We start from the raw sequence: 60,948 nt of genomic DNA, 5'->3' as shown, positions 1-60,948 counted from the left end.
ATTCCAGAAAGTGTTGAAAGGCCAATGTCATCCTGACTGCTTTACCTGCAAATTTTGCCTCAGCATGGAAAAAAGAAAGTCTCAAATGAAACTTCGGAATGACCTTCAGTCAATGACCTCTAGAACACTGTGAAAGGAAAAACGCAGCTGTTACACATCTACTTGCCAAAGCTGCCCTGGGTCTTAGAAGAAAGAAAACCCACTTTCCAAAGCTCCAGGATCTGAAATCCCTGGTAGCAAAAATTTATTTTCATGACTGAAGACAAGGAGAAATTTATAAATGTATTCTAGCAACCTACCAATAAAATAGTAAATACTTCATCCCTGTGATTTGTATGATCACCTGGGAGCAAACATCCAAAAAGGCTCTGCCACATGCCACTGACAACCAGGAGCATGAGACCACGTGCACATCACCTGTCCTTACTTCTTCCCAACCCCACAAATGCCAAGAGTCTCTTTTGAAGGTCCGCAGTGTATCCAGACCATCTGTGTGATAGTGTCCAACGTTAAAAGGAGAAACAATAAAGATTGCGGTGGTAAGCAGCACACTCATTTCAAAGCCCACAAATACATCCACATGGTTAGATTCTCCTAAAAAGAAAAAAAAAAAAAAAAAAAAAAAAAAAGTAGTTCCAATCCACTTCTTCTCCTGCCAAAGACCATGTGCATTGGCCAACGTTCAGCGCATAAGCAGGCTGTGCTTTGGTCCATCCACTCTCTCCAGCTTCTCAAAGTGTTTTCTGGCATTGCGGATGTTGATCAGCGTAGCTGCAGAAGCTAGGATGGAGAAGGGACAGGGAGGGGACAAAAACAGAAAGGATGTAAGAAAATAAACCCCCAGAAGCACCGCCTGAAAGCTGCCTAAAGACAGCAGGTATTTGAGTTCCTATCAGCAAAACTGGACCCACATCCCTGGGTAGCCTTGGTTCACACTTCTGAATCTTATGACCGCAGGGCGTTCAGCAGGGGGCCAGGTGTTCTACAGCTTCTACCTGCAGTGGCCAGTACTAGATTTCACTTTAATCTGGAGAAGTGATACAGCGTGAAACCGGATCTTCCCTAAGGGGAGCAATGCTCAAAGAGTACCAACAACCCAACCAACAAGCTCAGGGATCAACCCTCCTGCTCCCCAGCAGTACAAACACAATGCTGGAAGGTGTGGGTGCCTGCTGATCGCAGAGCAAACTACACCTATTTAATCTGCTCCCAAGGCATTCTAGAAGTCACTCAGCTTCTCATTTGCTGCTAAGGCACAGCAACATCAGAGCTCAATAGTTCACCCAGGGTTGCAGAGTTCACATGGGTTTTCCCTAATCCAGTAAAACAATCTTCCTGTCCTCTTGCAGAATAACAGCTGTAAGTCACACAGCTGTCCAGGAAAGTGGGCTGGTCTTAAGCACCTTTCATTCTTAACAGCTTCAACTACAGTAGTGAAAACAACTAGGTATTCAAACGTGCCTCAGGCACCGCTGCCTCCAAGTTCTTCAGATAAACAGATGCTACTATAATTAGAGCCCTTGCCCTCCAGGACAATTCAGGCAGCAAGAACAAAAAAACACTCACGATCCACTTCTGCTTCCTTTTCAAAAAATCGCTGTGGCTGCCAAATCAAAGCAGCCCAAAATAGGTTATTAGATATGACCTATCAAGTCAGGTCACATCTGTTATAGTGGTTCCCCACTGTTGCTACAATTCTCTGCTGGACAGCAACAAATAGCCCAGCCCTCAAAGGCACACATCTCTTGTGCAGAGTCACCTTCTAACCGCCTTCCCCTCCTGCTGCTCAGACAGGGCAAGGCAGTGGGACAGATCCCCCCGTACCTCTGAATTAAATCATTTCCACTGCTTTGTCTGGCGTTTGCTGTATTCTGATAAATGCATTCTGAGCCAGACTTGTCCAGCTTTTTGTCCCTGTGAATAAAAACAGGCCAGAAGCTCATCTTTGCTTCAACTTACGTATTGAAGGGTCTGACATCACCACCATCACATATGTATTTGATGTGAAGATGTCAATGAAAGCAGCAAAGTTAGAGTTCCTGACCTCCATGCTCTGGAAAGAAGCCGCCAGCTTACTAAAATAAGGAAAAAAGAAAGAGTAAATGCACTGTTACTGTAGGAGTGCTCAGACAGATTTTCCCCTTATGTCCCATGTTTATCTGCATTTACTGGCAAGTGTTGCTTGCCAGGATGACCACCAGATAAGACTGCAATTCATTTAAAGGAAAAGCTCTAGCTTTAGGCTTAATTGAACCAACAAGAACAACAAAAACCACCTGAGTGTTGATCAATGAAGGTCTGTAACTCAAGATACAACCCCACACTGTGCCCAAGCAGTCAGCACCATCAACCCTTCTGAAGTAATGGCTCAACCATTCCAAAGGAGGTTGACACTGTGGGGGTAAGCATAAAGCTGAAATATCTGGGACAGCTCTGTATAGCATGCTGCCACTTCTCTTCCCTGTTCAGGCTCTACGCTTTTGGATGCTGCTGACCGACTATGGAACCACCTGAAGGTGGTTCAAAAGACCAGCTACTCTGAAGTAAGCTTTCTATCTTTCAATTCAAAACGCTGACAACTAGAGTTTGTAAGCTCTCTTTCTTCCCAAGCCAGCATGAGTTTACCAGATCAGTCCCGGAATGTTCCTACTCTGCACAGGAGAAAAAGGCCCAGAAGAAGACAGCTGTTTCAAAACAAACCTCTTTCAACAATCACCAAAGGAGGAGGTTAGGAAAGATAACAAGCTCTGACATTTTTAAACATGGTGCTTTCCAGCAACTAACACAAATCCTCACACTGCTGAGGAAGCACAAACTAATATTTATTTGGAAAGTTTCCTTGCTTCAGCATGAAACTGAAATATCTGCCCAGGTATCTTTCCCATCCACTGAGTAAGCCAGCTCACCTGCAACTTAGTTTGAATTGTTTAATAATGTTGCTGATTTTCTCAAATCTGTGGATATCCCGCTGTTCTTTGCACTGATAGTGAGAAATGACCTGAAAGGCAGAAAGAGTGCAGTTAGTTACTGATTTCAGTACAGCTTTCTCACGTGCAACAGCAGTTACAAGAAACCGATGGTGCCCAGCTCAGGGATTCCCTTTGCCTTCAGAAACCATTAGCAGCAACACTAGCTGTGCTAGTATAAAGAAGGATACAGTCACACAATCCCCAGGAAGCCTTTAATAAGTGCAGATGAAAATAGCATAAGATACATAAGAGGCATTCATGTCCATGTGGGGTCTGAATACTCCAACGTAGCAGCCATTTAAATCTTGTTTCAAAGAACAAGAAGGTGCTAGGTGGGGGAAATGCAAAACTATCACCTCCTGAAAGGCAAACAGACCTTTGACAAATGCTGGACCAGTTTACCTACATCTGTCATGCTGCAGACTTTCACACACCAAACCTGAAAAGTGTGCTGCTCTGCAACACGCTGGATGCCCAGCACTGCTCTCAAACCAAAGTGAGCTGCTCTTCTCCAGCTCAGACAAGTGGAACAAAGGCAGCTGTTTCCTAGGGAGCTCTCTCTGCATCACCTGACTCAGAGTAAGGTTGTGCTAAGTTGCCCGTGTTCAGGTGCACTTCCTTCCTTCTCCTCCCACACAGAAATCCTGCAGCAAGGTGCAGACCTTGGTGCTAGGCTGCAGAGTTGGAAAGGATCAAGTTTTCAGGAGTCCTTGCAAGACGATCCAGGACTGCCTCACTCCTGCTGCTTCCACATGGCTGGCAGCCTACAGACCTCTCCTCTCCAGCCAAGCCAGCCAACTGGCCAAGGAGGGAATCTGCAGCATTAAGTGGGATTGCAGTTGTTGCATCTTCATTCCCACAGAAGCCTCCAGAGGAGCATAATTTTGAGAATACTACACTGTGTGCTTTATACTTACAAGAATGATGAAACCAACTGCTACCGAACGCATCGCACAGCCCTGCACAAAGGTGTTAAACTCAATTTTCCACCCATGGAACCATATTTAACAGGCTTTCAGAAATTAAGATGGGATTGTTTTTATTTGTTTTGTGGTTGTTGTTCTTTTCTTTTCTTTCTCTTTTTTTCCCCTCCTCAAGGAGCTTAGAAAACTATTGTCTATTTTCTACATACACATCTGCCCAACTATTCCTACAGGTACAAGTTCAGCCACATTCAAAAATCACATGCATGTCATGAAGGCTTTGGTATCAATCTCTTTCCTCAACTCTCCACGTTTTTCTGTTACTACGCTTTGAATACAATTTTAGAATAAGATTTCACTGCAGGAGAAAGCAGTCCCTGCAGAAGCTTAAATAGAGAACAATGAGAAGGGAAAAGTCTTTAAAAGCCACCATTACACTGAGAAACCAGTACTGAATTCTTTGCTACAAAAATTGTTTTTCAGTAAATAAAATGCATTTTTTGAGTGCAAATAAATACCACTACATATCAACAAGGTGGAACTATTTATCATCTACATAAGGTCAAAAAGCAGAACTTGTCAGCAGAACTCTACTTCTGACAGTAGAAGTGAAAAAAAAACAGCATGGTAACTTCAAAATCAAGTCTTTGTTTGGCAAGGAAAGCACTGAGACTCGAAAAGCAATTTCTTCAGATCAGCAACAGCACTGTTATAAAGTCCAAGAGACCAAACTAGAAACTAAGACTATGGAAAGACAAGCAGCAATGGTGGTTTTAACCAACATGTTTTACCTTTTGAACACAACAGGTTAGAAGCACAGTTACCACACAGATGGTAACTTCAGAACCCACAGCAACCCAATTGCTTGAGATCCTCTATCCATACTGCAGGTTTGTAAAGCACCAGGCACTTGATAAAAAAAGAGGAGTTAAAAAGCCAGTCTAGGAGGAACTGAAAAGACTCGTTCAAGCTTAAGAAGCCCTGTGCAGAAAGGAATTCTCAAAAGAACTCCCATGACCGACAAGAGAATGGGGATATGAAACCCTTTCACAGCCTGGAAGAGGGAAATACCAACCAAGCCCTCATCTCAACAACGAGACGTGGAAATTTTGGGAAGGTCATATGAGCCACCAAGTCACGTCTGTTACTTTCAATATCACAAGGCCTGGATCAAAGCATTCTGGTGCCGGCACCTCTCTTTGGGCAACTGCCACAACTGCACTTTCCTTCCAGGGAACTCCGTCCTAGGCTGGGCAGGGAAACACAAAGGGCCGAACAGCTGTATTCACCAGGAAAGTGGCTCTCTCAAACAGAAGCACTTCATCTGCCTCAATGATCTGAGCAAAATTCCTCAGGTTCATCTCCAGCTGCTGGACATTTGGGATCAGCTGATAGACTATACTGGACCAAGCCTGTCAACAAAGAAAGACAAGGACTGCGTTATCATTTCTGCCTCAGGCCCACAGGATACACAGCATGCTCAAAAACCATTTGCAGTTGTGAGCACTTACAGCCTAGACAAGACAGAAGGACTTTTCCCACCCCACTGTGCATCTGTCTGCTATGCTGAGGGCTATGGTGGTATCTGCTTTCCCGAGTGAGCTCTTCAATAGTCACAAAGTGGCTAGCCAAAGCATTTAAGCAGTGTTAAAAGAATGCTGTGAGCACAGCACATGGAGGGCTTTTATTTATTTGTTTTAAATTAAACCCAAAATGTTCTGATGCCATTTACAACAGCTAACCTGCAGAAGCAGGAGTCACTGTAGACCTAACAAGGGCCAGTCAGCAACCAACCACTCAGCCTCCTCATGCTCTTGTTTTCAAGTGAGAGGAGGGAAAGGCCAGATACAGCGAGGACAGCATCCAAACCTTGTAAAGCGTTTCATCCCAGATGGAAGTTCTAAAACAAGCACATTCCAAAGGACGGGAAAGGCGCCTCAAGTCCTCCTCACGCTCTTTAAAAATCTGCAAAGTAAAACGATTAGCAGTTGAGTGTAAATATTTTGGCCTTTGGTGTGGTTACTGTATTGCATTTCTAGCACACATGTCAAACAATACTCAAGCACACACAGCACTAGAGAAAAGAGAGCAGCACAGCTTGCTGGCTAGGACAGGCTGTCAGAAACCCCTCCCACTAGGATAGCAGGGACAAGCAGACCTTGGCTGTCACACAGCAGGAGACTCAAACTTGGAATAACTAGCGTTATGGAGTGAAAATGGAAGTGTATGTGCATGAGCTTGACAGGGGACCCAAAATCTGACAAGTCCCTGGTCAGATGTAAAAAGCTGCATCTTTGTGAACAGAACAGAAGGGAAGCTCTAGGGAGTTTCACCGCTATGAACAGCATTAACAAAGCAACTCCGAGACAAGAATACAGCCTTCTCCCATCAAGTTCTGCCCTTGAAAGTTATGATTACAAAAAAAAAAAAAAAGAGAGGTAAAACAAAGAGGACAGCCTTGCACCAACATCCACCAAAGAGGCAAAAAATAAATAAATAAAAAATCCAGCAAGAGAGCTGGCACTGTAACCCCGCAAGGGAAGGCATGATGACTACCTTCACCTCACCTTACTGTTTTTAGGAACATGACAGAGCAAGCTGATCTCCAGGACATGCTGCGTAGGCCAACACTGACCATCTTGGGGCCCGAGATACCAAAGGTTTAACAACGATTTACAGGGCAGTCATTTGGCCCAGTTCAAGAGTTTTTCGCATGTTCTTCTGAATAGCAGATACTTTAAAACAGCTTTGATGGGTGTGCAATGATATGCACTAAAAATAGACTCAAAGTAAGGCCCCTCTTCTGCCTGTCTACCCCATGCTTCAAGGCCTCACTTGAATTTGCACAACTATTAAGTCCAGACGGACAAAAGAGTTTCACAAAGACCATAAGAGTTTCCATTCAGTTTGTAGGGAAGAGATGGAAATGAGGTAAAAGTCCCTGAATCAACCCTATGAACAAGCTCACTGAGCTATTTTTACACTGAGCTGAACTAGGAAAGAAGAACCATCACCGACAGAGAAGAAGCGACCTGGAGCCAAAATGCTGCGAGGAAGAAGTCTGCCTCTGCAGGAAGGTCAGGGAGTGGATGCAGCCATGGGGCCTTGCGAAGCCGCCTTCGCTGCCGCCCAGGCACACGGTCACCAGGAACCTGAGCATTTAATGCGACTTCTTACTACGCCCTAAAGGGGCCTCCAAGTTTTCTCCAGGTCAGGGAGTGGAAAGCAGCCGGGGATGTACTTGCCAGGCCAAGACATCTAACACACAAGGTATTTCTTCCCTTGGGATCAGGAGCTGGTTGCTTTTAGCCATAGCTGAAAAAGCAATGTTGGTAGAAACCTACCATCTTCCAGCCCCCCTGCAACCTTCCAAAAGCCCCAAAGGGAGCAGCAAACAAAACCTCCCTGGGAGGCTGATCCTTGCCTCTGCAGGGTGCCTCCGGGAATGCCTAAGTGTTAAATCAAGAAGTGACCTCTGGGCAAATGGGCCCCAGTGAACACTTTGTGACAGAAAGCAGAAGCATCAACTGGTAAAAGTTTCTAGTTAACCAGGAAAAGTTTCAACCCTTGTTTCTGTTACACTTTAGAACAGTGCTTATGTGAGACTGAAAAAGAAACCATCACTTGTCACCACCGCAATCCTCAAAGTCATCCAAACGGTCACGGGAAAGTTCAAATTCACCAGATTTCTTTCAGTTTTACCTTCCTTCCCTACTCTCTGGAGCCAAGGTCTGCTAAAAGCATTACAACTGATGCTTTAAAAGAAAAGCCTTTCTTCTCTGCTGGACAACATGCAAGAGACAGCACTGACATACAGTTTGGAAGGCAAAAAGGGCTCGGACAGCTCTCAACACCCGAGAATCCCTTCCAGGAACAGTGCTGATGGGACTGTGCCTGAGGTACGAACTAGCAATGCTTTAGCAGAGTCAAAAGATTTGACAGCATTTCTATGGCAACTCTCAGCTTCTTCTCACCAAGTCCCGCTGATCCTCCTGCACCAAGTCCATCTTGTGCACTAGACAAAAGATCTTTGCATCAGGAGAGTTCTGAAGAATTGCCTCCAAGCATGACTGGTAGTAGTGCATGTCCTTCTCCAGCTCACGGCTTTCTACATCGAAGACATAGATGAGGACTTCTACGTTGCGGAAGATGTTGTCCCGTTGACTGGTGAAGTAGTTCTCCATAAAGGTGTCCTGTCTGAGGAGCAGCAGAGCAACAGAACAAGGAGACTCCCATTAGAGCAACCAGGCTTCAGGAAAAGACCTACAAAAGCCCTACAATTCTGTGATTCTGTGATACAATTCTGTGAAAAGTGCTGTAAAATATCTCCTGCTAGAGATGTTTCCGTGCTGAGCTGCAAATCCCACCACAGCAGTCCAGAAAAAGAGCCCCACAGACAGCTAACTTCCCCAGGATATAAGGCTCCATTTCCAACTATTTCTAATTTCTAACCATTTCTAAGCATTTCCAACTGAGCACAGTAGGACGCTCCTGAAGAGCATCTGCTTCCCAGTCTCTCATGAGAAGCAGAAGCTTCCTACAGGATGTAGCTGCTGCTCGGGGCTAGCACAAACAAAGCTACACTGCTTTTAAAGAGCTGCACACAAAAAAAGCCACAACAGCAGTAAAACCATCAGTACAGCCCGTTTTACAGGATCTACATGCATTTTGACTAACTCGTGCTGAATACAGCTCAGGCAAAACGTAAGGACATTAGATTTGGTGAAGCTTAGCAAAGTTTGACAGCTCTACTGAGGCTCTGTCGGTTACTTTTACTTAAAAAGCTGCTTCCAGGAACCACCGAATCACCATCAATCTTTCACATCCCTTCTCAGCATGCACCTCATTTGGATCAAACTCGTGAGATGCAGTTCAAAACCAGCATCACCTCCACCATCACCACTTTCAAGAGAAAGTTCAGGTGAAGGTCTCAGGCTTTTCAGCAGACAAAAAATGCAGCCAGCAATGAAAGGGCGGGCCTATGCACTGCACCTTTCATGTGAAGATAACTCAGACTGCAAGACTGCAATAATCAGGCCAGCCTCTTCCACCCACTTTCATGCACAAGTCTAAGATGTGGCATCCACTCTTCCCAGAGCAGCCTCACCAGTTTCACCATGGCATGCACAAAGCTTGTTCTACACTCTCCACACACAGAAAGCATGCTATTGCCTTGGGGTGCCTGCACTCGTTACACCCCCAATCTTATTCAACAGAATTAACCCACAACAATTTCCCAAAAAAAAAACAAAAAACAAAAAATGAAAAACAACAATAACAACAAGAAGTACCTACCCTCCACAGTCCCAGAGGTTTAATACCAGGTTTCCTAGAAATCTAACATGGGAGTGCTCCACATCAACTGAAAAGAGACAACAGGGAGATTACTAGCTGTGCCACACACCCAGCTCAGAGCCTGCTCAGGCAGCCATGCCATTCTCTGCAATGCAGCCCACAGTTTATAGCACTCCATCTAAACAGCGTTGCTGTGCATAAACCTGTAGCTGTAGACACTACAGATAAGTGCAGCTCCCCAGTAACCCAAGCCTTCCTGCTGCTAACCAGGAGACTGCTCTCCTGAGAAGCACAGCAGGCAGTTTCCTTTCAGAAACACGTTCCCTGATTTTCATGGTATTTTAAGAACACCACTTCCAGCACATTCTGCAAGGCTTTAAATTAGCCTTAAAAGAAACAAAGAAAAAAAAAAAAAAAAAAAAAAAAAGCAAAACTGTAGCACAAAGAATGAAAAGCACACCTCATGGAAAGTGTACAGCAATGTGTACAGCAAGGACACACACAACAATCCTCATGGGTGCCTCACAGTACAGCGTTAGATGCCAGTGATCCAAGCCAGTGTTTCACTGAGTGCTTTCTCAGATCAGTGGCTTTGGAGAAAAAGAGGCAAAAGAAGCCAATTAACATTGGTGCATCATCCTGCCAAAACCCCCAGGCACGTGGTAAGATCACTGTGCCTCCAGCTGGGCTAGCCATCAGCAGGCTCACAGCAGAGAGGCGTCAGCACCAAAAAGGGACCACAAGGAGGCTCTGAGCACTCCTGCAATAACACATGTAGCAGCAGAGGCTGCCAACTGATCAAAAAAAAGGATGAAAGTCCAACCATAAACAGAAGATTGGATACAGCATTCCTTTCTCTTTCACTTCAGCCTCCACCTGACCTCAGCTGAACTGCTGAGCAAAGTTTGACTTGATGATCAGCAGGCACCCCCTGCTCCTGCCAGGGGAAAGGCAAGGTATGGCCAGCTGGAGGAACAGCCTCACCCCTCCAAGCGTACAGTGCTGGAGCCCTGAGAATGCCCAGCTCACACAAAAGAAGCCTTACTTGTGGCACCCAGGCGTCGTGTGTCTCTGGCAATGTAGTTTGCAAAGATAATGGACCTCATGCTGGTCTTCCCAGACCCGCTTTTACCCATCAGCAGCACCTGCAGAGATGGAAAAAAAAGAATTAGCTTCCGCAGAGCACTGCCTCCTCCACGGCTCCCATCTTGCAGCTGTAGCAACCAATTGACAGGACTCTGGTACTACAGATTGAAACCCTAAGGGAACCGTACCTGGGAAATCAGGAGGCAGCTGGCATTACCTCCTTGCTTCACATCCTAAAATCCTTTCCATCCTGTTTGCGTTCCCAACACCGTGTCCACCACCCTTCTATTTTGCTCTCTCAGGAATTGCTGCCCTTCAAGGCACTGCACTCCTTCCAGCATGGCGTGTAACACTCAAAGTTCAGCCAGCCTGCAGACGCTGCTGCCCATAACCCTTTTTCCTACACACCATGGCAGAGAACCCATCGCCAATCTCCTCTTTCCCCAGCCCTTCGCAGGCTGCAATGTTTTTCAAGCACTGTTACCAGTGGTAAAAACTTGATGTTTTCAGTGAGAGCAAAGGACCGGTTTTATCTCAAGCCATTAAAGCCATGCTGAAAGCTATCACTTGCCTACTCAGCACTGGCATTCTCCATTCATTACTTCTCTCCTAATCTTGCTCTTTCCTTTTTCATAACACAGTCTGGTTTCTCTCCCCTGATAGAGGTGAAATACAAGTTCCATGTTGAGTTTCAGGTGTCAGAACCCTAGCAGAAAGCTAAAAGCATTTGGAACAGCCCAACTCAGGTACACCAAGCTGCCATGTGGGGAAAACAGTCTCCATCCCAGAATCCAGTCCACAGATCCTCAGGCCAAAAGAGAGGCAGCACCTCTGGCAGCAGAAAACTGCGGGATGGCTGAGTGGAGAAGAGGGGGAACTGATCACACAAGGCAAGACTCTGCATCGTGATCTAAAAATAAATACAAAACCAGTGGCAGCCAACGTGGACTTGCTCACAAAAACAGCTGTGAAACAAGTTCCAGTTACAAAGTCAAATCCAACCTTTGGCAACAGCTCTGAAAATCTATCGTCAAGGATCAGTTTAAAGAGAGTACAACCAGCACTGGTGTGTTACCCCAGTGCCAGGGGCTGGCTGGGAAGCAGCTTGCTCAGTCCTCACCTTGCTGCAAGTGCCTCAGAGCAACACACGCAGCAGCATCCTGTGGCCCCAGGTGCTCTTCTGGGAGCAACTGCAGCGTCATAGAAGAAGCAAAAGCCCCTTTCATAAGGAACTGACCATGCAGTGAGGACATTTACTCAGAGTCCCCCATTTTGCTCAGAAGAGCCCTAATGGTTTTGTGACAAAGGCTTTTCTGAAAGCAGTTGGCTGTTCAGGTCACGCCCACCAGCCCAGCTGAAGCCAGAATCAAAAAGCTCCATGCAGAACAGGAAAAGAACAGCAGCATCTCCTACTTCACATCACCTTAAGACATTCAGTGTGGCTCCAAGACGCAGCACAAGCCAACCTACAAGGGAACCTAACTCCCAAGCATCAGGCTACAGTGGCCTTTTGGGGAGGTCAGACACCAGTTTACAGGGCCAGAGAGGAAACTCAATCCTCATGCAACACAGAATGAGAGCTGAGCGCTCCTCACATCACTGCCTGAGCTAATCTGAATTTGCTCACTGCTGGGACACACAAGGCATAGCTCTGATGCCTCACCCTGCGTTTGGCCTCGCCCTGCCAGGAGCCCTCAGAGCAGTGACAAGCTGCTCACACCAGTTCCTGCGAGCTGCCCACACCAGTTCCTGCAACACCCAGAGGGTCTCCCCAGGCCAGCAGAGCAAGTTGGGGCACATCCTCTTCCCTGACACCACAAAGCCCGCAGTCAGCAGAGAGCTTTTGCAACTCCTACCAGAAATACTCACACAGCCGTTACTGGGGATGTGCAGTTCTGCTGCCAGCCTGCCCTCACGCCAGCAAACAAACCCAAATTTGATGCCGGTTTCCAGCATGATAAGCAAACACTGTGACAGCCTCAAGAGGCAGCTGAAAGCCACAGAATACCCCAAGATACAGATGGGAACACGTAGCCACATTAGCAAGTGCAGACAGGGAAGAGAAATCAAACGGCTTACCTTTTTCTTCATGGCTGTGCTCGGCATCACCTCCCTGCAGAGACAACAGCACTGTTACACCGCTCCGGGCCCCGCTCGCAGGCTGCACGTCAGCCTCAAGCTCCTATCGGCCCTCAGTTCCGCGCAAACGGGAATCTCCCGCCCCGCCGCAGCCCAGCCGGGTGCTGACAGCCGCTGCTCCGCGCTGCGGGGCCGGAGGAGAAGCAGCCCCTCTGCAGGCGGCCCCATCACACGCCCGCGACGAGCAGCATCCCCGTGACCGCGGGCCCAAGCAGGGGAACCGCAAGCGCCCGCCTCACCGCCCCGCTCCCGCGCAGCCCGGCCGCGGTCACCAGGAGCACCGGGCCTCGCCCTCTCCCGGTCCCGCGGGCTCCGCGCGGCTCCGCGCAGCCCGGGTCCCGCAGCGCCCCGCTACCTCTATCCGCGCCGGGCACCTCCCAGGCCGGTTTGGCGATGCCCGCGGGCGGCGGGAGCCGCGGGGGCGCGTCACCGGGCCGCCCGCAGCGCTGAGCGGGTCCGAGCGCCCCGCGCTCCGGAGCAGGCCTCAAAGCCACGGCCTCGCGTGAGCCCGCTGCGCCGCTGGGGTCCCGCCCGCTTCGGCAGCGGCCGCCCCGCGGCGCTCACGAGACTCGGCGCTCAGCGGCCTCCGCCGGTCACGTGAGCGCGCTCCCACCACGCCTTCAAAATCACGTGACGGGCCCCCGCCACCGGCGGCAGGGGCGGGGCGAAGGGAAGGAAGGGGTGGAACTGTTACGCTGTGGTCGCCATGTTGGGTGAGGGCAGCTATCCTGGTGCCGCGGGCTGCGTGGAGGAAGGGCGGCGGAGCGGCCGGCCACAGTCTGCAGGCGGCCGACTCGATAGCGACCGCGCAGTGTTTACAGAGCGGCCCGACGGCATTTCTGCACATCCAACACAACTCTCTGTAGAAGACCCAAAGAATGGCGGACAACGAACGTTTTCAGGCTGGCTGAGAAGCGTCTCATCAGCGCCTCCCATATGGTCTAGCGGTTAGGATTCCTGGTTTTCACCCAGGCGGCCCGGGTTCGACTCCCGGTATGGGAAGGAATGTTTTTGCTCCCATCCTTTTGGAAGTGTTCACACAGCAACGAACCTGGCGACCGGAGCCGCCCAGAACTGCCAGAGGTCCACAGCCATGGCGAGCCGCGGCCCCTGCCAGCTTAGAGCGCCAAGGTGTGACCACAGAACTCCCGGAGGGGCAGCGCGCGCCAGCTCACGTTAAGCAGCACGGCGCGGCCGCCGTTTGCGCCCCACAGCGAGATTCCACCGCGCGGACTGTGCGCAAAGAAAGGCGGCGGTGCGCTGCGCCCTCACGGCGGAGAAGCCAGAGATAAAGCTATTGAGTATTGATAAAGCGAAACGAGTCTGTAGGACGAGTGTAAGCAGCATCCCCTCGTACGTTAACAGCCCTTCGGAAAGCGAAGGGAAATTCCGCAGGGAAGCCCAGCCTGCCTGGTTGTGTCTGCCAACGATGCTCACCATCGGACAGCACCCTCAACCCCACGCCCAGCAACTGCCGCCCGGCACGCGGCAGCACGCACGTGCACAGCCGGGCGCGGGCCACATAGCGCATGCGCACTCTTAGCGACAGGAGACGGCGAGAGGCTTCGCGCACGCGCGTCCGCCCGTGCGAGGTACCGCGCGTGTGCCACCTGACCACCGGGAAACAGCGCAGATGCACTCAGCAGATCCTCGCGCGAGGCAGGCGCACCGATTACCGGACGGCACGAAATAACGCCTGCGCTTTCCTCTCGGGTCGCGCGTCATCGCGCACGCCCACAAGCGCCAACTGCTTCGGGGGCCGTGTGCGCGCGCAGCGCCGCGGCGAGAGACGGTACGGCTGCACACTGCCCTCTGCCGCCGGTACGAGACTGCGCGCATGCACACGCTATGTGCAATGCAGCGCGCATGCCCGCCGCTCTTTTCTGCCACGGGGAAGAGCGCACGCTTCCTGTTCCCACGCGGGGCAGCACGCACCGCCCAGCGGCCGGAGACTTGGCGCATGCGCGCGGACTCCCCCAACGCGATTCAGTGCGCGTGCACTTCGTGCGCAGCGCGAGAGTGTGCGCCTGCGCACACCGTTCTCTCCCGGCCAGCAGCCCCGCGCCTGCGCACTCCTCCCATTTTCCACCGCCAGGCTGTGCGCGTGCGCAGCGCTGACTCCTCCCGTTCGCTCCGCTCTCCGGCACTTCGTTTCACCAGGGAAAAAAGAAAAGAAACAAACAAACAGGGAAAAACCAAAGCTGAGCAGCACTCCGGCACCATCCCATCTAACAGCAGAGGAAAACGAATGAAGGGAAGGCAGTTCCATCCTCATCTCAGGAGAGGATCGAGCAGCCTGCATGTTCGAGTACAGAAAAGCGGCAGTGATGGGCTCGTTATTCAGTGGTGCATTTCGGAGGCTTAATTAATGGATTCACTCAGACGTTTCGCGGTGTTTCTGAAAGGATCCTCAAAAAGCTGAGTGCAGGGCTGGCTCATTTTTCATATTCCATTCTGCATTCCTCAGAACAGATGTAAATGAACTGCCATGTAACCTCTGTACTGTGAGAACTGCAAACCTGAAGGAGTGCACAAACCATTTCCACATCACACGAGTTGAGCAACACTAAAAAAATCCCCGGTGACAAAACACATGAGCAGCCCGCTCCTTTTGATTGTTTTTAAGAACAATTCACGTGTTTTGACTGCTTTCTCCCCCCACTTTAGCACAGCAGTGGCATGGCGATGAAATCAGCAGAAGCACTGCAATAGCATCGTTTCTGTGTTATTTGCAAACTGATGGCTGGAGGCTGTGCAAATAATGGTTATGTCGGGAGTCTGGCTCCCAAGCAGACAAAAACAATGTCTTACAAAGAGTGAGCAGCTCGTACCTGCGAGTGATGCATTAAGCTCCTTATTTATTGCTCTCAAAGGAACTTTGTTCATTGCATTACAGTTCGTACTCCTTTGGTCAATGAAAACTGCCACGCACCTCCCGGGTTTGTTTTTCTGTCCATTATTCAACCAAGCAATTTCCTTCTTTCTCAGTCAATAAATTGCTACAGTATTAAATTGGTATTGCTGTGGAAATTAGTCATAGAGCACAGGCGATACTATATGGAGCCTGGTTAAAATATTCTCCTGAACAGAGCACAACAGCTGTATTCAATGAAATACGTGACACCTCGGTTCTTTTCAGTCTCTTTGGGCCAAATTCTATCACGAGTGTAAATCTAGACAGAGCTTGCTGATCTCACTGCAGTCCCGATGTATTTTTCTCTAACGAAGCAGAGAGCAGAACTTGCCTGGTAGCCTCTGACAGGGAATTAGCATTTCCATCACCTCCTAACAGTTAGCTCTGAGATGATGGGACACATCCAACCCTTGCTTGTTGGCTAGCAAAATGCATCAAGAAAATAGCAAACTGTTCATGTCATTTCTAGAAACTGCACTTCTTACAAGCTGGACAGCACTGACCTGACGGCCATAATTCAGTTCTTGTAAGACCCCAGAGCTGAAAGCTGACTGATAACGAAAGGTGTGCAGTGAGACACCCAGTGGCACCAAATGAACACCTCTGTCTCCTTCCAGCACCTGTCAAGAAGATGCTGGGGCTATTCCAAGGCACTGCAACGGAGGAACATAGAGTTAAGGTTTAACCCAGTGAGAAGAGAGACTTCTGTGTCTCACTGCTTTATGTATCAGTGACCATGCTGTAGCTCACTCCCCCCACCTTGCACGAGGATCTCTAATCTGGAAGTTCTTGTGCAGTCCTAAAGTGAAAATTCATTTAATGTGAACAGTGATCTATTCATAGAGTCTGTTGGCTTCATTCCCCAGGAAAGCAAAAGTTCAAATTGCTTCATGGGGGGATTAAAATTATCACTGAGTGAGACACAAATGAGGAACTGAGGAATGTAATACAACTCTAAATTAAATCATCCAGAGAAATGCTTAAAGCCAGGCAGGATGCAAGTTCCCAGGTCTGTACTCTGAGCATACCGAAATACATGCTTGTTCCTGCTGAACTGTGGTGTCCTGTATATCTGATGTCTTACTCTCACACTGCTGTTATCTCATAGGGCCATATTAAGTAACTTAGTTAGAAAGACCTGGGTTTGCAGCACGTTTATTTTGTCCCTCTTTGCATGTTTTCACTCTGTTTGTCCACAATGACCAGCTATTAGTGTTAAAATTGTGCATGACTATGTCAGAGAGGAAAGAAAAAGAAGAGTCTGGGATGCATCCCCGCATTTTTCCCAAAAGGATATGTCCCTGTCTGTTCTAACCTTTCAAGCAGCCCTAAAATACATTTAGACAAAAGCAAGTGAAAGGGAAGGCTGTAAATAGCTTCACACATACAAAATGATAAACTAGAGAAGTAATGATGATTTGACAAAAGACAATGAGGATGTATCACCCTCTGTCAGAATAAAAAATAATAAAAAGAGGAGTAGGATGCAGTACAAATATCACGGTTCCATCACAGTGTTCTTTCTGTTCCCTCCTCCTAATGTGGGGACAGAGACTCCTTGAGGGAATCAGCTGGGCTCTCACGGCCAGCCCAAGGTCTCCAGAAGAGCCACCAGCCTTTGGGGATACCTGACAGGACAGGGCGATGCTTCAATAACGGGGCGCACCTGCACTGTGCTCAGGGCTGTTCCTGCATCTTCACTGCCTTTGCTGCTAAACACAAATGTGAGTCCGTTCCAGCTGAGCCTGATCCACATAAAACCTACAGGAAAAAAAAACCAACAGCAGCATCCTGGCTCCTCTTCCTCGTTAACAGTGGTTAATTTACATTTTGTAGTCACTCATCATCTCAAAGCACAGGCACACAGTTGAAAGTGAATATATTACTGCAAATTGCCACCTGCCTGCTACCTTGTGTAACTAAGTGCGTATTCACTCTCAGCAAATTTCAGTGTAAAACGGATTTTATCTCACTGCTGGGGTGCAAGCAGTGTTACTGCAGCTCAGCTATCAGACAATGATTTGATAAACCACTTTGTTTTGACCACATACAAACATACTGGCTTAGTTTGCCTTTGTATTTATAGCCTGCCTCGCTTCTCAGATATGGTCTGAGACAGCCTGGTGTGGTTCACCTGCCAATCCATTTCAACCCACGCTGTAAACAAAAACAGGCTCAAGCCTGGCCTGCTTCCAGCTCAGTCTTTCAGCAGTGAGTTGAGCCCTGTCCCGCAGGAGGCAGTTGCCCATGATGAGCATGGTAAGCACAGCCTTCAGACAAAACGCCTGAGCTGAGGTTGTTTCATGGCACGCTGTCTTGGCTCCAGGACAGAAGAGCTAGATTGATCTGCATGATTTTAACCTTCCTCTTAAGTGAAGATGTTCCTCTGATGTGAGTCATTGGGCCGTTGTTCAGTCAGCCGTGCTGTATGATCCAGGATTTACCCAGAGCAAAGTAGCTTCAGGACAGGAAACCACGACAGACCAAGGCTGATCCTGACAACAGGATGCTCATTGGTAAGCAGACCCCTGCATCCACTATTGGAGCAATTTGTCTGCAGTTCTGCTGAGCAGGGCACTGGGTGAGCTGCAGATGGCTGACATTACCAAAGGACTTAATGCCCATGGAAACAATCCTTGCAGCCCCTCTGGCACCCAGCCTTTGGTCATTCATGCATTCAGACAGACCAGCTTTAACAATGCACTTTAATTCTTGCAGTCAGCAATATGTGTGATGACATACAGCTTAAAGCAGTGATACTGAATTATTTAGGTCTTTGGAAATAAGCTTAATGCAAAAGGAGCTTTTCAGAATATGACAATAGACAGTGGCTTCTGAAAGCTTTGCAAGACGTGGGCACTGCCCAGAATGAAGGAGAACCCCCAGGGCTGAATCAGCACAACTGCCCCTGGAAACTGAAGTGACTGGAAGAAGCAGGGAACACAGACACCGCGTCCCACCTTGCAATCCAAGAGGCAGATATCACAAATAGGGTATGCAGGATCTGACCTTCAAAATGTTACACAGTCACTTCTGTCCAGCTACAGCAGCAATGCCCAAGTGGGGAACTTGCACAAAAGCAAACATTTTGGCCATCGGTACTTCTAGGCTAAGGGTGCTTTATTGATGCCAGTCACTCCTGATCCCAGCTGTGATCAACAAAGGCTGAAACAGACTGAAATCCTCTGTTGGCATAAGCTGGCAATCATGCACTCTGTTGAACATATTTCTGAGAAATGGTAATTCTACTGTCTCCTAATTTCTGAATTCCTGACCAGGAAGTATTAGCATTTCTTTTAAATTCCTCACACAGATCTCACCACTGACCTAGAAGCAATTTTCATCTGATAGGTATTTTGTTGGATGGCAATTAACTGAATTCACTCCGAAGTTTATTTACTTTAGGAAATAAAATCTGCTCTGTATCTGGTTTTGTTTCCAGAAACAGAAGAAAACCAGTGCTTTGGGAATTTGTCTCCCTTCCAACACTCTCCCTATTCATTTAATGGCAATCAAAATAATGCTAATCCTGGCAACATTTGCTGCAGTGATAAAAATGTTGTTCAGGCAAATCCAAACCCTTGTTCATCAGCTCCATACAATCCTACCAACACTGCTAATGAAGATTAAACTCTTTCACTGCAGAACCTTTAGAGAGACGTAGCACCTTGTGTAACACAACTGCTTTCTCCATGTTGATTTCCTTCCCAGTAACACTGCTTCAGATGTCACCGCTAATTGCTGATAGTTTTTATTCCCTTAAGGAATGTTGCTTCAGATCCATACCATTTGATCTGTTCTTGATGCTAACTATTAGAGCTCATGAATAATTTTACCAATGTTTAGCTTCAATTTTTGCTGCCTCAGCTTCAGGTCATCACTCTCTGTCCTATCCCATATGCAGTGGATTTATGCTGTCCCCCAGGAAAGGAATTAACAAAGTAAGGAAAATGCAGTAGGTGACCTTGCAGACAAAGCCCCAGTTATGTCTCCTCAGAGAAATTTCTCTCCTAAATTATAAAAATGTAGTTGTCTCCCTCTTTCTGTTGCCAAAGTCTTCATTACAGTGCCCTCAGAGTCAGACCCTGCCCAACAAGTAGCACCATTTACTACTGATCATCAGTGATTAAGTCGCTTTTAACAGTACAAGACTGCTCATTTTCTCCTGAGCTTCACATTCTTTAACCTAAGCAGTCACATCCTTGGGCTTCAAAAGAAAGTTTGGGCTGCTTATACTGTGAAGAGGACTGAAGTTAAGACTCAAGCCCATTCCTCCGTATACCAGCTTGCCAGCAGTGTGCTCAGAGCAGCAGGAAAGAAAAGATGATGTCTTTTACAAGAGAGATGTCCCAGTCAAGAAAAACCCACCTGGGCCTAATGCTGCAGTTCTCTGTATGAAGTGTTCAGAGCTCAAGGAGTGATCCACTCCACAGATAACCAAAAACACATAGAGCAACTAAGCAAAATAGAAACACTGCACATGGATTTACTGCTCTTACAGTTTGTATTGCGGAGATGAGTACTTCAGAGCTGTTGTCTTCCAGGAAACAAGAGAAGCATGAAAGATTGAGCTAATCAAATTAGCAATGACAATAACTGCAAACAATCTCACTGAATATATAAGGCTTCTGAAAAGAGTTATAATTTAAGTGGCCTCTTTGCTGTTCCCCAGAAAATCAGCTGATTTTAGAGGAAAGACAGCATGAATAAGAGGGCCTTAAAGAAGCCCTAATCCTGAGAAAATAAATTCAGTTGCGACTCAAGCAGATAAACTGGCTGAAAATAAATGAGAAAGAAGTTACAGACCCTTTGCTTCTACCAGGTGATATGGGAACTTCATATATATTTTTCCTCTAGGAAAAAATAAGCCACCTCTGAAAGCATTTGAACCTATCAATCAGCAAAACATTATTTGAAATGTCAACATGTTGAGTTCTGCCTTATCAGGGTACCAAGAAGCTTAAAAACTCCTGATTATTTTAGGATGAGATGCCATCTAAATAATTACCCAGGTTTGTATTTGATGCAGTAGTGGCAGCCAAGTCCCACTGAAGATTCAGAATACTGATGCTCCACTCACGCTTAGTTTTGGGAGTACTTCACAACCCGTCACCTCTGGCTCTTGTGCTGATGAAGACTTGTGGTGTGTGGCCCTGTATCAAGCACAGAATGGGATTGCTACACTGCCCACCTCGTGTTGGCTAACAAGACTACAAGAACACAAAAAGCGCCTTCTGACACCTATTTAGGTCTCTTTGTGGTTCAGTGCTCTGAATCTCTAATTGGTGGAACGTAATTCCGCCCAGACTTGGAGAGGAAATTCCTATTTAAGATAGCTGTGTTGAAGTTGTTTGAATCCTGGTGATTTAGGAGATGAGAGCCCTGTGCCTCCATGGACTGAAAGCTGAACAAGAGCTGGAAAGCTGAATGGGTTTCAGAGGCAGACTTGCAGAGAGCAGGACGGCTCTCAGACAGATTTGCTGTCAGCTCCCCTGAAGCCACTGAAGCAATGACAGCTGACACTGACAGTTCACCTCAGGAGGAACACCTACAGTTATATGAACAGGAAAGAAGACATGCAAGAACGTGATCTGTGTCAAGACACCCACCGCTGGGAGCTTTCCCTTCAGACAAGAAGCTCCATAACTTCTTTACAAAGGTCTTTACAGAGCTGCTGGCTGCTCGCAGAGATGGGAGAAAAGGATGAAATGAGGCTCTTGCTACAGGTGCCCTTGCTACTGTCTTCCTGCAGCCAGGGCTATCAGATGGAAACCTTCTGTTCGTAGTCCCACTGTTGGTACATATGTGCAAAACTGTCCAGCAAATTTATCTTTTTGCCAACCAAAAGGCCACGTTTGCCAGAACTCCCTCTCTTTAAATTCTGTGAATGGAACAGGGAAATATGAAATTAATTTTAAAATTGCTAAGTCAAAAGAAAAAAATAAATTCCAGTAAAACCAAGATTTACCCCTTTGAATACTGTAAATGCATGCAAGCTCTCTGTTCTTACACTAGATTTGATTTTCAATTACCTAATATAAGGTCTCTTCTCAGGTAAGTAGAACATCCTTTAGTAGCATATTTCTGGAGCATTTGGTTAATGATACAAAATTAAGAGAAATATCTGTCACGGTTCATGCGACAACCACAACTGACAGGGATTGCTATGAGAGTCAGTGTCGTTATTAAGACGAATAAACAGATACTGGTAAGTATCAAAAGGAACTGATGGATTTTCGTAAGATACTCTTGTAGGGAGCACGAGCCATTTCTGTATATGCCTTCAACACACGTACCATTCTGTCTGTAGGTACTCTTGTCCAATATACCTGAGGATTGATAACATTTTTATTATTATTACATGCCCATAACTATATTGACTAAAACACAGATCCATTTTTCTTACACTGATTTGAGCTTACACGCTCCTCCTTCCTAGCTTAAATAAAACATAACCACCTGATCTTCTTTGATGCGATTTCCCAAACATAACTGACACAGAGACAGGCTTTCATGTTAAAAGGAAACAAAAACCACAGTACAGTTAGGAACATATTTGGTCACGACGACTCCCAAACTACTGATGCTTGTAACTGCAGCGCAGCTGATCCAGAAGCTTTTTCAGCCCAAAGTTGTCTACAAAGTAGAATCTGTTTTATTCAAAGGACCGTGCCAAGATACATGCTACTTACAGAAATGCCCTTCTTCTGCAAAACCACTGTTCTATTTAGTCCAGTGACAAATTGCCAAATGTATGTAGTTTAAGTAGGTAATAAGAGCAGTCAGGTCTAAGGTCAGCCCAGGAGATACCAGCAGTGACTCAGTGCTGTGTGCCCTGGGCTGAGCTGGCAGGGCCCTTGGCTTATGGGCTGCGGGTCCTCTGTGAAGGTTTGTGAGCACCCACCGTGGTGCAGGTTACTGTGAACTCACCTGAGGGATCACTTATAAACTCAGCAGCCTCATCTAATCTTTTGCCTTTGGTCACATGTAATGACTGTTCCCGTTTCCTGTAGTGCCCTCCTTGCCTCGATGCTGAACCTAACAAAAGGCTCCATGCAGTGCTGCTCAGCGTCACTCCCTGCCCTTCCACGGCAGCTCTGGAACCACTGTCAGCCAGCTGCTATTTCGCAGTTCCTAGGGAAAACACAAATAAGCGCTGAGACACAATCATAGAAATAGGTCTGCAAAAAACAATAGGCATAGGGAACAAACTGAAATTTGGCTCTAGACAGACATGTACTAAAACAAGGCCTGGTGAGATGAAAGCAGGAAACAGTGAGTGAAAAGGAGTCCCCAGGGCCTTGTCCTCTTTATTTACGCCATACCAACACGCACCAGACAACAAAGACACACGTACAAAAAAGCCAAGTCTCTGTTTTCATGTGATTGTATGCGTCAAGCAAAGGGATGAGTTATATACAAGAAGTTCTGTCTGAGATACCTTGCAATACCTATGCTGCAAGGTATTAATTTAAGGGAAAAAATTGTGTCATTCAAAGTACCAACAATTTCTATTTATTAAAACAAAAATTGCTTAGCACTGCAGTGAGAATGAGGGGTTTGTTCCAAGTCTATTTTCTACTCAACAGTCTAACTAGTTTCCTGCTGTGCTGTGTCCCTAATAGGTCCATGGACTAAAAACGAAGTTTCTTCTGCTAAATGAGGCTTCAGACTTATGCAGGGAGAGACTACATATTGCAACGAAGGGAAAGTTGAAAAATAAAAGAAAGGGAAAAGAAATAAAGAAGTTTCTTAAGCTCTTTGCTGCCCTCTGGTCTCCCTGGAGGATTCAGAGCCAGAAGAGAAAACAGAGAAACAGACTGACTTGTCGGAGGCAGAACTGGAATTTTCTGTGTATTTTAATGACTGACATGGACACAGCAGAGGCATTGCTATGAGGGGCCTGTAAGGGGCCAATGGCATTGCAAGTGTTGCACCAAGTGCTACTAACTCTTTCCTCCTGTTACCAGTGTCATCAGATCGGCAAATGGCTTGGGTTGGAAGGGACCTCAAACACCACCAGCCCCAACCCATGGGCTGGCTGCCTCCACCAGCTCAGGCTGCCAGGGCTCCATCCCACCTGGCCTTGAGCAGCTCCAGGGATGGGGCAGCCACAGCTCTCTGGCAGCAGGGCCTCACCGCTGAGTAAAGAATGTTTTCCTAACATCTAACCTGAATTCCCCCTCTTTTAGTTTAAAACCATTTCCCCTTCTCCTATCACTGTCTTCTCCTGCCTGTAGGCTGAAGCTCATAATCTTTGTGAAGAAATGCTGGATGTTAAATTCGGCTGTCCTCACACAAAGATTGCTGTAGGAAAGGTAAAGGGGGAAAATGCCTTTTTTTTTTTTTTTTTTTGCCCTGACCACAGTTTGGTGCTTAGGTAGCGTCAGCTGAGGGCTTCAAAACACAGCTGCAGCAAATTATCTGGCTCAGAAATATTGTAGAAATAGTTGAATAGCTTTGTGGCATCAACTTTTTTTTATTGATAGGTATTACGTGATTAGCAGTGCCTGCTTATGGGTCTGGGGTTTGGCACTGCCAACAGGGCAACTCAAGTACATTTCAAGATCAAAGTACAATACAGAAATACAGTGTACTGGAGCATTACAAATTTCTTATGTTATTATTTCAGATATATTTGGGGAAGATATTTGCTCCATCTGAAGTTCCTGAAAGGCTTTGCGTTGCTTTCAGTGATCCCAAATTGCAGCCCAAAAAGAGCTGACCTAAATCTAAAATAAGGTATGGAGAAGGAAACAGATTTAGATTTGAATCTCAACTCCATCACTGAATTTCTTCATTAGTTCTGGTAAATCATTTTGACTTTTATTACTTCTATGTCTGATTCTCAATTTCCAAGATAAGAATCAGTTCTTTTTCACACAGCACTGCAAGGATCCTTTAAAAAAAAATAATCATGTAAACTACAATGACATCCCTCCATCTGAGGGAAGATGGACAGATAATTGAATATATTTTCTTAGAAGAAAACAGCCTTAAAAAGCCAGAAAAATCTCTTTATGTCCATAAGGAAAACAGAATTTCTTTCAGCTGAAAACCTGACCAGACATTAGAACAGGCCACAAAGCGTGCTTAAAGCTGCCAAGAAAGCCCTGGGCAGAAAAGAGTTTCAGATTCCAGTATTAATTTTCAAGGATTTTGCTTTTAAAAGCGGCGTCCATAGGAATGTTTAGTTTGCAGCTTTTATCCGGTCCTGAAAGACAGTCGGGGCATCAGATGTCCTGCAAACTAACTGGCCCTTATTTCACTTGCATGATGGATGGCACAAAGGCTGGAAGACTAATTTCAAGATTATCTGCAGCATTGTTTTCGGTGTGAACCCGGTGGCGAGGAATGCAAGAGGTTCTGTGGAGCTGGTATTTCGCCCGGGCAGCAGAACAGGCTTCACATTCACAGCATGGGGAGGAACCACAGCTCCCTTCTGCCCACTAAAGAATTTGATGCGAGATTAAACAGTGATGTCCAAGAAATATTTAACTTGGCTTTTGACAGAAGATGAGGTGACTTAGAAGAGCTGGATTTATCTTGGGAAATGTCTCAAGAAGCTCGATTTCAGGATGGCTGTCAGAATTCTGAGCAGAAGCCATTAAACATTAGGCTCCTAATCTTTATCTGGATTTTAATATACCAAGACTTGGACTACAGGCTACGCTGGTGCTGCAGAAGAACAGCACTAAAGCAGCAGGTTATCTTGTCACATCCTGTATGTCCCCAAGGAGAGCACAGTGAAGTCACCTGTGGCACGTTCCCATGTACAGCAGCCAGCAGGGGCTCCTGTGCAGCCCCACCTCCAATCTTTCTATCTCCAGCTGCATGCAGGCAGAACTCTTTAGCAAAGGCAATGAAAGGATTTCTTCAGCTCTGCTTCCCCTGCACATCCTACCAGTCTCTGAGAGCACTGTCACCCCAGACACATAAAGCAGCATTTCCTCTCAAAACTGAGCATGTTTTAGCATTGCAGATGCAGACACCACACCTGACAGTGTTACCAGTGTTTTGCTCAGAACCAAACTGCATTCAGGCCACATATGCAAATTCTTCTCCATTTTGGAAGAGAGTTGGGCAGAGAGGGAAGAGTAAATAAATAAATATTTTCTTTTCCTTCGTTTTCTTAAGTCCAGAGAGAGAAATGAACTAATTAGGGCTGAGTTTTCCACCAAAGTAGACTTGTTAAAAATTTGCTAGCAAACTTATCATTCAAATGAATAAACCTCATGTATATGAACACGCTGACAGATATTTCTCCTTGCACAGGCCTGTCACAGTCACTTACAGGCAGAAGCATTTCTTTCCAAAACTCTTTTATTGTTGACCACAGAGGGCTCCTGTCAGACACAGCTCTGCTAACACACCCCACCCAAATTAACAACAGCACCTATTCTGTAATCTCTGTCCACATACTCAGTGGGCTGTGTGCTTCCATCCACACCCTCTCCTGTGTTTGAACGTTCACCTTGAGCCATCCAAGAGCTCAAAAGGTTCATTTTAGCCCCTTTTTACACTATGCAATTTATTCTAGGACCAAAAGTCTTGCACAGAGAAAAGCAAACCATTGAGCAGCGTTCAGGAACTGAAGCTAGAATGGCATTTCCCAGATGAGACAGATCTCCAACTCGTAGTGAAAACCTAGGGCTCCAGCACACTCCTGAGCTGCTCTGTGCCCGTTCACAGGATCAGGCTCAGTAGAGGTACAGAGTGCCAATCCCTGCTCATGAGAACGTGCTCTCCCGGATTTAGCCTCCCAAGCGGTCCCAGTTCAGAAGGAGGCCGCTGCTTCCATTCTGCAGTGGAATCAGTTCTCCCTGCACACGCCTTTGCAGCTGAAGCTCCTTGGCATGCCGATGGGGAGGCTGGTGCCTGGCACAGCTGGCCCTGCAGTATTACATCTAACCTGTCAGAGCTCATTTTCAGTCTCGTTACTCAGGGGCTGGCGCACCGCCAAATCATCTCCAATGGTTCAGCAGCACAGGATCCCCTGGGGTGTATTTTGTTTTCAGATATCTCTCTCCAGCCTCACACAACAAAGCTCTGTCATAAAACCTGTGCAGAGAGCATATTTCTGTGCTTACTAACACAAACTAGTGGCATGTGTGCCTGGCTCTGAAAGTCCACATTGGCATTGGTCTGCCTGTCATAAGCATCTCTGCTTAGGCTGACAGTCTTGTGTTAGTGATGCTGAGCAGACTGAAAAACAGCCTTCCTATATAGGAAAAGTCCTTTCTGTAAATACAGGCTTCTATTTTCACTCTTCCTATGTTCAGCAGTAAGTAAATACACAGTAGGTCACACCAGCTTGAGTTGTTTTGAAATGCGTTTTCCCTCTCCTTTTCACCCCCTAGACCTGAATCTTTCTTTTTGCAGCATTTTCTCTTGCAGCCCATATGAATCAGAGAAGTATGTAAAGAAGATTCTACATCTGCTACCTGTTCTTCCTGCCTCACTCTGCTCATCTGCTCTGCAGGAACAGTCGGACTTGCCAAGTTGCATGCATCAGCATCACAAAGCAAAAATGTTGCCAGCTCGAGGTGCCTTAAAAAGGAAAAAGACTGATTCAGGGAAGTCAAGACTGGAGGCACACTGCATCCCCATAAAACAGTGCAGAGAAGATAAGGCAAGTGCGTACATGGAATATCACTTGAAGTTGGAAGGTAGAGTTACAAGAAATAATACACCTAACATCTTCCAATCTTCCAAAAAGAACTAAGGAACATAAAATCACAAAAACATTTAAGATCCATACAGTATTTTCTTGCCTTACAAGAAGCTTATGGAAGATTCCTATGAATGACATGTTGGCTTTCTACCCTTGAAAAGTAACACCCTCTTTTTTTGCAATGCAGTAGGAAGAACTATTCTCCATGAATATCTAAGAAGTAACAAGCCTGACAACGCTAAACCAAAGCAGCAGTTACATACCTCGTGATGTAACAGGTTTCAATCTGTACTGAACAGAAATGTAAAATATTCAGTGAAGAACTTAGAAAGATATTTATTAAGATGAGAGGACTATCAGAACCTTCATCATGTCTCAGTTCTTAATGGTCATAGTGTGGTGCCAGTTTGAGAAGAGATGAATTTGCACACTGACTCTGGGACTAGATATACTAACACTCCTAAATTCCTAAGAGTTGAAAAATTTGACCTGAATTTTCTGAAGAGTGCCTCAGGTGGGCTCTTAGTTAGGAAAAAAAAAGCAAGACAAGAGAGACCAAAAGAATGACCAGCAGGCTAATGCTCCTAATTACAACCCTGTAACAGATTATATCTGTAGCCTTAGGCAAGCTGCTTCAGCGCTCTGCAGGGCCTGACAGCTAAGGACAAAACAGAAACGAGCAGCAGTACAGACAGGCTCTTTGATGTGCATTCTAGCTTGCTATTTCATGTGGATCAAACAGTTACCAAGCTGATGGATTGGTTGAGTTCAAGGTACTACAGAAAATCTCAATACCCTCTCTTAAATCCCTGACAGTCAGCTGTCCTCTTGCTCCATATCCTCAAGCACTGTGCTCAAGAGGAGAATTTCTTCTGCAGTTGCTATTTTTCTACTCATACACTAAACACGAAAAAGCATGCTAAACAAACAGAGGTAAAACAAACCAACACAACTAACCGATCTCACACAAGACTGAACGAACAGCATCACCGAGCCCAGCAAAACTGCTCAAACTTTCTCAGACAGGATCAAACCCAAGGCTTTTGGAATCAAACTGTTCATTTAACCAGTTATTGATCCAGTTTCTTTAAACTAATTACTTGAACTATTCATCTGGGCAAAAAGAAACAAAAATCAAGTCTTTTTCTGGCCTCTGCACATGGCTGATTTTCTGACAGTGCCAATCAGTCCCTCTGCAGCACTATAAATTGGTTACACAATTTGTGTCTTAAATATCTTTAAAAGCAGACAATTGGCAATGAGATGTGTACACAGATTAACCCGGTCATATTTCGTAGCATGTGGGATTTGACACTGAGAGGTATCTAAATAATTTTGACACGTTTTCTTAAACTACAGGTTGTTTTGTTTTGCTGGCAAAGAGGCACTGAGGCATTAGTGTGGCAGACAGATACTCTTGAGAAGACATCTATTCCCAAAAAAGTAGCACCACCAGTCATTTGATCATATCTGCTCAAGTACTCCACGCCACGATGCTGAAGGTCTCTGGGTTCAGTCCTGAGGATGATGCAGCAGAGACCACAGAGTAAGTTTCAGAGATGGGAAAGGTTCCTGAGCTCTTCAGAAGGTACAGATCCCTCTGAAGGCTCTCAGTACTTGATTTACTGTTTGTGCAGACAGTGCTGACACATATGGAGTATACAGAATGGTCATCCAACAGTAAGAAATGCACTGCATGTACTCACCTGCTTCAATGATATGCATTTGTCCTGAAAGCAGTAACTTTCCTCTCCCAGAAAACAGTTTGTACTGAGATTGCTGTGAATAGGATTAATGTGGTGATTTGAAGGACTGGGAGCAAGGAAAACCTTGCAGCTAAAAGATATTCTCAGGTGTTCAGACGGACAGCCTCACCTACACGGCTGTTATTTATACAGGGAGATGCACACATCTATGCACACATCTGCCAGCCTGCTGGGGAGTACGTCATTGCTGGAGCTGGTGAGGCTTGCCAGTGCTGGTTTTTCAGTGAGAGCCTCAGCTGAACACACTGTTCAGATATGTATCCAGCTGTTCATATAGATCAGTAATCACAACAGCAACAACTTTCAGAGCAGAGACTTCAGGCAACACTTGAGACTGCAAACCATCTCAGTGATTATCAGCTTGAAAGATTCAGGCTGGTATGTCCTGATTCCTTCATCTCTTCCCCTTATACTTAAGCTTAACTTCATCCTCCTGCTACGAGACTCAGGTAACAAATGACTACCATAGATGTGCCCCTAGGTGTCCAACACAGCAGTTCACATGTACAAAACATACCGATGCATCACACATCAGAACTCAGCTGGCTCTGCAGTGATGGCGTTTCATTTACAGCACAACAGTATTCTGGATTTTATGTATTTATTTTTTGTCATCCACAGCTCTGAGCTCTATCTGAATATAACATCTTTAGATATTTAATATTTTGATATAACCATGTCTACCTGTGACTGCTCTGTCTGTCTACAGTGACAGGAAAGGTCTTGAATCTGCCTGCTGCCAAAAATATCAGCTATTGCAGCTTGGCACAGTGCAGACCCTCCCCTAGGACCTTGCTTTAAGGTGTCTTAAGCAATGGGTTAGTCCCAGAGAGACCTGCTGTGAACAGCTACCTTCACCAGTTCTGCACCATTTCAGCTACCTCAGATAATTCAGCTTCAAGACAGGACAAATTCAGCTTCAAGACAGGACAGTGCTTATCTGAGAGTCACAGACACTGAATGCAGACCTGTCGATTTCAGTCCAAAAATTATTATTTTCTGGAAAGCGTGTAGTGACACCTTCAAGCAGTCAATTAACCTTAGCAGTGCTCTGGGATATTCTTGAGGCTTTTTCTGAATGCTCAATGATAACCGTAATGGATTATGCTATGCACATACTTCTATATTCCTTCTCTGTCTACTGAGAGGCATGGAGATGCCAAAAAGACAAAGTTCAACAAGTGCATGTGCTGTGCACTGAAACGCAGGTCTGGGAGGAAGGGGAAAATCTTCTGCATTTGCTGTCCCTCTTAGGGCCTTACCAAGAGCCTGAACAATTGAACAGGAAATGACTGACTTCATTTCCTATGCCATTGCATACCACAAGCTTACTCCTACCACTGTAGTCTCAAGTACACTGATCACTGCTTTCAAGCACCAGCACCTTGTCAGGGAGATGACCCATTTGCAGGATCTCAAACATCACCACTTTCACCTTATATCCAACTAGCAATATTTTACTGACCTACGATCCCTTCCTGTAACCCCTAGCTATGTAACAGCAACAAGAGCTAGACTCTTGCATGTAACAGCAGTGTATCTAAACACATAGCTTACTGCAGTAAACAAGTGTGCATGACAAGCTCAGACTGTACTCTGAATATTCAAGTAAATTGAAAACATGATGCTAGCATACATAAATGCTTGTATGTCCACAGAATTCTGAGCATCTCGCAGATTTATTATCACTGTTAGAATTTTTTCAGCAGAAAGGGTAACACTTAAAATACACAGATAAAAGAGTCAATTTGTTATACCAGAATCTCAGGAGACATCCTGCAGGAGAGAACCCAGCAGCAGGCACCCAGTTGTGTGTGTTCCCCACGAGCAGTGTGCCATCAGGGCTCCACCTAAAAACCATTCAGCAGCAACAACAAATGAAGTTTCCAATAGCGTGCAAGAAAAGTGAGAGCCAAGTAAATCAAGTACCTTGTCCAAGACCATTCCAGAGATCAGCTTCAGTGCCAGGAACAGAACATACCTTGTCTACTTTCCTGCTGTTTAATTGTATTCACTCCGTAGTGGCTGCTACTGGCTCCCATGGACGTGCTCTCTCTCTTTGTATACATGTCCTCCAAATTCTTTACCTCATCATCTTATCTTCCCAGCTTAACCTTAAGGCAAATGATGCATGTTCAGCAATTACAGCTTTCTCTCCAACTCAGTTCTTCCAGCTCCTTTTGTTCTCTCTCAGCTATCACTGGCATGGAGGCAACCTGAATGCCAACACTGTGACTCCAACCTTGCTGCAACACGGAGTGAAGGAGACCAGGGGACATCCTGGACGCTCCTCCAGTTCTGACTGCAGACAGCCCACGGGAGCAGACCCAGCCTGCAACAGTGATTCCTTCCACCTCTACATTCCTTTCGAGGCAGGCTTGCAGGTTCCTTCTGTCCTGTGCTTTCAACACAGCTCCCATATTGCACAGATTGACAGCTATCAGCAATCTCTGCATAGTTCTGACATCCTATATGCTAAGCAGTAACAGGTGACTTCACATCAAAGGCAAATCTGCCACATTAAGTATAACCCAGTACTAATAAGTATAACCCAGTACCACAGATTAGCATAATTTCCTGCAGCTCTGCTGATTACAGTACAAATTAATACATCGTAATATATTAGCAAAGCTTGCCACAGAAGCTGAGGAGTGGGATCTGCTCTGTCCCATGCAAGGTATATTTTAGATATATATTTGAGAATGGAGTTGACCCACAGCAGTCAATTCAAATTCACCTCTCTACGAACAGATTTTCACTCATCATTTATGACCCAGCCAAGCTGCACATCCAAGAAGTGATTGGTACACAGATGCTTCATTATGTGCAGAAATAAGCAAGAAGTTCAGAAGATATCTCAGCTGGAAGCTACCCATGCCTGTCTGTCTCATGATAAGAGGAAACCTGGGAAGTTCAAATGCAAAACCAAAACATACTGTCTGAAGAGACTCTCCAGCTCACTCTGTCCTCCAATGTCCAGAGGCAACAAACTGTGTCAAGAACGCAAGATGAGTTAAAACTGTGTGAGAACTAAAATGATCTACAGAAAAAAAATCAATGCAAACCTGTGTTAAGGAGCCACACAAGAGATTAGAAAAGATCAGTAGCTTAACAAGAAGTTTTTGAGGAACAGAAATATTAATCATACTTGTTATGCTTTGCAATGCCTTTAAGGCAGAGCTTGCCTAACAGAGGTGCTGCATTGCCATTGATTTCCCCATAAGGTCCATGATGTATGAAAAATTGAGGAGCTGAAATGAAAAATTATTTGCTAGCTAGATTGGAAAGTTAGCTTTGCAAAAGTAACTTGTATGCAACTTCCATAAAGCAGGAGAAAAACTGTACTGTTCATGACAGGGTAAGGAAAACAGCATGGAGTAATGTGCAAAGCAGGTTGGGTTTCCACAATCAAACTAGGGAAATTACAGTAACATCTGCAAAGATTTTTTCCCACCTGGGCAACCCTGCAAGCTCATGTTGTTGGGAATTTTTTGTGCCAATCAGAGGGAGGATGACTTTTTGGGTGCTTGTGTATTCATGGCAAAACAGAAGGAGAGGAGAAGGAAATGTTCTCCATCTTCATAAAGTTACAGTGGAAAGGGACTGCTGTCCTTTAATACACAGGAACAATATTGTTTTCACTTAGCATCCAAAATGCTTACATTTCAGAGCCAGGACAGGATTTTATTTGTGGAAATCAAAACCCATTATTGTCTGCATATGCTTACAAAAACTCACCACCTCTGGAGTGAAATGTGACAGCTGTTTCACAAATAAGAAGCAATTTCCACTGATGAAATGCAGTGCAGCAGATAATAGTCTAGCCAACTGCCTTACAAGCCTTCCTCTTTTGGATATTCTTTCTTTTTTTCCTCCCCTCTCTCCTGATGCAAACCACCTTTCCATCAGACTCAGCAGACTAACTGGGATTTCAAACATCAGTGTGTCCCCCAAACACACATAAGGTGCTTGCAGTGTCTTCCAGCCAGCAGGTGGTTGCCTGCTTTTATTCAAAGTGTTTTTGCTAGTGCCCTGATGGGTACTTTCCACAGAAAAATAACCCAGATGAAGGTCACAAATGCAGAACCACAGTGCCTCACCCAAGCCTTTTTGTCTGGTACCATCAGTATAGAAACTTTATTTACAAAAGCACCTGCCTTTCTGGGCATGCTGTAGCCTGTAGGTATCCAATACCCCTGTGCTGAAGCACCTGCCTTGAATTAAAAGAAATCTATCCTATCTTTTGCTCAGGTTTTAGCCCCTTCCGCCTTGTAACAAGATCAGTGTACCAGTTATTAAAACCTAACACAGTAATAGCCAGCAATGCTTTTGTTGCCTCAGCTGTTTGCAAGATGAAATACTGACACTTTCCCACAAGGCTTTATCCTTTCTGAAATCCTGCTCAGCATTCTAGACTGACAGACATTGGGCCCCAGAGGAATTGCAACTGAGACTACATGCAAATGCTCCAGCACTAACACAGCCTGCTCATTCTGTGATAACGCACACTATTGCCCTGATGCCCAGATGTCCCAGGAGCCCTGCGTGATGCTGAGTCTGAGGTGCTGTGTTCCACTGGTGCACACAACTGAAGAAAAGGAAAGAGGACAAATATTTGAACCTCTCCTGTGACCACAAAAACCAAAGCAGTGACCGAATTCCTGGGAGGTCTATGGAGGTCCTGGGAGGCTATATCCACCTACCTTCTTAAGTGCAGTGAGTGGTCTGCACTGAGCTCTTTATTACTTATTCTCTTATTCTTTATTCTTACTATCAGAATCTGTGCTAGCAAGTCACAGCGAATTCAGGTAAAGCCACAGATCTTCCTTGCAGATACACCTTGTCGCCCAAGGCAAAAACATCTCAGCTCACATCTCACAGCTGAGCAGTAGCAGCCCAAGTTGAGCGATCATCTCAGCTGGTGTACTTTGTCACCTTGATGTGTGCTTGCAGAAGGAAGCCACCCTGGACATAGGGTTTATTAGTGCACACAGCCTCACTGCTGATTCTCACACTGCTCCGGAACCAGCTATCACTTATCCAGCCCCCTCCTACTTTCTTTTTCCTGCCAGCATTAAAATTGCCAGATTGGCATTTTCAGCATGACTCTGCCAGGATGAACTTGAACTACACACACACCTGTCTTCTTCACATCAGGGTGAATCTTCTTTCATTGCTTCCAGAGTTGTTAATCCTGCTCCTCTGGGATGGTACCAGGATGGTTCTTTTTTCTTGAGGACAATCAGGCTGTCCAACAGGATTCTAGAAAGGACATGCGGTTCCTGATGCATTTTTACTTTCCATATTTGTTTGTAATTGGTTAAGTTAGTCCCACTGGAGCAGGAAATGGATAGTTAAGAGTTCAAGGACAATGCTGGTATTTTGTTTTTAAATGGCATTTATAGGTGATAATTAATCAGAAGCATATTTGAGAACTTACAATTAGGAGGAGTCTTAAAGATAAAACTAACAAACTTTACAGGAAGGAACTGGAGAGAGCAGGAAAGAGAAACGAGCATTCATTCATTCATTCATTCCTCACAGTAAACCATTAACACAGCTGTTCAGATAACCAAAGTGGGGGCCATAATAAATAAGGTAGTGCCACAGGATACCCCTCAAGGGGCCAAACAGCTACAGAAGGCAGTTCCCACCAGCATCTCTTCAGCCATAAGAGTATCCTGCTGCCAGCATAATCTCAGGAACTGGACTAGATTACATCTAAAGGTCCCTTCCACCTCAAACGATTCTATGATTCTATGATTCTAGACTGGAGTATATAAGAACAGACAGATACATGAAACCAGAGTGCAGCACATCAATGAAATGCCTTTGAAAGGAGAGAAGAAAGAAGTTTCTTGCCATGTCAGTCTTCCTTCCTCAATCCATACTGCAAGTAGAAACTCTAATGAAATGCAGCACCTTCTGGGAAGAGCAGCACAAAACAACTGTTACTGTAACATAAGGGAAGGAAAACACTAGGGACCTCCAGTGTGACTGCAACAGACACCAAAACTACATGTATTAAGCAGCTATGTCTACAGGAAGCGAGAGACCATAATTTTCCATCTCACCTGAAAAACAATTTTCAGCAGTATAAGGCTGCAAGCAGCAAAGTGCCTTGCTAGTTTATTGGTAAATCACAGGAGAGCATCTTCAAATGAAGCATCAGTGGCAGGCAGTGATTTCTGCACAATCCTGTGCTCACAGCTTGGAAAATTTTCTGGGTGTCCCAGCAGAATAAACAAGATAAAGAGAGAGTGATTCAAGTAATGAGTAATAAAAAGGCCTAGGAAAGACTGCCTGATCATGGACAAATGTGATATTGGCAAGAATTAATGAGAGTGGCAAGACAGAAAGGAGCTGATGGTAAAAAGAGCATGAATGCGTGACAGTTCAGATCTAATAAGATTTAAAGTTTCCAATTCCACTTTGGAAGTCCCAGATTTTATTTCATTTATTTTAAAATGAACACCTGAGCATTCGGATGTGAGTTCAGCTTTTAATATCACCAGAGGCAAAGAAGACTCAGGCTTAGAAGACTTAGAGTTATTCAGACAGAGCCTAACACAACTTCAGACAGCATTCAGTCTGAAATTCACCTGCTCCACCATGTGAGAAAATATTCGTGGTGGGACTGGATTAAATTGAATCCTCCAAAAAGAAAAGCCATTTATGCTGAGAACAGCCTCTCTCTAAGCAGAGAATCAGAGGAAAATTCTGGCTGAAGCCAGGCAGCGTAGTCCAGGACCAGCTTTCTGTTTTAATTAATGGGGCAGCTTCACAAGCCCCATGGTCATTAGCATCCCCTAGCAATTCCTACAGGACCTGCAACCAGATGCCAGTGTGTGGGAGAATGAAACACAGTATTGGCACTGGGAAGCATTCCTGATTTATTTTTTTTTAATTTTCAATTTTTAAATTACATAAAAACTTTAACCATGACAAAGTCATCCCTGGGATAGACAGCACATGAACCATCCCCAGAAAGGAATTTCCTCCCAGGTTGGGTATTAGGAAGAATTTCTTCGTAGAAGGAGTGGGGAGGTATAGGAACAGGCTGCCCAGGGAGTCACCATCCCTGAAAAGGGTCAGTGTGGCAGTGAGGGACATGGTTAGTGGGCATTGTGGTGTTGGGCTGATGGTTGGACTAGATGATCTTAGTGGTCTTTCCAACCTTAAGGATTCTACAAATCCTGCTGCAAAAGTATTATAGCTTCATGAATAAAGCACAGGGAGGGAATAAGAAATGTTCTTCCAGCACAACTGGACCCAAAGTGGACCCAAGTGTTTCTGGCTCCCAGGCTACATCTCTATCAAGATGTCAGATCCAAGAGATGCACCAGCACTATTTTCACTCGCACAACCTGAAGATAACGTTGCTCAGTAAGCACTCTTCAGCCATGAAAATCAGTGTACCTTGAATATTTGGGGTGCTGAGCCATACCACGTCAGCCCTTCTTGCAAGCCACCAAGAGGAGAGCACCAAGGACTCTTCTGTGCTCTGTGTCACACACAGCCAGGCAATGATTCCCCAGGTTTTATCCCAGTTGCAGAAGGTGGAAGCTTGCTATTCCCAGCCACATTTATTTATCGCTTTACTCTGGTCTCCATGGAAACAAGTCATGATATTAGAGGCTGAAAGAAGGAGGTCGAGAGGTCTGCAGGAGCTGCTGGGAGCCAGTGGCACAGAGCAGAACAAATGCTAAAACTAGAAAAGTGTAATTTCTCTGCAAAGAGCAATGAAATAAATGGCAGGAGAGTTGAAAAGTACTAAATGTGAGAGGCCTGAACTTAATACCACTTCAATTATTTAACAAGATTGTCTCATCTATGTATTTGGATGAGTATGATCATACTGCAGGACCGCTGAGGTTGTCTCATCACTGCTTACAGACAGCGTCAGCTTATTGTAGCTCTGCACCCACTGGGCACCTTTGAATTACTTTTTATCAGCCTTCCCTACAAGAGATGAACAAGGAGTAAAAGCCCTGAAGCCAGACACTCGGAGTTGTGCTTCATCCTACAGAAATCAGTGACACCAGGTGAGCCCAGAAGTAGTTCTAAACAAATAAACACAGAGAACAGAAGTAACAGAAACACAGCTAGCAGATGCATCCCATGTGGGCCTGCATCTCCATTCAGAGACGGTTTTGCAGGGGACTACAGCCAGACTGTACAATTAGAACAGTACTGACAAACTCTCTTAAGCTATCAAAATGCCTAAATTGAGAAAAGCATGAAATCTCCTCCCTTATCTATTCTATAAATTAGAGAAATACTAAATTAAAAGCATATTTCAGACAAGGACCACAGGAGATGGTAGGGCACTAGAGCATGACCACTGGTCTTTCCTCCCACCCCCCAGCATTTTACATTTCACTTATAGAATATCCATCATCCACTCCCCAGGATAAATGCATACAACTTTTTTTTTCACCCTAGAGGACAAACCGTTTGAATTGTTTCATTTCCTTTATAACAAAGACCATAACCTACATCCTTGATACAACCCCTTGTCTGAGTTACAGAATAGAGGGCAAGCCCAACCAAAAACAATGGTTGTATGAAGTAATTGCAATGCCTGGACAAGGTTTCCTGTAATTAATCACTGGCATAATTAAAAACAAAAATCCACTTCCAGCCTTGCTTCAAATCAGCTTGTTGCACGCTTTTGTCTGCCACACTGAAGAGTGAATCAAGTTTTGTCTCCTTGTGTGCACTGCTGTCAAATCACCCATGACCTCTGTCGGCCACGTTCAATACATTCAGTTTCTGGAGTCTTTTGGTAGAAGACCAAAGCCCACCTGAAGGAAAAGCTTGCTGCTATATTTTGAGAATAAATGTATGACAGCCACAGATATTTCAAATATGTATTTGTTCATTTTGCCTTTGCTTCAGAAAGGCTATTCCCATTACACTGAATTGAAAAGTGTTTCCACAATTACTGGGCAAACATCTGAATTTTCTGAGATGGAAAATAGCTAGTGATCTCACAGAGGGCCAAAAAGACTCTCAATCTTTAATAACCCAGTCTTTGAGAAAGGACAGATTATTTCCCAGTACTGCAGTGCCAGGTTATTCCAAATATTCTGCTGCTACAAAATCAGCACTGGAACCACAAGTTCAGAGAACATGTCAGAGGAACTTCTGAGGGGCTGCCTATGAGACAATTTCATTTTATATTTTAATTTAATTTGGAACAACATGCAAGATTTCCAGGATGCATATATAACATCAGTGCAAAGTGGTTTGTTTATTTGTCTTCTGGCCAAAAAAAACCAGGTGCTCTTACTGAGAATATCTTCAATACAAAGAATCGTAAGTGCACTCCACAAATGTAGAAGCGATGAAGCCAATACTCATCAGCTTATCTTTAAGAATCTAAAATCTAGAAGGTTACAGAGAACAATTGAGAGTTGCCACAGAAAATGCTGTGGCAGGTATTCATCTGCCAGAGTCCATGGTATCATCTGTGTGTGATGAAAGGGCCTCAGCCTTATGGGAAAGTCCCATAGAGTTTATTGAGAGACATAATCCAGCTGACCCTTTTAAATGATTCCTGAGAGTTCTGTGCCAGATGAGATTTATACCACCTTCATTCCCTGTCCCTCTCACACCAAGTGTATGCACTCTTTGTGGAGATGAGCCAGGGAGGCTGGAACATAAATATGCCCAGAGGCAGCACATCCATATTGCCCTATCAGAAAGAACAAAGAAAGAAATCGGAACTAATTAGTATTGCAATGTGTCTGAGGCTGGATTTAGCATCATTCAACAACCACAGGCAGTGAAGGAATGAAGAAAAATGGAGCCAATTTGTGGCTCGGTATTTATTAGCATTTAGATAATATGCCCCATCCATCATAGAGAAGGCATGTTTCAGAAGTACCAATGCTTGTGCGTTCCGAGTGCCCAGAACCCTTGTAAATCGCATTCCTCTGATCCTGCTGAGAATAAAACACATTCATCCAGAAGCACTGCTGGAGGAGGACATTTTTTCCTTGTGATGGAAATAAAGACTGATGATACAAAGGAGTCATAAAAGCAAGAGGCTGCAGATTAAGATAGAAGCAATCCACTCCTTCCCAGTGACGCGCATGTGTGATTTACAAACTGCCAAACACAGCCATGGGATTAAAATGGGAACAAAATCCCAGTCGACATTGACAGAGGGGATCAAAAAGCATCCAAAATCTGCAGCCAAGTTTGCTGCTCTGCAACACAGCTGTTATTTTACATAAGAGGAAGGGAGACCTGAGATTATGAAAGGGGGCAGGAGAGGTTCTGGAAAAGAAACTATTAAAAATGACAGCAAAAAAAGTTTGATTCCTTTGTTTATCTTGCAGGCAAGTAATTGCAGGCACCAGTTCACAAAGGGCTGAACAAGATACCCATTTCCAGATGTTGCAACCAGCCGCCCTGCAAATCTCAAGCATCCTGGATGAGCACTATGTGTGCCTTTCTCAGCACAGTTTCATTTCTACAGGGCCATCACTTTGTAAGAGACAGATTCTTCCATCGTTTATTGCTCAGTGTAGAGGAGACAGAGACACAGGTTCACAACCTTATTGCAGTCTTGGAAAACATGCTGTATTTCTCCATTTTTCAAGTTTATTCTCCTGGCATTCCAAGACCAGACTCCCAGAAATCTCATCAATGTGTGACTCAGTGAAAGCCTAAGCATATGACTGGACTCAAAGAAATAGAAAATTAAGCCCACACGTAAGCACACTGCTAAAGCAAGGCTTATAAAAACTAGAACACCAAATGAGTCTTTTTCTGCAGACTTCTGCTCTGCTGAAGTTTTAATGATATCTGAATTTTCATCCCACTTCACCATGGGAGACTTATCAAAAATCTTGGAGAGATTCTAGGAAGAGTAACTTCTTGCCTTCATTTAAGAAGATAAATTGTTCTGGGTCCTGAGTGGTAGTCAGTTTGAAAACAGTCAGGTCGTTCAGTATGTTAGCAGTTGTTAACCAAAACAAATGCAACAAAGCAAAGCATAATGAGCATCCATCTGCAAGGAATGTAAGTCAGTAATGCTCTTTGTTAACACAAGGGTGACACTGGACTTCTTGTTCCTAGCATAACAGCTCAAGTTTTTGTTTATTTATTTGTATAATCTTTGAGAGCACAGGCAAGTCAAAGGATCCATTTCTGAGTAAAATGGTGGTTCCTGGGCTGTTAGCAGTGGATACAAATCCACAGTAATGCTGACAGAGGAATTGACTCATAAAACACATTTGACAAACAGATGAGCTTCAAACTCACCAGTGGCTCAGGACTATAATGAGCAAGGAGTTTAGTAAATGAGAACATTTTAATTCAGGCATGTGCAATTGATATCAGTGCCACTCATCCACGATCCTGAAAACACTGATATGCTGAACGAGAAGTTGTGTTTCTTGAGACTTCTGCGCCAGCAAATACCGGAGATAAAGCTTCAAATAACAGTAAGTTGCAATTGCATACAACTGTTTCTAGAAAATTCAGTATTTTTTCATTTCCTCCTCGCCATGTACATGCACACTCATAAGGTTACATAATTTAAAGCCACGGAGTGCCACTGATTTCATGTATATGTACATCTACCCCATAATCACCTTGCCATCATTCCCAGGGTCCCAGCAGAAACATCTCTGCTGAGATCAAAACTCACTTTGCAGATGAATTTCCTTCTCAGCAGGCAGTACAGACCACTGCCAGCCCTCCAGCCCATTGCCCTGCTCCCTTGAGCTCTCTGCAGGCTCAAGCTGCTCCTCCTGCCTGGACTCAGACCCATGGCAGCCACACACATGCTGTTCTTACCTGGAGCAGCGGCACATTACCATCCAGACCCCAGCCTGCATCCTCTGCTTTCCATTCACTTCATAGAGGGCAGACACCTGCAGCCTACATGTAACAGCCTGAAAGAGGCAATGAAATGAGAAATATATATTAAAAATGAAGCTGTGTGTGAGGACAGTGCAATGTATCAGCACACTTTGACAAGAGGCCAAAGCCCTGGACTTAAAATACCCTTAAATCCGTGCCACCTGACTACCTGCACTTTCTGAAACATCAGCATTTTGACATCAGCACAGCCTGACAGCATCAGCTCTTCCCAGTAAAGATGGCTGCTGCAAGGAATCAAGATTGCTACCTGTCAACCACCAGTGCTACTGGCCTGGTGTGGACTGGTAAACTTGGCCTGTTTTCCTAAATGTGTAATAAATAATGTGCCACCTGTACTAGTGCAGGAGTGATTTCTCTTTCACTGGCCAACCTTCTCTACCAGCCTGTTCTAGCCTGCAGGATTACCCAAAAAGCCCAGCCAGACATGTGGCTGAACTGCTGTGCCCATCTCGAACACTGGCCATTTGACACTTGAGAGCCTGGCACCTTGCAACTCCTACAATAAAGGATATGAGTATAAAAGAACAAAAAAAGCAGAGCCTTACTGCAACAGGCTTTCCCCAGGGAGGCACAACTTCTCAACTGCTCCCAACTGACTGTAACAAAACCTTGCGAAAACGGGACAGGGAGGAGAAGGCTGCCTGATTCCTTCAGTACAGTTCCCAGAGACAGCTTCAGTCACACAAACGGTATGAAGTGTACTCAAAGAAATACAATAAACTAAACACACATAGGTTTAGACAGCGCTTGGAAACAGAGAACACTATGCAGGTAATGATACAGCTGTTCATAAAGTTAGCATATCACCCTCTTCTTCAGTCTTTGCCATCCCACGTTACGACACAGCCCAGGATTAAAACTAAACAGGAGATGACATTTCAGGCACTGTGATGGAACCTTACCTTTTTACTGCCACCAAAACAACAGCTGCATTTCTTTAAAAAACAGAAAACCTCTACTAATCCTAACGAGCAGGCAAAACAGCTGAACCAAACAAATGACTAGCAGCTCGCCCATTGCCAGCGACAGACAGTACGGGAACAGCTTGTGGGAATGAGTGTCCATCCTAAATCCTCCTGAAAGCTCAATGAATTGGTAACGTCAGTGGCATCTTTGTTCATGGTCATGGGACAGAGGTAAAGGTGCGTCCATGGCTGGTCCTGCTGAGCACACCAGGAGGAGCCATCACCACTGCTACCTTCACTTCCATCCAACGCTTCGTCTTCTTTCTGCCTCTCCCTTTGCTGTCGCTCTCTCTGAATATATTTTTGCATTGTTGCTACTTCTGGCTCAGTGTCTGCCTTCTGCTAACTTTTCTGCTTTGCTGATTACAGATCGTTGGATTCACACCTGTGGCTCCACAGTCTCTCCGCCTGCCCTACACAAGCAGCCACCCACACAGCCACAAGTGAGTGACATCTCAGAGTGACAAGTCCTACAAGATCGGCACAACATTCTGGGTATCTGTGCCCAGAAAGCCTGAATTGTGCAAGACAGGACACGAAAGAGAGCTGAGCGATTTGCTCAACGTTTAGCATATCAACCTGACTGGATGCAAATCTGAAGCATTTTGCATTTTGTTTGAAAATCCTAAAACTGTTGTAGCCCCCATGCTTTCTTACCCCATAACCTGAGCTCTGTGACAGCACTGTAGGGCAGATGAGGTTGGGCTCACCAGAGTGCTCAGCCTGCATCCACGCAGACAGGAAGGCCCTGCTGACCCAAGCTCACATCCAAAATACACAAGGGCTGCTCCAAAAGCAATGCCTCCTATTTTATGATGTTGGCCCAGGATGTTAGAGGTGGATGTTGCTGGTATGGCAGCAGAGGTTAAACCTTCCTGACAATATTTTGATACATTTTGCTGCCATGCAACAGACAGCAGCAGAGGGGCAGTCTGGCAAAATGGTGCCTGATGTGGAAGTGTGTTTGAAGCAAAGGTGTTTGTCATTCAGTTCCTCAATGTGAAAAAAATGGCACCCATTGATGTTCATGGACATGTGCTGAACGTTTATGGATACCAACAGTGGATGCAAGCACAGTGAGGTGGTGGGTGGTGAAACACTGTGAAACAGTGGCTCTTGTTCATTACTGGTGAGAATGCACAGCTAATGGTGGTGACTGTGAAAACTGAGGATTTGCTCTATCAAATAGTTGTTGTGCCCTTTGTATCTGTTGTAGTTTCCATGGAAATAAATAGGAGGCATTACTTTTGGAGCAATCTACATAGTATAGATTGACCAGTTGTCCCTGATATGAATCTAAGTGAACACACAAAAAGGTTCTTCTCTTCTTTATTATGAATAAGCACAAGGTTATGTCTTCCTGCACAAAAAGACCGTGCTGCTAGTGATGAAGGACACTGCAAGACTTTACTGCAGAACTCCAGCAATCTCATATGATGGATCATTTTTCCAAAATTTATCTAGCATGCATTAAAGAAATCTGACAGGCATATCATTTAAGCCACTGGCTGGTACTGTCCATACACCTGCAGCACTTCTGAGCCAAGATCACATTCATAACATGCTTCCCAGCTCTATTTCTATTCAACAGGAGCTGCAGATTATTATTTCAAGGAAGGTTCATGGTTCTTCTCAAATTACTGTATTTTTACTGGCACACAAGCAAAAGTGCAAAGCACATTGAGACTCTCTAAAGAAAATAGCAGGAAAGGCCCCATTGGGGAATGCAGGAGCCATTCAAGGTCTTCTCAAGATTAATAGCATTTTTATGGAGATTCAGTTGCCTGCCTTTCTGCTCATGCTTTCAAATAGGAAGCTGCAGCAACTTAACCTAAAATCAAATGAACCTACTTATATGCATAAAGTTAACTAACCACTTAATTAGCTTCCTAGTCAGTCTTTTTTCCTAAAATAAAAGGGAGGGAGGCATTCATGTTCATTTGTCTCACAATTTAAATCCTTTTTTAAAGGAAAGATTGATATTTTGCTTTCTATTCAAGGTGAAGAGATCTGGTGTATGCACGCTTGCTGTCCTCTAAAAGAAATTTAATGCTCATCAAAATCCTCCTGTATTTTAGTATGCCTCTCTGAGCATCTCATTTCTTAGCTAACAGTGTCATGCACCATGGGTAGACAGAACACGTTCTTGCACTGCAGTGTGTTCCTGCCACTGACAAAGAGACAACATGAATAATAAGAAGTGAGATGTTAAGAAGAAAATGGAGGCAGAGAGCCTCTCTGCAGAGTATTGCTTAAGGAGAAATCAGTTATTTCATATGCTTTGTTAAGAGGTGGCATCCCTACCACTTTACACACCTCTTCCCTTCCTCAGCTACCTTATCCCTTGCAATAAACTTCACAGCTAATAGTGAGTAATCTTTCTCCTTTCCCAAGCACAGCATCCCAAGGTTGCTCAGCCAGGGCACTGATATATGCTTACACTCCTCAAACCTGTAAAATCTCTCAGGCTCGCTTTGCTCTGTGCAGACATTTCAATCACTGGTATCTGCTTCCTTATATTTAGATAAGCTGTCAAGGTATAATTATGTTATCACTGTTTTCAGAGGTAGAAGCGAAGTTTTGGAGAACCTCTGTGACTGTTCATCTTCAACGCTTTCATTATGTGTTTCAGCACAAACCATCTCCTCTGCTTCTGCCCTCCCCTCAAAACATCCACAGTCATAGTAGGGAACTGCAGGAAAATCAGTGTTTTTCACTGACTGACACTAGGACTAAAGCAGTATGAACAAGGTTTCCTTCTTCCTGATCAAGTACCAGCAATTCATCATTCTTGGGAAGTTGCAGCCTGCATGAATTCCAAATTTCGTGTTTTTCTCTGCCTTCTGATTAAACTCTATATTTTAATTACTAGATTTCTCCACAAGTATCTGGGAACCTCTCTCAGGTCTGAAACATTGCCCTAACGTGGTCAGTGAAATACTAAGATTTTTTAAAAAGGAGCCTGGTGCAGCTAGACTTCCAGGAGATAGGAAGTCTTACTTAATGCTCTACTGTGCAGATAGAGGAATAAGCTATCACAGAGGCTCTTGCATACACGTTCCCAACCTTCCTTTTGTATCTTTATCTTCTTTCCTCATCCAAATACATTCCAGTATCTCTCCTGGGTCATTAAAACATCCAGACACATGGACAGAAGGTAAGAAGTGAGAGCTATCTCATCTTGTAAGCACAGTGATGGGTAGCTGAGACTCGTAAGCCCAGATCCTATTGCTGAAACCCCTTATACACTTCAGAATTAATACTAAGGGTCTTGGATTAGTTTGAAGAGAAGTAGACTTAGGTGGAAAAGAAAAAGAAAGGATAAAAGCAAGCAGAGATTTAGCTGCGAACCCACTTTTTGCCTCACCTACAAAGCCCAATCCTTCTGCAGAGTTCAGTGGAACTACTCCTTTACAGGGTAGCAAGAAGAGAATTTAGCACTAAGTAAGCTGAAATCTGGGTTATGGGTATAGTTACACAGTTCAGTGAGGCTAACGTGATGTAGTAACACCACATAAGGTAATTAGGATTAAATGGTAGCAGCATTCTCACTGCATTGTGACTGCAGCCAAGCAGCACTCCATCCATGTTAAGCTACAGCATATTGCAATGGAGCAGCAACAGCATCTTACACTGATGGCTATCTGCAAGAAGAAACCTTCAATTGCAAATAAATTAAAAAGTTACCTTTCCTCTTTCTATTATGTTAGAGCACCATGTAAGTTCTGCAAGAATTATACACGGGAAAAGTTTAACACGCCTTTTCTGCCATGACTTTTGCTAGCCAAAGATAACAGGCAGAGGTGCCACAGCCTTCTGTCCCCACATTTCTGTGTGGCAGCAGACACAGACAGGCAGAGGGCTGATGCAGACATCTGTGTCACATTTCTGATAAGATCTGACAACGTTAACGAGATTCGGGAATGACTAGTCATGGTGAAAGATCAGAAATGGCTCCGCTTCACCCCTGAATCCTGGCAGCAGCAGATGTGTGAGTGGCATATCAGAATGGGAGGAGGAAAGATAAAAAAAACAGGGCAAGAGAAAAAGCTAATTACAATCTGCAGCCAATTTAGAACATGTCTCTTGAACTCACTATCAGCACCGTGATCTCATTTTTCATCCACCACATAGTGCCTGATAAACAATGACACTCTGTTATTAACATATTGCCATCTAGTATCTATTAATGCGTGTTAGAACCCTTTATGTGGTGGTACTTTCCCCTCTATCTACATCTATTTTTATTTATTTATGCATTTGTTTGCTCCTGTGGTCAGATGAGAATCAAACAGCAAGAGTTTCTTGCTAACTCCTTTTAACATCTCTGATAAGGTAATCTGGGATCCTAACGGCACATCCTAAACGTAGATTCAAAAGCAGACAATCACTAATGGCCTCCTGCAAGCAGTGGAGATTCTGCTCTTTCCAAAGGCTTTAAAGTTCCCTGCGGTGGACTGAGCAGTTTGGTCTTCTGATACAGAAAAACTGTCAATCATCTCAGTCAGTGCCCTCTCTAAGCAAGGCACTTCATAAGCCACATGACCAGCCAGACAAGACATGGAGCAGGGAGAGGAAACAAGTGGCTTAGATCTCTATGGCATTATTAGGCACAGGGATGGGAGCCGACATGCTCAGACGTGGGCTGTTTTTCTCCCTACTCTTCACCTTTGCCTGAAAGGGAATATATCAACAAAGGGAAACTTTAGTAAGAGTTTAATCAAAGCTTCAGGCAAAAGGGCTGGAAGTCTGTTGTGTCTGCTAAAAGACTGACAGAACTTTAAGGTCTGTTGTCTGGCAGTGCTAGCACTACATTCTGGACTCATTATCAGGCTAAAACAGAGGGCCCCATTCTACCAAATGCAGGGCTGGGAAAGAGAAGAGAATCAGTCCTGGGGACTCTTCTGTAAATTAGATGCCCTTGTTTGCTGTTGGCTTTTTTAGTCCACACACATGGCCTTTCCTCTTATGTGTGCTTGTTGCTCTGTCTGCGTTCGGCAAAGACACAATCCAGTCCTTTTCTTTCTCTGCAAAAATGATCATCAAATGAAAGACAAGGTTCCTTCAGGCAGGATGTCTGTAAGAATCAAAGGGAGACAGCTGATTTTCTCAAGCTGGTGTTGGAAGCAGAGAAAAAGAAGACAATCCTTGGAAGAAACATTGCTTTGACTTCTGCACCTACCCCTCAGCAGGGCGCCATGCTGTCCAACAACAGCAAGAGGGCTGAGACCAGGAGGGAGGAAGGCTGCCAGCTCTGTGAAGGATGATGTCTGGCTCCGTGTCTGCCCTCCGCTCCAGCTCAAGACTGGTATATGTGACACAAAAAGCAGGACAGGGTATCAGCTATTTGCAGGACTCGTTGTCTACTGAGAAGCACAAGGAAGTATGTGGCCAGTCTCAGACCAGTATGTAGTGAACAAAACTCCCACTCACATCTCAAACCGTGGGTCTCAGTGTTTGTGGCTGTCCTGTTCACATGCTCATCTGAGCAGCATGCACAGTGGATACGGAGGGATTTGTGATAAGGAAGCTTGTTACACAAGGTATATTTTCTTCCCCCATGAGTTCATTAATTCCAGTGGAGAGAGAGGAGCAAAAGAGGAAAGTGGAAAATAAAAGAGGCAGGTAGGTTGAGACATGCTCGATTGTGAGCAAAAAAAATTGTGAGGAAATAAAAGTTACAAGCAAAACTGTCTTCCAGGATTTGATCAGTTCCTGTCTGTGAATCTGACTGAATCTATCAAAAGGATCAAATTTCATCTTGGTACATAAATTTCCGAGGTTTGTAGGAGCTACTTCATTTACACCGTTGGTAAATATGCTCATTATGTCTGAAAGACTGGAAATGCCCAAGCACAGAAGTAATTGCACAGCAACTTTTGTTACTATAAGCAAAGCTGGTTACTTGAGATGTTTCTGAGACTACTAGTATCACAGAATATCACAAATAAATTACAGAAAGTCGTACCTTCTCTGCCAGACTTGTGGACAGCTGTAGGATAGGGTTCTTTGTGTGGGGTGTGCTCTCTGGGATTCCCTGCAGCCTTGTACTATAAGAACAGATTACCAGAAAACAGAAAAATTAATGGAAAGCAATTGCCACATTCAGTTCATGTTCCCCGTTAAAAAGTAAGCTAATGATAGAAAAAGCTGGCAATGATATCTAACCTCAAGACAGAAGTCCTCTGGAAAAAGATCTGATCAGGTAATTAAGGGGTATACAATAATATAAATAGGCAAAAGGGCTAATTAACATTTGTAGAATCAACCTCCATTCTGCTGTTTTCTGATTGCCAAGTTCTTCAATTTCCAGCCTTTTTAATACGAGTTTAATGTGACTTTTTGTGTACAAATAAGAGCTTTCTTATTAGCTGTGCCTTGTCTAGTCTCTTACTTGCATGCCTGCCTGGATTGAGTCACAGTACAATGAGTCTCTTGCCTACTGAAGTCATGTAATTATCTCAGGATCTTAAATTAAAAATAGAGCTCTTGTAAACCTCTCTGCTCTGAAGAAAAGTGTAAGTAGGCAAATCCAGAATAACCACTGTATTTGTGCCTGTGGAGAGACCAAAACAACAGTTTTTAAAGGCATCAAATGTCTTGTGTATCCTAATAGAAAACTAATTATTCTGGCAACTCTTTCAACACCATCCCATTAGGATGCCATCCCAGCGGATATTTATGGGAGTAAGTACTTGGAGAAATCTTGCTGATGACCATGTTATTACTTCTGCTTCTTCTGAAGATAAATCTCCCTGATCTTCCTGGTGAATAAATGAACCCAGTGCTCAGAAGCACTTTGGGCCTTGCCTTGATCCCCTAGCATGATTTTCTGAGTCAGGATTTCCATGTGCCATCTGTTAATTTATGCCCCGGCTCCTCTGACCTTGCTTTATGCTTTGTGGCCATTAAGGGACTGAGAAACTGCTTGAACTCCTGCTAAATGCAGGTTCAAACAGTGTACCTGTTTGTAGAAGAGGGCATAACTATTTGCAGTGTTCTTTGGTAGCTCCTACCTCCAGCATTGTTCTCTGGAGTGTCTGAGCACTCAGCAGCATCAAGAGCAAAGAACTGCAAAGAGACAGGCTGCAGATGAGAGATTTCCAGTTATTTTTAAGCCATCTCACATACAGGCAGTTCATGTTTATGGAATATGGCACAGGAGTTATCTTAAAACCAAAGTGCTTCAGCTATGCATATCCTGGACAAATCTGAAGTGAACCATACCCTCTAACCTCCTTCCTTCCACAGCCATTTTTGTGGCAATCAGAGAATGCATTTCCTACAGGAACAGTTCATATGAAATTTGTAAATCTCCCCTTGGGCAGGAAACATCCATTTCCCCTTCTACCTGTCATTCTTTTTCCTTTATTGAATCAATAAGGCATGAAATTTGGCAGCCTATAAGAAAAAAATGAGCTGTTCATGTCAAAGAGAGCCTGGATGGATTAAAAAACCCACATTGTTAGAATCTAGATCCAGCTAATAGGAATTAAAATAAATAGAAACAGAATCTAAATGTAAATGAACATTACATCACCACTAGCATTTAAGCTCATTTTCAAATACAGAATTAGAAGCAAATTTAACTTGCAGAAACGTGCTGTGTGTTCACACACATTGCACTACTCTGAGGACACAGGTCTGAATATTTTGTCTGTAGCTTCTGTCTCCAAATAAAACACAGATGGAAATTCATACTGGACAAGGAGGAAGGGGGATTCTGCAGAAGGGGCAGATCCCTACTTTCTGGTCAAAGGAGAATAACAATTAACAAGCTCTTGCTTCCCTGCCCTTACTTGTAAGCTGTTGCAATACGACAGCCAGTATGTCTGAGTCAGCCTTGCCCCTTTGGGATGTAGGCTGAATCTCCTGAGTGGCTGTTTCTGTGCTTCCAGCCATCAGTACAAGTTCTCCATCTGCTCAGATGAGGGATGCCTCTTACTGCCATGCATTTACACCACAAAGCCCCTTCTCTCCAACGATCTGTTGAGTGTAATTTCCCTGAAATAATTAGCAGGAGGGCGGTGCTGTTTCTATGGGACAGTCCTCGTCTAATCAAAGGCAGCCAGTGTGTTAGCTGCTGAATGAACACTTTCCAGCTGGGTGGTGAGGTACTCCTCCGTTTGATGAGGCAGCTGAATGTCACCCCACCGTGTCCTGCCTTCAGGAATGACAGCTGATTCCTTGCTTGGCTTGCCTCTCTACAGCCTGAAAGTTCTCATCTCTTACCTCCAGAGATCATTGTTCAAATACCCGTGTTTTCCTCTTTACATAAGGAAAGAAATAGCTGGTAGTTGCTCTCAGCTAATATTATCAGTAGGTCACCGCAGCTTTTCTCAGTGTCTTCAAGCTGTAAGGGCATTTTTCAAAGATACTCATCCAGTTCTGTGCTCTGACTGCAAACCTGATGAATGTAATTTTTCTCTACTCAAAGGTGAGCCATTCTGCTCAACTATAAGCATGGGGTCTGTCAGTTAGATGAAGATGCAGTGATTATATCTGAATCTGGTTCTTTTGAGCATGACTGTGTCTCACACTGCCTATTAAAGAGCAAAGTTTAACATTACTCTCACTCCCACTAATCCTTTTGTGTAATGTCACATTACGTATTTGCTTCTACAGCTATTTTTGTAGTTTGAGGTCTTAACTTGCATCTTCCAGCTTCCATTGCCTTTGAAACTGCATCACATTCAGCAGTACAGATTTCTTCTGTATTAGCACACAAATACACCGAATTAATTTTTTTATCCCACTGAAATTACAACACCTATATATTTCTTTCCTTGGGGACACACCTTTGCTCAGAAGGGGGAAAGAATTTCTCCCTCCACTTGCTGCCACTGTAATGAGGCTGCAGACAGACCCCATCCAGATCCTAGGACTCTGAAATCCCTTACTAGCCTTTATTCTGTCTGGATGCTTTCATTAGGATGTTAGCAACGTGTCACACAATAATCAGCAGGAAGGTCCTGTTTATTGCTAGCTTGTTTGAAAAACATACAGTCATAGTGAAGTGGGATCTAATTACTGGGGTTTTAATGAAAAACTACTATGAAGAGTTGTATAAGGCATGGAAAACCATGCATGGGAAATAAAGGCCTCATTGGCCGCACCGCTGTTTGTGTATCATCAAAATATTTCACTGAAATACATGATTAATTTTAATCAATTTCATATTCTTAACAATTATCTTTGAAATTCTACAGCTCACTGTGACGACTGAACAATACCTGCTCACGAGTTGTTCATCTCCACTGACAGAGACTTGTTCCTAGCACTCCACAGCTGGTAATGCCAGTCTTCAAATTCACTCTTGAAGAGTAGGAAACGTATTCAATTGTCAGGTTCAACTCAAATGGCAGATACACATCAAGGCATTTCCTCCATTTACTGTTCTAAACAAGTATATTTTCACTGGAGAACAAATCTGCATTGTGTCTGCTAGCTTCAGTTCAATTTGCTCAACATCAAGCAGATTAAATGTGAAAGTATACAATTTAATTGTAGCAAAGGAAAAGGAAAAGGCTAGGATCTTAATTATTTAATGAGAAAGAAGATTACAGAAAGAGAAACAAAAACAAAAATGCAATTTTAGTATCAAATTTCTTTCCCAGCTGACATCTCAAATCCTTGAGGCATGCACTAACCATACAAACTCCTGGCACAATTTGCAAACTGCAAATACAACCTGGGTACTCTTAAGAGAAAGACCTTAACTTCTGTGAAACTGGACACCTCCACAAAAAAAAGAAACCTGCTCAATTTTTCTCCTTTCTTTTGTTCAAAGTAGCATTCCCAAACATTTACATTCTTAGCCTGACACATAATTTCCATTTTCTGGAGCAGAATGGCTCCTCTCTTTCAGGACATCTGGAGTGAAACTTCCGAGTTACCATTCAATGGCACTCTTCTCATTTAAGCTCATTTATTCTGCCTTAAATGGCCTTTGGCACACCGCAACATTTTGAAGGCTGTCATGATATAAATCATAACAAGCACAACTCTGATAACATTATTCAGCAATTCCACTAATCTCATATGACAGTTTTGGCAAAAATCATATCACAGAAAGATTTAGGTTTCTCAGGAAGAGCATAAGATAGAATATTAGTAAGATGGATGACAGAGGAGGTTTCTAGAGATGCTTTGTCCAACACTTTTCTTTGTTCTCGGTCACTTTCAGAAGTTCATCATATTAATATTTCATAGTCTTGGGTCCCATGGGTCAAAACTCTTTGTTTATGAAAGGCTTCTGCTTGGAAAATATGTCAGCTTCACCTTGGGGAAAGCAAATGTCTAACTGAAAAAAGAGCTATAGGAAAGGATTCACTGGATGTGCTCACAGCTCGTCTCCAGCATTTTGTGCAGATGCTTGTCTCAAGCACTCTGTCTCCAGCAGTGGAGATTGCTTCAGAAGTACAGATGCTTGGGAATTCGGCAGTTTTGGAATGATCAGCACATGAAGATGAGTAACATCTGAGTCTTAACAAGGCACAATCACCACGTGTCTCCCCCTGGACAAGGCTGTTCTGCAGTGATACTGGGTGCTTTCTGCTGTGATCACCATCATCTTTCACCACATCTTTTAATTCTGCTGCCTGATTTCGGAGCCATCTCTTTTCTCTCCACAGAATAACGCTCAGGCCGCTGAATCTTTAGCACTTGCACACACTGTGTACCACAGGGAGGAGCACTGCATGGCACTAAATTCAGATCAACCCTTGTGGATACTGGGACATACAGAAAGACTGCAGATCAGCAGCACACATGGTTAAATAGGCTGGACTTTTGGGCAACTTATAGCTATGTAGCCTAACAGTTAAGGAGGCATGGACTTCCTGGTGACACATCATGGGATTAATCAATTATTTTTATGAAAGCAATCAATAACATTCATTTCCATATGGACTTTTTTTCCTACTTTGGTTTCCTAATGTCACTATCCTGGGTCACTTTGAGCTGGAAAGTCAAACTTTGCAGGTCTGGAAATATCCACAGAAACACTTGTGACAACAACTAAGGGAATCACAATCTGTTTAAAGTTCCTTCTGTAAGTTAAGGTATAACTTAATTTGTAACACGGTTGTACTAATATGAAACTGCTGAACCAATAAAGCTTTTCAAGAAAAACTACTTATTCCCAAATCCTAACTGGGGAAAGAGGAATCACAGAATCATAGAATGGTTTGTGTTGGAAGGAACCTGTAAGATGATCTAGTTGCAAAACCCCTGCTATAGGCAGGGACACCTCCCTCTAGACAAGGTTGCTCAAAGCTCCATCCAGCCTGGCCTTGAATGCTTCCAGCGAGGGGGGCATCCACAGCCTCTCTGGGCAACCTGTTCCAGTGTCTCCTCACCCTCATAGAAAAGAATTTCTTCCTGATGTCTACTCTAAATCTACCCTCTTCCATTTAAAACCATTCCCCTCGTCCTGAATAAATTATCTAGTTTCAAGAAAGTCTCTTGACAGATGAAGAAAGGCAAATTCATGCAGAGCAATGTTAAAAAAAAAAATAATGAGAAAGTCAATAAACGTTTCTTCTCTTTTTATGGAGAGAATTTGGAACTACATTTAGATTTGTAACCAGAAAACGGCATTCAGTATTCTGAAAAAGAACTGTGTCCACAAAGACTTAGCTTCAGTGCAATGTAACACGGGGTCAGTGTTGTTATCAGCTATCTCTAATTTCTACCCCTCTGAATAGATCTTTTCTGTCCAAGAATTCCATTAGAAGATCAGTCAAATGCTGCTTTCAGCCTGAAATCATTATCTGGTTGCAAAGGATCTGAGACTTCAAAACTAAAGATATTTTTCCTTTCTTATATGCCCACCCACACACACAAATGCGTAAGCTCCGAGATTGTGGGAAGCTTTTATCATTACTGGGTTTCTCACTTGATTTGAGATCATCCAGTCTTTGCTTCCATTTGTTTCCCTATGACACGTCATTTCACTGTGGAAATGTGTCATCGGTGCAAAAGAAACTATACAAGGCACAAAATGGAAGAGAGTGAATAAGGAAAAAGGTAAAACCTCATTATGGTAAACAGCAACATCTGCATTCAGACTTAAGTGAATAGTGACAAGAAGCAATTTAAATCTCAGCTGTTGAGCCTGCATAACACATCTTTAGCAACACGATGGGCAAGGACCACCACTGATGCTGCTGCCAGCAGTCAACATCACTACAAATAGGACTGCATGAGGGAGAGTGCACACTTCTGCAGACACTCTGGCAGACAGCATAAAGGAAGGCTAGCAATGTGGAAAGCAGAAACAGGCCTCCCAAACGCTGTGTGTCTGTTGGCTCTTTATGAGGAATAACCTGTTCTGGGAAATGAGTGAAAGTTGAGATGACGGATTTTGTAGGAGCAGCACCTGGCAACCTGTGAAGTGCTTTGGCTTTGGAAACCAGGTTTCTATGAGCACAGATGATGATCTGCCAGACAGTTACCCTTGGCAAGGTGCTGGATGTGCAGCTCTGAGGAGTTCTAGGTAGAGACAGGAACAGCTATGTAGCCTCTTATTAAACACTGTGCCCCTTGTTTTGTCCTACTGTTTTCAGTAATGAGTTGAAGTTCAGTAAACACAAAGACTGCAGAGGTAGCTAAAGAATATTGGAGGTAATTGTGCCTTATATAACTCAGTATATAAATTCACTTGTATAAATCATCCTGATTATTTTGCCGGGAATAGGACTGAGAGGGTTTGAAATAAAATTCTTAGATGAGGGAAGATGGGAGAGGGGCCTTAGTCTCTTATTTGCCAGCAGCAAAACAATAGAGGAAAAGGATGTTAGACATCTGACTGAAAGAAGGATGGCACCCAAATGTAATCCTGCCCAGTAGGATATAAATAAATCATTTAAAAGACAGGAAAAAAGCCTTAAACATTTCACAACATATGCATTCGCTCTGATTATCTGTAAAGCATCATAGACGTGCTTGGCACTTTACTGACAGAAACACTGGCAGGTCCCTGCCTCAGGGCATCTATAATTAAAGCACAGCAAGGGAAGATGATGGAAAAGAGTGTATGGGAGGACAGGGATGTAACGGTGAAAGAGCATGAAGAGTTTTACATGCATTTCTCCAGATTTGTTGTTGTTCTTTTTATTTAAATGTGATATATTTAAAATCTAGAACTGAGAAATGACAGAACTTCCAATACTTGCTCCACAAACTTTCTTCTACCCCAAACCAGAACAGAAAACTGAAGTCTTGAAATTTCTCACGAAACAAATGCATTCAAAATGGTGATCAGGAGATGGTACCACAGGACTGCATTACTTTGCTAGGTGGAAGTATTTCATTCCAGCATCTTGAAAAGTGTCACGTTCAGACACGAGAAATGAAAAAACAAGTCTTCAGCTTAGCCAGTGAGAAATACCGATGCCCACAGCACAAAGAGTTCTTAAATATCTGAATGTTTGTTTGCTACAAAGTTTTGTAAGAGCAGATGCTCCTGTGAAGTGGTTTGGTGTAGCTGAGTGAACACTCTCATCAGGAAAATAGCCTCAGCAGAAATCTTTCAACCAAATCCAACACAAAGACTTATTTCCAAAGAAGGCAGAACCAGGGAGAGCATAGAACAGTATTTTTCAAAAGAGGAAAAATGAAGGAAGAAAGATGACTCCAGAACAGCTGTCCCTTCAAAGATGCTAAGAGCACCAGGAAAACACTGCTTTTTTTCCAATATTGGAAGTAATTTCACAACTGAAGCAACTTTCTTAGTGAAGCTGGCATGAGGATTAGGAGACTACAAAGGCAGTTGTGCAAGTTCTAAAGAGCAGCACTGAGGCACTGAGCCCCCAAAAGCCCCTTTGTCCAATAGCTGAGGGATGATATTGCTGTGGTACTGAAGGGAGGCCAGACACCAAGCACAGCAGCTAGCATTTCATGGGCCCCGTTAAAACAAAAGCCTTTCTTTGGTTACAAAAGAGAATAACTGAGATGAACTCCTAAGTCCTATGGGAACCAAAGAGAGATCAGCTACTGACTTCCAAGAGGACACCACTGGCCTGGAGACATTAACAACTTCTGACCCACAGCCCTATGCAAGAAACCTGAGCAAGCAACCAATTTCCAGATCTTTTCAAGTCAGTTCTGAAGCACACAGCTCTCCCTCAGATCCATAATTGTGATTAGAAGGTCTCTATCTGTCTTGCACATTAATGAGTCACTGCATTTTCCGTCAGCCTAAGAAATAATGGAGGAATGAGAAAGGGAAAACATCTAGATTCTCAGGAGAAAATAACCTGAGTTAAGCTTTTACTTGATTTGTACTCAGTAGAATAAGCCCTTGGGTGGTCTAATGTCACTAATAGGGAGGGGGAAAACACACTGAGTAGATCAGTACATGTACTCTGCTACAGACACACGTTTGTGAAGGCAAGCACATCAGGCTGGGAGCAAAGCAACAGAGAGCAGTCACAAGCCATGACATTCACCCTGTGCTGTGATCAGCCAGAGTGCCCCTTTCTCCAGCCTTATGAACACTAATGGAGTATCTGGAAACCTGGAAAATGGCAATGAATTACACTCAGCAGGGTAAACCACTTGTCTGTGGAGAAAGAATTGTGTTCCATGCCATTCATAATGCAAACAGCATCAAGGCAAAGGTTAGCAGGTGGCTGCTTCCCTTGGAGCTGTAATTAATATCATCTGAGCAATGCAAAGAGACCCAGAGAATGCCAGGTGTCTCCTCTCTGCAACCATCTGTGGAAAAACAGGATGTTGGTCCTGATAACAGAAGTCTTTCCTGCAAAGCAGGAGGTTAGGAGGATGGGGAAAATAGATTATTTGAAGGAGCATCCGTTAATAGTGTGATCCTATAGCATGTCTGTGAGCGTAAAAGATGTCAGCAACAGTGACCAACAAATTTGACCTTGACAAATTTGGCCCTTTCAACATCTGCTGCCATTTAACATTCTTTCTGTGGATGGCAGATAATTGCTGCTTGTAAGGCTGAGGAGATGCAGTAAATAGTTTTCATGCCACCAAAGAAATCTAATGAACAGATCTGAGTTTGGGGTATACCACAATTCTGCACCATTTCCAGTAGGATTCGTCATCCATCCAAGAACTGATGCATTAGAAACCAGCTGTCCCCTTGGATACTTCCATTAATTTACCCCACTTCTCCTAAAACACACCAGAGCGCTTTCATGTCTAGCCCACTAAGGATCGTATCTCATGGAAACAGCCCAGCCTCTGCTGTAACTGTTGCTAGCTTTAAGATGACTGCAAACCATCCACCTGAAGGCTTAGGTGGCACCTACTTTAAAAAGAGGCTATATAACAAAGGAGACAGGTAGGAGATCTTTTCAGGTTAATGTGTTTGCCTCCCTTGGGTGTGCTTTCTGCCCTTCTCTGGTAACTGTACAAGAGAAAAGGCCTGGTACTACAGGATAGCTAAGGATCTGCACCAAGTCAGTACAACCGTGGGGCTGCCTAAGGCCTCCCTGCTCCTCTAGGAAGCACTACTTTAATGCACTGATCACTAAATTGCTTTGCGTAGAGATTGGAAGAACCAGAGAATGGTATGTTACTGTATCTGACAAAAGGGAACAGGTGAAAAATGAAAATGTTCTGTGCAGCTGATGTTACCGGGCCGAGTTCCTGCTTTGCACTCCTTGAGTAAACAAATTCTGAAGAAAGTCACATCTTGACACCGTGCTGGTTTTCCCCTACAAGAAAGCACTTGTAGGTGAACCAAAAGGCTTCTAACTTACCTCTCAGTGTGTCTGCGTTGTTTGTGTCTTGCTGCTGCTAACATCGAAAACTGTTCAGGGAGTGATTCTCCTTCCTCTGAAACCGCTGTTTCAGTGGCACTGATTTGCTCTGTGGATATAGAGATTTATAGACCTTCTAATGGTCGGTTTGCAATGAGACATGGTGAAATACTTTTCCAAGGAACTTTAGAACGTTTCACAAGCTCAAACTTCTACCTCCTCTTCCTCTGAGCAATAACCTGCTACTGTTTGACATTTCTGTCTCATTCCCTCCCAGCAAGGCAATGGAGAGTATTAGGGGCTTACACTGCTTGCAGAGCATAAGGCCCACAGCATGGACTCTACAGCGTTCTGTCTGGAACCAGGTACTATTCTCACTTCACCCAATTCCAGGGATTGCAGCAGATCTGTAGCTAGAGGTGTCAAAGGCCATGCTCCTATTGACTACAGAAAGGTGTTTTTCATGCGGGATCAAACTTAAGGGCTCTGAAGAGCAAAAATTTTGCTGTTGTGAACATCAGCATTCAGAATTTCTACTAATTACAGCAATCTGTGCTCAGCAACTCCAAGATGAATTAGCAACAGCAGCAACAAGACTTAATAAATGAGAATATTATGCTCAATTGTCTTAGGGATGAAAGACACCAGTTCTGCAAACTCCAAGACTGTACATTGAATGTAAGTAACCTATTCCTCTCCACTCCCCTTCTGAGTTACAATTCACAGAATGTTGTCCTCAACTCCAAATCAATAGTGTTTTCTTCTATTTCTCTGTGGGCCAGTAAAGTTCAGATGTTAGAAAATAATGCCAAACTGATAGGATTGTTATTTTCCTCTGTTTAAAGAAGAATAAAACAATTTTAAACGAGTCTGATTTCCCTTTTTCTGGGAAGAGCTGGTATTTAGCAGACCCTGTAACAGAAAACATTGTTAATATAAAATTTAACATCATGCAGCTTCCCTGTATGCATCTCCTTTCTTTGGTGCTATTTTAATAGGATTAGAGCAGAAAATATAAATATTGTTTTAACTACCGTTTCTGTACTTTCCTGCAACCTCCTATAGATTTTCCAGAGCTCAAGCTGTGTATTAACAGGCCTGACAGGTTTGTTCTGGGTATGATCCTAAAAATCCACAGAGCTCAGAAAATTAATCTCAGTGAGCAATGAAAATATTTTTCAAGAAATCAGTGAATAAAGGGCAAGGTGTCCCCCTTTCTAGATGGAACTGCTTGACTGATTGATCCACTGGCTGCCATCGCTCACTCACAGCTTCCGGTTAGAGTTCCAGTTATACTGGTTCAGACTTATTCTTTCCACATGCTCCCGGCATCCTATAGGTGCTGTAAGGAAGCTGAGGATACACCTTTCCTGACAGATGCTGTCACAAAGCCAGCAGCTGCCCTTCTGACCAACTACTGCTACAACACAACACCAACTTTGACTCCGTATCCAACACCATCATGTTCTACAATGGATAAGCTGGTGCAGGCAATGCACTGCCCAAGCAACAAAACCCTCAGCCAGCTGTTGAAGCAGACTGAATCCCATTCAGATCTCTGTGTGAGGGGTCAAACCCAGCCTTGCTTAGCACTCGTGCTAAATAAGCCGTATCTAAAAGATATAACTGTTTATAACAGATGTGCCTGATTATGGAACCTGAGGCTCTGTAGTCCAGATTCCTAATGTGCCTGCCTTGGTACTTGTTAAAATCGTTAATTATAACTTTATGCAACAACAAATTATGTAGGACAGCTGTGCTAGCAGTACCATAATTTGTGTCAACCCCCTGTGGTCCCATTGGAAAAAGTGATCTAGGAATGCATATGCTGAAAAAAGATACTCATTTCCTACCGGCACATCTCACTGAAGGTGTCATTAACACAGCCAGTGATTGGTTAGAACAGGATCAGCAGCACTTCTAAGCCTTTCATTCCTGTTACCAGGATTCTTCAATCATATCTCAATAATGTCAATTTGCTGGCACCATTAGCACTGCTGGAAATGGCCCCTCTGAACTCTTCAGGCACCTTGTATTTAGCCGTGTTCTCCAAGGGTGCAGCACTGAGAGGAAAACACACATTACTGCTGATCAGATAATGAGACACTCCTGGATTATGACTGCCATTCTGTGCTTCAGCAGGTGCCGTTTCACCACGTGCCTCTTTCTGTAGCCAGCTATTGGGAAGCAGAGAGGTCACTGACTATTATCAGCAAAACACTAGTTATTTCAGCCCCAGCACAAACCCACGCATGCTGCACACTCAGGCCTGTAACGCTGTCCTCAGTGCAGTTCACACTGTCTCCTTTCCAGAACCTGCTCCCAAATGCCCAAAATACCACATATCCACAAGTGGGTTATAAAACACCTTCCGTGCCCCAGAGCAACTCCCTCTCTGCACTACAAATCCCAGAGCAACACAGTTATTACCACAGGAAGCCAGTGACAAGCGCATGTTGCAAGTTTACTCGTATCTCAGGGTGCCATATGCTGTATGGTAATATTTTGTGCTTTTACGAAAGTGTTGGTTTTCTTCTGTTTTTAATGTGTGCGAGAAATATCTACCATGAAGTAATGTCACTCCATTGAGCTAGAAGTAACACGTCCAAGTATCCCTGGAGAATGATCTGTTTGGTCATGATGGGGTACTGCATCACTGCAGAACAAAAACTGAGCGAGCAGGCGAGTGGCAGAACTCCCTGACACAGATCTCAGGAAATAGCTTGCTGAAAAGGTGCGTGGAGGAAGGTGGCAGCTGGCAGAACATGGCTACTATTGTACATGACTTCAGCTGTTCAGCTGTCACTCACCCATTCGCTCACTCCTGGGAACTTGAGGAAGAAATTCCTGTCTCTTGGGGATAGCATCCCTCCGTGTAATGGGCATCTGTGATGGAAACTCTTCTGCTTCACTGTTCCTGTAAAAGTAGAGGATTTGCATTCCTCTGCCAACCAGCTCCAAACCCACCCAGCACCCGGAGGGATTCCTCCCCATAGTCACAAACCTGATGCCAACCAAAGGGCATGTCAGAATTCAGCATGAGGACGCAGAGCAGTTCACAAGAAGTTAATATCATGCCATCTAACAATTTTTTGCCAGACCTATTTCCAAATGTTTGATTGTATCTTTTTTTTTTTTAATAAATTTAGTACCAATGAAAGAACTGTACACCAGTCTGACTCAAACATTTGCCATAATTTACCATAGATTCATAGCCTACACAGCTGCAGTAACTAAAGCTCTTTTCTTTGTCTTGCTTATCTTCATAGCACAGCTAAGGAATTGATCGTTCCTAAAATAAAAGGCAGAAGCTCAATTTTTGCTCTTATTTAGCCACAGTCTTCTTTCTTATCATCAGGAATGTCAGTTCATTTTCAGTGATGAATGAAGACTGCATGTGCTTTTAAAGAGAGTTCTTTGAAATGTTTCAAATTCATTTCTTAAACACCTACTATGAAGCCCTGAATCTGAAAGAGTTTAGTCTCTACAATCTAGATCTGGATTGCTTGATGTAAAGGGAGACCTCAATCTATTTTCTCATCTTTTAAATATGTTTTGCACAAAGAAGTATGCAGGCAC

General features: G+C 44.2%; 1 protein-coding gene across 1 annotated transcript; it reads right to left on the bottom strand.

Annotated features, from left to right (window-relative positions):
* Positions 1–682: 682 nt before the first annotated feature.
* LOC306951520 (ras-related GTP-binding protein A) lies at positions 683–12,379 on the bottom strand (the record flags this gene model as incomplete). The annotated part of the gene is made up of 9 exons (XM_079542027.1): positions 683–780; positions 1,960–2,075; positions 2,907–2,998; positions 5,182–5,304; positions 5,762–5,857; positions 7,867–8,089; positions 9,188–9,254; positions 10,233–10,332; positions 12,353–12,379. 9 exons carry the CDS (start codon positions 12,377–12,379, stop codon positions 683–685), a joined length of 942 nt encoding a protein of 313 aa, XP_079398153.1.
* Positions 12,380–60,948: the final 48,569 nt, after the last annotated feature.

The sequence above is a fragment of the Tetrao urogallus genome (assembly GCF_951394365.1).
Source record: "Tetrao urogallus genome assembly, chromosome: 13".
Taxonomy (NCBI): domain Eukaryota; kingdom Metazoa; phylum Chordata; class Aves; order Galliformes; family Phasianidae; genus Tetrao; species Tetrao urogallus.
The sequence above is the reverse complement of the archived record's forward strand: the minus strand, read 5'-3'. Positions and strand labels throughout refer to the sequence as shown.